Here is a 71,407-nt window from a genome sequence, read left to right on the forward strand (position 1 = left end):
TTGCTTTGTGCAGCTCCAGTGACCTGAGTGGAGGATTTGGGCTGCCTCTACCAGACCTGTCATGTTCCATGCACAAAACAAGATCATCCTTTCAGCCATTTGCTGAGTCACTTTATTAGGGTTGCAAATAAAGTCAATAACTCTAATCATGCTTTTGGTCATTGTGAATCCTGGCTTGGCTGGGAATTGTTGGAAATAAACATCTCATTTCAAATAAGCTACTGAGCAGATGGTAATGACTTTTAATCACAAGCAACACAAGGAAAATCTGAAATAAAGCCCTTGAGATGAACAGTTTGGTACATCATTCCCACCATTTTGAATGCTGAATAACCTTGCCCCACAAAGAGCCATTTGAGATTTATGTACACATACACTTCCAGCAAACTAAAACACTGGCAGTCATTAATTGTTTTTCACAATTTTTATTTTAGGCCCTTATCCAATGCCCACTGAAGTTAAACCAAACCTCTTCTTTCTAAGCCTTCAAAGACTCCATCTGCTGCAATTACAAAGTGTTGTGTTTTAATTGAGGATGCAGAAGTTTGGGAGACCTACAAGAACTTCCTGCTCAATACTGAAAACAAGAGTGGGGGTAGTTTCTTTAGACACCTGCAAAACTCCCCTTAAAAAGAAAAATTATAATAAAAAAAAAAGCTGTTAGCCATTTGCTGAAACAGACTGGGGGTCAGACACTGCCCTCAGCTCATAGCTTGTGCCTGTGTCAGGTTAATGGCCTCATTTTAGACTCTTCTCAGCTTAGGGCAATCCTGAGAAGGCAGCACAGGGAGTTTTGTCACAGGGCCTGTCTGCTACTGCATTTTTCGAAAGTTGAGCTGAATTAAGGACAACTTTACGCCAAGAGTGGAGCTCTCATTTCTATATAATCTCCCTCTGATCCTCTGTGATGTGTTCAGAGCAGTCTGCTTGCCCAACAATATTGCTGCCCACGACAGTGTGACAGGTTTGCATTTCAGTCCTTGTGCTGCAATCTCCCTGCCTGGAAGCTCACTAACACCATCTCTTAATGGTCATGTTTAAATAGTTTTGCTGGAGCCCACTTACAGAGCAATCTGTGTTCAAGAGCTTTTTAGCAGGGAATTGGCTAGAATTGGTTTTCAAACAACCTGATTAAACCATGCCTGCAACAAAAGCTCTATCCCCATTTACAATATGCCTTCCACACAGTGCTTGGATTTTAACTCCATGTAAATCAGTAGTGATTTTCCCGTTGAATTCTTTCCCCAGTGTGGCTTTGCCATTTCATCTTCCAGAGAAGGATTCTCACACCTCACTTCCATGTCCTGCAAAGACCTGCACCGCTCACCAGGGAATCCACCCTCGCAGCTTATGGTAACAGGGAATATTTCCACAGCCACATTACAGCTCTGCAGATGAGATCCAAGCAAATAAGCTGCCTGGATAATAATATGCACAAGAGAAGTGCAGGGGAGGCTGGCTGGCATTGCTGGAGACAGGAAGCCATTCCCAATCTCATGGACACAGTGGCGACAGCTGCAGCTGGAAGCTCTGTGCCCTGTGCACCTCTGGGGAAGGCATGGAAAGAACCACTGACTCCAGCACAGGCTGAAAACCCACACAGGGACCTTGATCCTGCTCTGCATAGAGACAGCCATTGACTTCAGCAGGAAGGTTTGCTTCTCAAGCTCTGGAAACATCCGGGAACATGCACAGCCCTTAGTTAGACATGTAAGTTTTTGAGGTGCTTCTTCATGGTTTCATCTGCAGGCTCTTGCAAATGAATAAATTAAATCCATGAATGAAGCATCCAAGCTCTTGGTGCCTTGCTCAAGCATGACTTGTTTAGATGCCTTGGGAGTGTTGTCAGAGAAACGAGTCTGCACAAATCAGATGTGCAGAGGAAACCCACACACTGTACTTATGAAGGGAGGCGAGAGATCCGAGAGAAGCCTTCCCAATGCTCTCTTTACATTAAAACACCTACAGAGGCAGGAAGATTAATGGACACAGCAACCAGTCAGCAGAATATCACAGAATCAATTGGGTTGGAAAAGGCCTCGGAGATCATCGAGTCCAACCCGTGACAGAACATCACTGTGTCAACCAGAGCGTGGCACTGAATGCCACATCCAGCCTTTCCTTGAACATCTCAGGGACGGTGACCCTGCCACCTCCCTGCGCTGTCCGTTCCAGTGTCTAATAACCCTTTCTACAAAGAAATTCTTCCTAACACCCAAACTAAACCTCCCCTGGCGCAGCTTGAAACCGTGTCCTCTTGTCCTGTCAGAATACAATTCTTTCCATTTGGCCATGGAAGGTAGGGCAACACGCTGGTCAGCGAACTTCCCCAGCGACGCCTGCAAATCGCTCTGTGTCTGGTGGAGCCGCCCCCCAGATAATTTTGGGGCTGGTTTTTGGTTTAGATTTTAGATTGATTGATTTTAGATTGATTGATTTTAGATTTTAGCAACGAATCTACTTTCGTTTTCACATTAAACATCCGCCGATGCTCTGGCCGGCGACTCTCCAAGCGACCTTAAAGCTCTCCCTCACGGCTCCTCCCTCACGTCCCGCCCGCGCGGCCGCGGCTCCCGGCGGCCCCGGCCGGGCGCGCTGCCGGCAGCATGGCGGGGGAGGCGGGCGGCGGCGCGCTGGGCCGCGCGGCCGACAAGCTCTTCTCGCTCAGCGGGCTCTTCGCCGTCCGCAAGCCCAAGGGACCCACCTCGGCCGCCGTGCTCAACCTGCTCAAGGAGAGGCTGCTGGCAGGTGAGCGGCGGCGGCCGGGCCGCACCTCCGGAGAGTTCGGGCCAGGCGCGCCCTGCCCGGCGCGGCTGCGGGATGGGGCCGGGTGTGTGCGGTCCTTGGGGAGCGGGAGCTACAACTCCCGGCAGAGCACTTCACTCGGCAAACCACTTCACCCTCTGCTCAGCGCTCAGGAAACCGGAGCATAAGCGGGGTTTAGTTTCTCTTTGTGCGTTTTTTGTTTGTTTTGGTAGTAGTTCATAGCCATGGCATGGCCCACCTTGGAGAATGGAGCCGTTCCTGGCTCGCTGCGCCAGGGGAGGTTCAGGTTGGACATTGGGAGGAATTTATTCACAGAAAGCGCGATTAGGCATTGGGGTGGGTGGCGCAGGGACGTGGTGGAGTTGTGTCCTTAGAGGCCTTTAAGGAAAGACTGTCCCAGGCAGACAGTGATGTTCACACTGCACGGTGAGCCGTGACCCCACATTCACCGCATGCACTTGTGCCAGGTCCCTGCTGCCGCCCAGGGGTGGAGATGAGTTTGCCCCAGCAGGGAGCCCCAGTCCTGCGGGGCACAGTGCAGGGGGTCCCGGGCTGCTTGCAGAGCTGGGGCAGGGAACCGGGGACAGCGTGTGCCATCTGCCACAACGGTGCCAGCAGCATCTCTGCAGCACAGGATGTTCTGCTGCGGTCCCACTGCTTATTGCCGTTAAACAAAATATCACCAAAGGAGGGAAAACATGGTGTTTCAAAAAGTTTGAGAGTCCTGGACGCAGTCTGCAGAAACTGCTTTTTCTGAGTGCTGGGAAGTCTGTATGTCAGATATTAGGGAAAGAAAAGTGAGATCGTTGCAAAGGTGTGAGCGACCATGGCCTAGATTTATTTCATAATGGGTATGGGGAATCGATCATCTAGTCTGGGCTTTTGGGCACTTGCTGATGAAGAGAGAACGTACTTTCAGACTAGTGAGTGCTTAGCCTGATTTACTCTGTAGTGAACTGTAGTGTAGGCATGCACTTTGTATGGGAGAATCAGGTTCCCTGAATGGAGAGATAATAGATATGGATAAAGGAGCTTAGACCAGTTGTCATATTTAATACTGATAAATAAGGGGTATTGGGCTCTGCAGAATTCTTGGTGTCTTGGTGTCATAGGAAGTTTGCTGGGTTGGGACACTGACAGCTTGAAAGCAGCAGTGAATGAGTTCAGTCCACTGCAGAGTTGCCATAGGGCTGTGAATATGCAAATGAACATGTCCCAATATAAGGCAGTAAATACATGAAGAATTGGCTCAGATTATGTAGCATAAAATTTGTGTGTAATTGATGTTTTGGGAACTCTGCTGTTGGTTCTTCCGTGCTTTGTTAATGGAACTTCACAGGTTTGCTACCAGTACTTTCCAAAAATCTGTTTGTAATGGTATGTGAGACTTCATTAGCATGTAGTGAAAATACCTTACAAATACCTTTACAGGACTAAATCTAAATTAATCATAGGTCTTCAGCAGTACAGTAATTTCTACACTGTTAATTAATAGTTTAAATATTTGATTTTTATTTTCTTTAGCAGTCTGGAAATGTGTGCCGTTTTTCCTACATTCTAAGGTTATTTTATAATGCTTCCTTTTAATTTCTATTTGCAGAAGCTGGTGTGCAAACAAAAGGGAACAAAAGAAATCAGGTGTTGAAAATTGGGCATGGAGGAACTTTGGACAGTGCAGCCACAGGAGTTCTGGGTAATGAAAAATATAATTATAGTAATCAAAATATGATTTCAGGAGACATTTTCGTGCCTGCATGAAGTCAGGTGGAGGAACAATTTGGGATACACATGGCAGGTTCTGGGGGAAGGACTGATTACAGTGGAAGAATGGTCTGGGTTAAATTTCCTGTGCATATACTTCTACATGCATGTAACATGTTTCTTTACAGAAGGCTGTATTCTTCCTTCCTGCCTTCTCTCCTCTCTTCCAAATCCTCACATAACTTCTGGGTTATTACATGTGGTAAAATACAAACTCTTGTGTAATGAATTGTAAAGCACCTGAGAAATTGATGCTTTTTTAACTTAAGCTGGGGATTTATAGTCATCATAATCTGTTGAATTATTTTGTCTCAAAGTAATGCTATTGTGGGATTTTGAGGGAGATTTTAGGGCTGCTAATACTTACCAAAAAAAAGATGTATAAGAACAATTCAGCTGCTGCTTTTTTGAAGCTCAGCACAGAAAAACTTGGGTACCTGTCCTGTCTTCATAAAGAAGAATCTTTAAAGTTTTTTTTTTAATTTTAATTTTGATAGCAATCCATGTATTGAATTTTTTTTTGTTTTGTAAAGAACAGGATGTGTCAATTGCTGGTGTTAAAACCTCAGCTGTGGATGTGATTGTTCCCACATCACACTTTGTCACCAGCAGTTTTATTGATAAGTAACATGCAGACTGCAGCTTGCTCAGATCATAACCTTGTAGCTCTCCTTGGCTTGGAGAAATAACAGCAATACATTTTTGCTGTTGAAAATAAACAGGTACAACTCTGAGTATACCCTGAAAGTGAATGCTCAGAGTTTTCATGAATGACTTCTCTCAGGAAGGATTCAGCTTCAAGGGGAGGTTGGTTGCTACAAGTGTTGCTAGAGGTCTGTAGCTGGTAATTGTCACTTGTGAACCTGGCAGAATGTGACATTCTTGGGTCAGAATGGAGCACTGCCTGGTTGGGTTTGAATTTCCTGTACTCTGTGGCCACTCACTAGAGAATTCAGTGTGCATTCCTGAAGCAGACATTTTCCTTTTACACAGGTGTTCCCTTTGAGCATGCTGCTTCTCACTGTGCAAAGTCAACAGCACTGATCCATAGGAAAAGCAAAATCATTTGTGCTTTTTTAATTGCTTCTCCAACTGCTCTGATACCCAGCAGTCTCCAAAGCCTGCTTCTGTGGCACGACAAAAAGTACTTGGGCTTGATGTGCTTGGTGCAGATAGAGAAACACATCACCTTCATTAGCTGTGGGTAGATTGAAAAAAGGCATGGGATCTTTCATTCACTGCCCTACAAAACATACAGGAAAAAATCAATGGTAGCTGCATTGGAAGGGACAAAACTGGAGAGGAGTGGGAAGGGGAATGTGCCCAGATTTCTTGTGTGTTCAGGTAAGGTAATGAGGAGACAGGGAAGGATACAAGAAAAACAAGTTATTCAGAATATGTGTGCTGCTTTCCAGGGTGGAGTGGTGGAGCAGGAAGCTTTCCTTCCTCATGGACAGGAGCATGACAGAAGTATTACATTTTCTGAAACCCTTTGTGATCTGTACTGCTCTCTCCCAGGTTTTATGCACTGCCTGTCCGTAGCTTTGTCCTGGGAATTAATTGATAGAGTCCTGCTTAGTGTGCCAGGTGTACTGCCAATCACTGGGAGTGCTCTTTATCAGAAAACATACTTTAAATTTCTTCTCTTACTGACAGCAAATGTAAATGAGGAAGGGCCTTGGGGGCAGAGGTCAGTGCTCTGTGACATGTGAGAGAAAGGCAAGGTCAAGTCTTGGTGAATATTTTCTTTTGGTGTTATTCTAGGGCTGTGCTTCCAGCTTGCTGTTTCTTGTTGTGTAATGGGAATTTTATTTGGTTTGTTTTTATATGGCAGTAATGAATTATGCTTCCACGGTAGAAGAAAACATGAAAAAGTATAAAAAAATAAAAATTCAGTTAAGTCTTTCTACATTCAGTGTAGTCTCTCACATGGGGTTTATGTCACTGTTCAATAACACATTCTCCATAAGCTGATGATTAATGGAGAAAATTGTTAGTACCTTGTTCACAAAAGCATTCAGTGTCTCTTTAAAATTATTCCATTGATTCTCTTGACACTCTTCAGCAAATTTCACCTCAGCTGTTGAAGTTGTGTTCAGTTATGTCATCATGTTGCAAGAAAAGTGCTTGGTTAGGAAGTCTTATCTGTGTGCTTATCTCCTTTTCTCAGCCTTCTTGCAGCTCTTCCCTATCTGGCAATTAACAGGAGCAGGTTGAACTGAAGATGCATGAGAGCACAAGCACAAGTGTGACTGAAAACCCTCAGGAATAAGAGGAGCAGTAATTGAGAACAAGGAGGAATCTAATGGGTCTCAGAGCATAGAACTGAGAAGCATTAGAACACAAGTAAAATTTTTTTTTTAAAGTTCATTTTCAGTTTGATGTTTTCCATCCTGGCTCTTGATTAACATGAAGTTGGTTTCCTGAAAGCTCCCTTCACTCCTCTGGTTTTATTAAAATAAAGTACATAAGCTGTTACACATTCTATGAGTTGTACACAAAACTAATTTCCTTCTAAAATTTTCTTTGGATTCCTGTATGTGGAAAAATCAACAGGAAAGCATTTTAAAGGCAAGCATCTTGTAAAAAGCTTTGAGGTAAAATATAAAATAGAGCTCTTTTTCTGTCTTTCTTTTATGAAAAGCTGACTGATTGCTGTTTTTTAGAATACTGGTGTTAAGATTGAAATAACTGTAATCTGTACATGCACAGTAAGAAGCAGTTGGACCTTTTGATTATTTTACTTTCTTCCTGCAAGTCTGATAAACAATTCTGTGATGCTGTCTTGGCTGCATTACTCTTGGTCACTGTCAACCTTTAAAAGGACTATTTGCTTACAATGAAGGGTTCATTCATTACTGGTGAGCCATAACCTTCATCAAACCAGAGGCAGTGTTAATTGCACTCTCCATTTCTTTGGTGATTAAAAGATAAATAAATGTAGCAGTTGAATTAAAGTATTTTAACAATAGATGAAGGTTATTTATCTTTTGCTTTAGACTTTTTTTCCTTTCACTAGTTCCATGTTGTTTGAACATCAGAGATGCATTCTCAGAAAAGTGTTGACTCTCTTCATATGCTAACAGAGCATAAAAGGCTGAGTTTCTGACTGGCATAATATTTAGTATTGAATGGTGTTGAAAAAAGGAACTCCAGAGCTGTTTTGAAGTTGTATTTCTTCTTCTGTCTTTGCAGTGGTTGGTATTGGAAAAGGAACAAAAATGCTGGGGACTATGTTGGCAGGTTCCAAGGTAAGGAATGCTAAATGACTTGTATTAGCAGGGGGTTTTGTTTGCTGGTTTCTTTTTTCTGTCAGTGAAGAGCTGAACCAACATGCAGATATGTCAGCCATGCTGCATATTTAGCTCAGCTCCTTTTGCAGTTAGTCAGAAATGTGTTAGTCAGACTTTAATGTCCAGACTGGTTATTTAAAAATTTTTGTTTGTCTCAGTTTTATAAGAAGTGTTAATAAATACCAAATTACCATTTTACAGGAAGATTTCTATACTATTTAGCGTACTAAAAGAAAAACTAATGAAGATGGCACTGAAACTGATGTTTTGGGGATGTAGTTGTGAATGACAGTTCAATTTTTGGTAATTTTCCTTATGTGTAGATAACTTCATTGTTATTTAGCTTGAAGTAACAGATGGTCTTTGTTTCTTTTCTGTCTTCTTAAATACCATGAGGCCTTAAGAGGCACTTTTTGGAATTTAGAATGTTTTGGATTGCATTGCTGCTGCTGTAGAGGGATGCTCTACAAACCCAAAAACAGACACATGTGAGAAGCCAAAGGTAGCAAAAGCCCTGTGGCTGCAGGAGAGAGTCCAGACCAGAGCCTTGACAGATAGAAATTTTGTTCTTTGCTGGATTTGATTAATTTTACTGTGTTAATTTTACTGTGGTGACCCCTCAGACTGTAGGTGTTACATACACAAAAAAGTGCAAGTACTCCCAAGAGTGATGTCCCAGTGGTGATTCCTTCCTCACAAGTCAAATCCCATGGGTTTAGCCATTATTTTCACATGAGAAGTTTAGATAAGAATGACAGATGTAGAAATCAATTAAACCTTCCAAATTTCATCTTAAATGCAGGAAAAGTCAATAATACATTATGTTCTGCCATTTTTCCCATTCTCTTCTAGTCTGGTCACTTAAGATCTGTTTCAGCTGCTGAGCTGATAGCTTAAAGGTAGAATTTGTTTGACAGTCTTCAGTTCAACTCAGAGGCAAATAATTTGTCAGAAAAGAAAACAACCAGGATAAAAGGACATAGCTGTAGAGTCTGATCCCAAACTCAAGGTAGGCAGTGCCAGTCTCTGCACTGGCTGTAATGGGTTTGCATTTGGTTTACATGAGTGCATTTCTGTGTTTTGCAATGTGCAGTAAACAGCTGGACTAGAGTGGAAATGTAAACAGTTACCACCTGACACCTCCTTTGAAAGAACTTTAAAATAAATCATAGATTTACTTCAGCTAAATTTAGTCATCACAGTTAAATGTGTAAATTGTTGATTTAAAAACATGGAAAGCAATTGAATTATCTCTTAAGCTGAGGTTCACAGTGGGAACAGCTGTGGTGGAGGAAGTCCTTGCAGCCTTTTTGGCAGAAGAGGGTATGCTCAGGTTCCTTGAGCACTGTGAGGTCCTGTGGTCCACAACAGGGTTATCCAGCCAAACCTGGTTCCCAGGTGGCTCTCAGGGGCTCAGAGCTGCTCCTGAGGACAAGGGAGGGGACAATGTGCAGTGGGGCAGCCTGGTGAGCCCTCCCAGGCAGATCCATCCCTGGCCTTGCATGGCTCTGGGCACTTGCAGTGAGCAAAGATGGATCTGCTCAGAGCTCAGCAGCTCTTCCACTGCAGCTGTTCCTGTGTCAGGTACCTGACATCCATGCCAAGCAGGGATTCTGCAGCATTTATTACTTCGTGTCTCTGCCTTCCTGTTTTCTATTTGTACTTCAATAAATTAGGCATGCAGTAATGTGTGAGGCTGAAGGAGGTTGAAGGATCTCTCACAGATGTCTGCCTGTTGGGTTTTTTGACCACACTGACAAGTCATGATGAATCAAGAGAAGCATTCATGACTAAATAAGTTTGAGTATCTTTTTGCTTTCCTTGCCATGTGCTTGGAATTTATACTCTTCTTTAATTTTTTTCCACTATTTTGGATGCTGAAGTGTTTGTTGAAATGTGATGTTTTTCTTTTGTTCCTGTTGTTATTATAAAGATTCAGAGGAGCTGTCTGACCCTCTCTGGCCAGGATTTACTGTTTGCTTCTAGGAATGCAGCTTGTAAAGAAACACTTCAGTCTATCATTGCTGGCAGCAGAGCTGTGTGGAGTGGCCAAAATGTATGATACTGCAGTAAACTCCATATGGTGGCTCTGCCAGGAATTGGACTGGCTCTGACTTTTCCCCAAACATTGTGTGAAACTTTCCTGACTCAGTGTGGCAGCTCTGAGCATTATCCCTTGGTATGCAACTCACACATGTTCTGCAAAGAATTTTACTCTTGATGTGTAAACTGAGTTCTTCATGGTTTGACCTCCTTAGGAATTAACTCAAGACAAACAGAAATGTACAGCCAAGGGCAATACCTGCTTAGTGTTCCAGATTTCTCATTGAGTTCTTAATATTTGCCCAGAAATAAAAATATGTACAAGCTGGCTTAGCTTTTGTTTGTTTGCTTTTTGTTGTTTCAAATGTTCCAAGTGAGAGGGAGAAGCTGAATGCTCTTGGATCTGGAATTTAAATACTGAACATCTAATAGATGTTCCATAGGAAAATCACTTTTTCTTCTTGTTCTGGGACTTGCACTTGGTCTTGTTTGGAGTTTTTGCACTTCATGATTTTTAAAGATTTGGTTTTTTAACCATGTTGACAAAATAGAGTAGAATGAAAAAAAAAATCTCATGCTTCACCAGTAAAATTAACATGATGGGGGTAGACCAATATTTATTATGGTAAATTGTTTCTGAACAATTCAGTCTTAGGTATGACTTGTCTGTCTCAAACACAATGCAGAAGTGTGGTTTTTCTGGGAGGAAATGGTTTAGAAAATGGAGGCACAGTTTCCAAAGTGGCAGTCCCATTTAAAACATCTCATCTATGAGAATGTGCTGTGAGGCACACAGAAACAATGAGGGAAATAATCATGGGCTAATCAGAGAACAAAAAATGAGAAGCACTAAGCAATGAAATTCTTCATTAATCTAATACTTTCCATGGGGAGGAGATGTCTCCCAACACACACAGCCTTTATGGATAACTGAAACTTTCAGACTTCAGTTCTGTGCTTAATTTGATTATTTTTCAGTGACGTAGCACCTGGGTTCAGGCTAAGAGAGTTTTAGTCATACTGGTGTGAATGAAGATCTTCACCATCCACCAGACTGTCCTTGCAACCCCTGCCTCTCTATGAGTGGAAAGCTTGGAGTATATTGGTTTTATCTGAGGATGCAACTTCTTGTCATGCTCCACATACAAAATACCGCCCCAAGTGTTCTGTGTGAAAGAAATTCCCTGAGTACTTTGTGGTGGTGGCACAAGCTGGGGCAATGACTGATTAAAATAGAAAATTTAATCTCAAAAGTTGTGGCTTCTCCAGAATGAAGCTGTCCAAAACTGCCCCCCCAACCTCTGGGTAGAGTAAAACCCAAGCTCCAAGTGTTCTCAAAGCCTAGAAAAGGAAGAAGAGATCATGGGCAGAATGAAGATACATCTGTGACTTGATATGTGACAACTTTCATTTCATATAATAGTTAAAATTTGTGTTCTTATGAATCCTGGGTAGAAAATGAGTGCTAGATCAGTGATTAGGTTTAAATCTTGCCAGTCACACTTGTATGGTGTGAGAGAGGGCTTGTCTGAGCAGGAATTGGTTCAAATCACCTAGCAGAACTTCTGAGACATGTTAATTGCTTTTTGCAATGTGATTCTGGGATTTGAGCCTGTGTACTGCAAAATTGTTCCTCTGGAGGGGTGGCATCAGATCCTGCAGAACAGAGTGTCCATAAACAAGGTTATTTCTTTACCTCCTATGATTACCTTACTGTCCTAAAATCAAGGTTTTTTTTATTATTAACTTCCCATGCTTTAAGCTTTCTCCATGAATTCATTTTTTTTCAGTTAAGTCCTTTGCTTGCATCTTTTGGCAGTGAGTGCAGTGAGTTAATAACACATCAGAAAGCACATCCAGTGGTTCTACAGGCAGCAAAACTAATGAAGCCTTTGCTTGTGACTTCCTTTGTTTACAGCTCGTTAGACACCAAAGCCCCATGTGGACTTTTTGGTATCCAGTAATTCAGTGGGGCTCCCTCTGGACCCTTCTTAGTGGAAGCTGCAATAGATTTATTTCCTCTATCTGTCTGTTTTCAGGAGGCTTATAAGAACTCGGCATCTCTGAGACCTCTATTCTTCTGCCAACATTTGTGTATTTGCACATTGACATGCACACCATGATGGTGTAAGTGCTATTTCTTTTGAAATTCTCATTTTCATTTTAAATAGCCTCACTGTGCTGGTTTGTTGCTTTTTCTTTTTAGTGTATTTCAGTGTTTGTGCTCCAGTTCATTTTTGAGTTGCAAGTGCAAGAAAATTGAGCTGACTTTCCTTTCAAAGGATCCTCTTGGTGGTGTGTGCTCTTACTTTTAGTCTTAAAAATGTCTCTAGAGTATCACCAGCTGAACTCTGTGCTTCATTGTGCTTTCTTTTGGAGCTGGTGAAACCCAACCCACTTATTCATACAGTGCACAGGGATGTGTTCTGTTCTCTTTTTCAGATTCTGGTATTTTTAACATTATCTTGGAAGGACAAGATTTTTTGGTAGTAGTAATAATTTTATTAGACTAATTGTTATGGTACAGAAAACTAGGTGCTTGGATATGCAAGCCCTCTCTCAGATCTAAAATAGAAGCCATAGATTTTAAAACTAATGATATTTCAGATTTTTTTTAGAGCTTAGTGGAATAGGTATCTTTTAGATCACTTCTGAAATAAAAAGTAGGTAATGCTTGTGTGTATGGTTTACAAACAGTTCTGTGTAGGCAAGCAGTTATATAGGTAATATCCCAAGACTGCTGCACAAAGATAGGCTGCATTTTATTACCTGCTTTAATAAAATACATTTAGAAAACAGTTTTATTTCCTGAGTTGGGCAGCAAGGATTTGTTCACAATGGATGAGCCAACTTCCCAGGCATAAGGCAAGGAGGACTTACTGCTAGCTTGATGATTCTTCAGATCCACCATGCTTGTGTTCATCTGCTTTTGCTTTCAAATTGTAGTATTTGTCTTTTTTTGTCTGTTTGCTCTTTAGCCTTTTCCCTCAGAAATTTTTCATCTGCAGCACCTTGTCATTTTTCACTCTATGGTTTATGTCACAGGTTTACCTTCTCACACCTCTTTGTTCATGCTATCCCATCCAGGATAACCAAGGGTGTGACTGAATTTCTTTTTGTAGTGAGATGGGAGAGGTAACAAATAAAGTGCAGAATGTGATGTGCTCATTAAAAGAAAATGGATTGTAGCTACACAAAATGGCACTACTTTGCCTTTGCTCAAGCCCTAAGAAATTATTGTTTTCTTACAAGGGAGATAATTTTATTAGACTAATTGTTATGGTACAGAAAACTAGGTGCTTGGATATGCAAGCTCTCTCTCCCAGGTCTAAAATAGAAGCCATAGATTTTAAAACTAAGCATATTTCAGATTTGTTTAGAGCTTAGTGGAATAGAGGGAATAGTAGAGGAGGGAAGAAGGAGATGATAAGCTTATCATCCTCTTTAGGGGAAGGAGAGAGCCTGGTAAATGATATTTTGTGGCACATGGAGGGGTTAATGTGAGACAGCATCATAGTGTGCCTGAAATCCAATATCTCTATTGGAGTCCATAGGTTTTTTTCAGCCCAGTGGAGTTATGAATTTTAGTTCCCAGGCTTGTTTGGAAAGATGTTTTATGGGTTTTCCTTGAGGAGCAGGACTGGCAGATTGGAGATGGAGTTACTGTTTTATGAGAGATGTTGACCCATGGGCAGATGGATGTGTTTCAGCCCTTGCAGGCTGGCTAGGTGAATTCTTCCAGACACATACTGGTTGCTTAATTTCACCCATTTAGTTACTATTCTGATGAAGTATAATACATTCCTGAAATATAGGTATAGGACAGAGAACTCTTGACATTTCTGTTCTGTGGTATTTGTTATTATTGTGCAAACATTCAAGGAATACTTCCTCATATGTTTGCACAACTCAGTGCAAAGATGTCTATTAATAAAACCTGTCCTATTTAATATCTGTGGCCTTTAACAACTACATCTAGCAATTGCTGTAATAGTTTAGTGGGCGTTTTTTAGCCACTACTGGCACCTGAGAAGGGTTTTGCAGAACCAGAACTTTGTACTATAACTCCATGAGCTCTCTAGAGCAGAGGAGATTGGTTCAGAGACCCATTGTTGGCACTGGTTTCTGTCTTGTGTGTTAGTTTACCTTATTGACAATGAATTTCTTGTTCCCCAAATGCCACCATATATTAGATCAGTGTCAATTTTTGAAATCACATTGAGGACAATGTGATTGTCTTCTTTATTTTGTCAAAAGGAAAATGCTTACAAAAAGGCAGGCTGGGAAAATGCATGAATTAAGTTGGTTTTGATGTGTTTAGAGAATGTGTAGAAGGTGTTAGCAAAACTTGAAGTGATGTCTGTACAAAAGAAGTTGCACTGAGAGAATGCTGAGCCTGCACAGTGGGGGATGCAGGAATTTGGAAGGGCTAAAATGTTAGGGGATGGAATGGCCTTACACACTGTCAACATCTTCAATTACCCATTACTGCAAAACATATGATACATTTTTTTAACCTGCTTTTTTTGGTAACAAATCATAGGAGGAGAGGCTGATTTTAATATCTTTTCTGCCCTGCCCAATATCTCTGAAACAAAGTTGTAGAAGAAGAAGCTGTTGAATAGCACAGATACATCCTGTACTGCAGTAATACCATCAGTAAGCTGGCTGAACATGCTGTGTAGTGCTCAAGTCTCTTTTATGCTCACCCCAGAGGCCTAATCTATTAATAGCTCAGCTTCATGCTCTATTAATATTCACACTCTTTTTTAAACTGTTGAAAATCTTGAGGAGGCTGCACCTATTGTGCTGCTCTTTCCTCCCCAAATGCTGAATATTTTAAGAGCATATTCTGGTGTGATTTTCCTGTTCTTCCATTCACAAGGTCAGTGGTGCTTTCTTCTGTCTTGACCTTTCTATAATTGTGCATATGGCTGTGCTTCATGTGCAGTTCTAGCTTGGTTTCATTAATAAAATCAAGACTGCAACATGGCAAGGCTTTTTTCTCATTCTTCTTAAAAATAGCCAAAAAATAAAAGTAATGGTAACCAATTTAGATTAGCCATTTTACACTATTTTCTCTAGTGTTCATTTCTAGTAATTTGGAGATGCTCTTAGCAATGCCTTTTAGAATTTGCTGCATCTTGTCTTATCAATGCTTCTGAATTCAGCCAAAGACTTTCATGCATTCAGTTTTATCTGTGATTTTGTATGTAGCTATAAAGTCTTACCCTTCTGGGTAGACTGTCTTCTGTTTCTGGACAGAGAATTTTGTATTTCCTTAAAACTCCGTTTCCCAGGTAGAATTTGGAGGTCATCTTTCTTTATTTTGTTTTATCTGTTATATGGGCACTAGAATGGTGGAACAGATACTAAAGCTGAGGATGACATTTAAGAGCCAACCTGAGACATTTTGATGAGTGAGGGAGGTTTCCACAGAGAGCAGTTGCCAGAAGGGTTTGCAGAAAGAAACTCTGGTTTCAAACAGCCACCTTTGCACATGAACCTGCATCCCCTCTTGGATGTGTGAGCCTGCACTGTGTTTGTAGATGATGTGTGGCCTGCAGTGTTCCTGTGACTGTTGGCACTGTTCTCTCACCTGCCCCCTTTCCTGCACTCCCCCTGACTCCTAAATTTAAATTTGATATGGTTTTTAGCCGAGTTTCTCTGAGCTACAGGCAAAGTATCTTCAGTTGGGTTCCTGTTAGAGGGAGTTCTGGTCCTTCCTTCTCATGAAAAGTCTAGTCATCCCATAATGTGTGAGCTCTTTAAAATAAGCTGACATAAGAGATCAGAAAATCCTGTTAGTCCACAAAGTAAAGATCAGATAGTTCTTCAGCAGTGACAGTGCAATTACAGCATCCAGCACTAAATGCAATTTAGTGCAGGCTTAGCACAAAGTCAGCTTTTTCTTTTAGGAGAAAAAAAGGAATGGTAGAGAAGTTGTAAATGTTTATGTATATCAAAAGGTCATGCTTGGTGTTTGATAATTTTGAATTTGCTCTATTGTAAAACTGAAACTCCTCCCTCATCCTGCAGTCTTTATTTTGCCCTCTGTGCAACCTGCTTTTAAGAGATTAGGGCTCTGTGCTCTTAATATATTGGAATCTGCTTAGTGAGAGTGCTTTGTTTTGGAAAATAATTGAAACTATGGCAACCCTTGGGGTTTTTTCCAGCTTATTTGTCTACCTCATGCACTTCTCCATTTTGGTGGATGATTAGCATACTGGAAACCAGTGGTAGCTGCTACTGTTATACAAATAGCAAAATAAGTTCTGTAAATATTAAATCCAGAATTGTTTATTTGTGCTTTAGAAATCATTGAACACAAACTGAATGTCATTACAAAACTGAGAGTTTAAGGTCTCTTCACTATCTCAGTGGCCTAAGTCTACAAATCTGTAAGTGCAGAGCAAATGGTTTTGGCACAGGATCACTAATTCTGATCAGTGCTTGCCTGCTGTGTGCTCCCTCTGATTTCCATCAGGTTCTCTAGAGCACTTGTTTTATGTTTGTTTATGTTCAAACTTGTTAACCACACGCAGACATCAGTTTACATAAATTGAATTTCTGTTTCTCTTGAATATGACTTCTCTTTCCTAGCTTTCAGTCTCTTGCACAGGGGATTGTAGCCTTAATTTATTTATTTTTCTTTTACACTTCTGTGTTCAGTTGCTGCTGTGATTAGAAAATGGGTCATCCTTGGATGAACTCTTATGAACTGCCTCTTCCAGAGAGGTTGCTTGCCTGGGAAATTCTTGTAGTGGGAGCCATCTTAAAATCTTCCTGACAGCTACTGGTGACCTTGTTTTGTAATTACTTGTGGTTCTGTCTAGCTCTTCTAAAGTGTTGCTTCTCCATGTATGAAAAAGCTTTTAAAACACATTATAATTTAGATTTCCAGTCTCTGGCTTCTTTCCAAATAAAACCTTGATGTCTCAACAGTTAAAACTGAGAAGCTCTGTTGCATGGTCTGTCTGGCATTTGCACTGATAAGTGGGGCAGACATGCCTGGCAGTCAGCCCAGGGGCTTCAGCCTCCTGGAGCCCCTCTGGGTGGGGTTGTGCAGCTGAAAGCTCTGCTGCCTGTGCAGCCCCTGAAATGGGAGGGGATTCTTCCTCCTCCTCCTCCTCCTCCTCTTCCCCTTTCCCAGTTAAATATGCATGCTGATAAAGTCTTGCCTTTATGCTCTCTCTTTTTATGGATATTCTTTCTCTTTCTGTGCTAGTCTAAGCACTTCTCTGAAACTGGGTATGAAAATAGAAAAAGCCAAATTATAGCTACTCTCTTACTAAAAATATTATGGTAAACATATGGTTTGTTATTTGTGAGAATGTTGACTGTGCCCTGTGGTTGGGACACTAAAACAAAATTCCTCTTCCCAAGACCTGTGAGATTTATTAGAGGTTTGTAATTTGTTTCTTATAGATTCCTGAAATCCGATTTTTTTATCCAGTGCTGGCTTTTTATGGTGTATTTCTTTCTGGTCCTGGGTATGGTGCACATGCACGACCACCCAAGCATTTCAGTGTGTGTCTGGTCTTGCTGGGGTTGCATGCAGCACATCCCCCAGTCTGTGTGACAGAGTTTGTGCACTTTCATTGACAGAGTGCAGTGGATTGTCACTGTAAAGCATCTTCTTAAGGCTTTCTTCTCACTGCTGTGAATGGTGGAATATAAGCCCTTGCTTATACTCAAGGGCTTCTGGTCACTTTGCTGCCTTTTGTTTCACTTGCCATAATGGGGTTTTTTTCCCAATAAAGTGGTTTTCTGATTGGCTGAGAGGCACAGCCATTCCCTGCTGCAGGATGGTTTGGAAAGGTCTGTTTGTCCTCAGGGTGCTGTTGTGCAGTTGTGAGGCTCTGCTTTGGGACCAGCCCAGCTTTCTGTGTTGGAATTAATGCTGCAGCACTTGGAAGTCGTGACTGGGAACGCTGGAGCTCAGCTTTTAATGTGCTGCAATTGCATGTTTGCAATCCACGGGGAAGCTGAGATGCTGCTTTTAATCTTTAAATGATTTGGGTCCTGGTCTCTTGAGTAGAGGGCAAGGATGTAGGGGCTGTGGGCTGGCAGGATGCTCTCTGAGGAGCTGCAATATAGGGGTGCTTTCTGTCACAGTCTGCTCTTGTCAGGCTTTGCCACTGCCTGCAACACCTACTACCTTGCTTTTTTTGTTTTAGGTTGAGTGGGTTGTGAGCAGTTTCTGTCTGTGTTCCTGCCGTGATTTGTAATTTGAGAGTACAGTGAGAATGCCCCTAGATGTATTTCATAAAACTGAAAGAAATAAATGATTGCCAACACAGGTGAGAAAAGGTCACTGAACACTTATTAAATGACTCAGAATCCATTGGTGCTTCTGAGGGCAGTGTGAGTGAGAGTGTAAACAGTGTTAATGCTGAATTTTGACACAAATAATTCTGGACTCTTGTATTATCTCCTACAACCTCCAGGTTTTGCAACCTATCAAAGGGGAGGAAGTAAACCTTATCCAGTGGCAAGTAAGAATTATGATATATAATTGTAGGTAGCCAAGGGCACTCCAGAGACTGATCATAAACCAACTGTAATTCTTAATTTCCTACCCTGTTACAGCCTCCATTGCAGATTATTGCATTTCTGGCTTGTATATTTTGTGACTCCTTAAATGCTCTTGTAAGGAATGGGGATTTGTGACTTAACATTTAAGGACATTCTTTTTACAAACTGTAAACCCTTTTGCTCTTTTTGCAGAAATTAAAAGGGAAATATTGAGATGTGGATTGTATTGTTCATGCCATTCGTGTTTACATATTAACAGATGAGACATTATCTCTGTTGCTGGCAGATCAAATACAACATGTTATTGTAACAGATAGCCTAAAGCAAGATAACCAAAACCAGAATTCAAGGAAAAGAAATAATTTAAACTGAAGTAGTATGAGTATTTTGATTTGGAAACATCAGAAGACAGAGTGAGAATTTGTAAATTTTCAGATTTAGAGTTTTGCTGAAGTGCTAAGATCATTCATCATGCTTAGGATGATGATGATCTGCTCACGTGTTTTTATTAACCTCTAGGTTAGGTGCTGAATAGTGTATTTCTGGCAGTGCAATTAAATGTTCAGAACCAGATCATTAAATGTCTCAGGAAGCAGTCAATTTTATGGTCCTAACAGCTAATATAGTAGTAAAAGATAATATACCTTAAAGTTTATTTAAATATTTGTTGTGGAGCAGCATTCATCCATTCTTTCTTTTGTTTCTTTTTTCATGCATTCCAGAAGTGTGTTAACTTGAGTAATTTTTTCATGCATTCCAGAAGTGTGTTAACTTGATGAATTTTATTTTAAAATACCAAATTTTGCAGAGTTATCAGGCATCTGCAATATTTAGGGAAAACATAGCCCCAGTGTGGTGTTGTGGTTGAAGATGGCAGACAGCTAAAGCACCACACAGCTGTTTGCTCACTCCTTGGACTGAGATGGGGACAGAATCAGAAAGAAGGTGAAACTCATAGGTTGTGATAAAGGCAGTTTAATAAATGTAATGGAAACATCTGTGTTATCAACACTGTTTTCAGCATAAATCCAAATTTTCAGCATAAATCCAAAGCATAGTCTCATACTGGCTACTATGAAGAAAATTCTCTGTATTCCCAGCCTAACCCAGCACATGAAGTAAGGAAAGAATACAGTTATTTTTATGTTAAAGTCTGCACTCTGCTGCCTTTTGTCTGACTATTTCTGCTGCTTCCATTTTGCAGCAGTTGCTTGAAGAAATACATTGAAGTGGCAGGTTGTCACATGGAACAAAATCAAGGCATGTCTTACTAGTCCAGTGGTGTGGGTGTGATTTATATGCCTACACTGCTATTACTTGAGCTTGTTTGTACTTTGCAAGTACATGAAGCAGGATGCATTGCTTCTCACAGTAAAATGTTAGTGCTTATGTCTGTTTGGATGTGTTCCAGTAGAGTTTGGTCAGCCAGCTTCTAAAAGACACATCCTCACATTTGTATTAGTTCAGCTGAGAGTAATTTCACTAGAGCCTTACTGGGAAATAGAGGAACATTTCGATTTTTCTCTCCCAGGCTTTATTTGAAGGCTTCTGGACTTACCATAGGGAAGCTGAGGTGACCAGAATGGGATAGGCAATGGGTCAAACCACTGATGTAATACTGATGGTATCCCTAAACTTGACTCAGACTCCTGTTACAGAGTGAGCCTTGGTGTGCTGACAGCCTTGTGACAAGTCATGGAGCAGCTGGTGCAGGGAAAGCCTCTGTCAGCTTCAGCAGGTTGTGCTGTGTGCTCAGAGCATGGCAGTTCTTAGGGTGAAAACGTGGGAAAGGAGGGCATCAGGTGAAATGTAAGGACAAGAGCTGCTGTCCTGGGGTCAGGCTGGTTCCTTCTTGCAAACTACAGACGTATACACTTAAGAATTTTTTAGAGAAAATCCCTGAAAAACCCTGAAACAAATATTCAGAGAACTCACAGTGAACAGAAATGTTACTCAATGACCTTGAACTCCTTGTGCTGGTCACAAGGTCCGTACCAGATCCCAGGAGTTCAAAACTGCAGCTTCAGGCTGCTGCAAATGCCTGCATTTCATGGCAGAGCCATTGTAATGCTTTGTCTTGGCAGTGGGTGTTTTGCTTTCACAACTGAAGGTCTTTGTGTCTTTTTTTTTTTTTTCAGTGTGCAAAGGAACAAAAATTGTCTGTGAAAGGTACTCCTCTGTGCCTTGCTACAGCCATGACACGACACCCCACAGAGACTTTGATGTTACTACCCTATTATTTTCTTTATGGTATTGATGCATTTATAGTAAAAATTAGATTCCATGTTGCTTTTTCCTTGGGTTTCTAAAACTGAAATCACAGGCACATCTAATACAGGGTTTACTTTTTGGTTTGATTCTGTGTTTTTTCATCTTGACTTCTACTTACCCAGAGTTGCTGGATTTACAACTTAGGCAATATTCTTCCTGTTCTGATTTGAAGCAATTGTTAGTTGCAATCTTTATCTTAAAAAAAATAAGAAAAAAATGCTAAGAAACAACCTTGAAGACTTGGCTCAGTAATCTGTTTTATTCCTTCCCAGAAGTACACTGCCATTGGAATGCTGGGCAAGGCTACTGATACATTAGATGCTACAGGAAAAGTAACTGAAGAAAAACCGTATGGTAAGCATAAATGTATCTGTACACTCAATGCAATTTGAAGGCATAAGTGGTTTCTGTCATAGGAAAGCGGAAGAGATGTTTGGGACTCTGAATTAAGTTTAAATGTGAAATTAAACTAAGATTATTTCATCTTCAACTTCAGTGCTCATATAATTCAAACCAGCTTCATGCAATTATGTCCAACGCAAGTGTTCATTTCTGCTGGAAAAAAACAAACCAGGCATTAGATTAGGAGGGAGGAAATAGAATTGGGCAGGACTGTGTCATTTTCAATCCTTGACAGGCTGACAAATGACGTGCTGTGTCCAGTAACATTTTCCTCTCTCACAGTGCAGTCCCAGGAGTCCTCTTTTAGTAAAACCCTTTAAGGCCAGTGGAGCAATAAAGTACTTGGATCTTCCCTCTAGGACACCACTTCACCTATAGACTGCTTAACATTTAATGAGGATGGCATAAACTACATTCTACATATGGCTTTTTTCCAGATCTTGGTCTTGCTTACATCTTTAATAAATTTAATTCTCTGACTGACAGAGCACAGGGCAAGGGTATAAAGCTTCAGAACTCATCCTGACTGTTGCTTTGCTGGGCATCTTAGAAACAGTGTAGTAACACAGTAAATGTATTTGTTATTAGTTCTTTCACAACCCTGTGGAAGAAAATTAAAAAATAATAGGTAACCAGTTGCTTAGCAACTCTACATGTCTGACATTCTGGTAATAGGTACATGAAGTAAATAATCTTTTTTAATGGTGTGATGAAAAGCCTGGATTTCATTTCTCACTTCCCATCTCCTTTCTTTTGCAGTTTTCCTTTTCTCATGAGGCAGGCAAGTATAGTTTCTTGTCCACATTCTAAATAGTGTTAATTACTAGGCAGTGTTATTCAGAGATGTTGGATCATTTATTTGTGCTTCAGGATCAAGCTCTAAGTCTCTAAGCTTCTGGAGGCCTGAGCATCCACATGGTGTTAGAGTTGCCAATACCTCATGGTGCTTGAATGAAGTGATGATTCACTTTCTTGGTATTTATCTGTATAAAAATCCATTTTTTGAAACACTAATTTTGCTTTTTTCATTCTGTGCTGTTTACTGCAGACAGAATTTAGAGTGTTGTTTTTGTGTGTGTTTCTCTCCCTGGCAGCTCCTGTTACAGCAGTTCCCACCTCTGTTGTGGTGTGTGCTTTCTGTGCACCACCTTTCTGTTAGGCTGTGTGCTTGGGGAGCTGATTTGGCTTGAAAACATCCCCTTTTTTTGGGTTGCTTGTCATTTTAAACTGAGATCAGTTGGATGATCCAGTTCATCACATGGTCTGATGAAGAGCAGCGTTGGCATTGCTGGGGCAGTGCTGTTTGGGGTGCAGTTTCCTTTTGCCTAAAGTGATGGCTGAAGGAAATGCTCATGACATTGGTCTCAATTGCTTTCCATGTTGGTGCAAATCAGTCAGATATGATTTCTTCAGAAAGAGAAGAGCATGGATACCCCTTTATTACTCTCCATGGTACCTACATGTTTTGTATTCCTCATCTTTTCCAATGTCTTCTCCAAAACAGTTTGGTTTTCTGCAGGATACTCTCTTTGGCCCACCATCCCTAGTTTCTAACCCTGATAGGTACTCCAAGAAAAGGCAAACCAGATGTTTAAGTTCAATTTCAGTTTTCTTTTGACACCTACGAGAATCCTTGGAGAAGCAGAGCAAGGGAATAAATCCTGCAGTGCCAGCATCATCCAGGATAGGGCCTTAGTGCAGAGAAAGGGCACTAAACCAGTCTGCAAGATGTACAAAACTCTTCTTGAGTGACTTCATTGGAACATAAGAGGAAAGTGCCTGCAGAAATTTGCCAGCTATATTAACTGTAAGGAAGTGTTACATTTTAGTGCTCCAAGTGTCCCTAGACAGCAGCTTAGGAAGCAAACTGTACAGTTAGTCACAATGTCAGGATGTGCTGAAGAGAGCTCCGTGCTTTTAACCCCTTCTGAACTTCTCATAGCTTTTTGTTTCTTACCAGACAACGAGTTTGCATTTCCCCATGAAATGAGGTTATGGTTCCATACTGCTGCCAGGCTGTCAGATGCTGACTTTGGAAGCAAGTAGCATTTAGTATTCCTCTGATGCTTTTTTGGACACATAAATGCTGGTAGCCCTTTTTTAATATTTGTAACTGTGTACAGGAATGTACATTCTGAAAGCCACTTCCTCCCAGCTGCCTACAGGCTATATCCAGACATGGAGAATAAAATTAATGAGGCTTTTCTCAGGTCTCTGATGATTATGCTGAAATTATGTTTAATAAAGGCACCTGAATCATTTTGATAGTGTAGTCCTTTCAGTATTCTGGTTGTCTCTGTTTTCAGATAATTTGTGCTGGGTCAGACTGAATTGAGGTAATTTGCTAAACTTCTGGTATGCTGTTACAGATAATTCTTGTGTTCTCCTTTGGAGTAGTTTGTTAACAAGCACAGGGCAAAATCACCCTTCACTGAAGGCTTTTTGAGGTTGTGGCACAAATGGCACCTTTGGGTTTGGTAACTTTATTTTCCTTCCTTTGCAGCAGGAAAATCAGTCAATAGTCACCAGTGCTCAAAAGCACACCAGATCTTAGCAAATGCATCTGTAAATATTTACTTTGATAACACACAACACAGCTCTTGTTTGTTAATGGCTTAATGCATCATTCTTCATGTGGGGATATTTTTTCTCCTGAGACAGAGCTTGCCTGTATCATGAGTGACTTCCTCAGAGGCCACATGTAGCCTCTCAGTCAAGGGAATATGAGGTCAGAGCCAGAGCTGAACTCAGGTGGCTCATTTAATGCCCTGGCCACAAATGCAGTTCATGGGGTGAAGATTGGAAGGAGAACTCCAAGGGGCACTTATGCTTACTTCTTAAATACAGAATTTTAACCTGAAGCAGCCTGGGGTTCACAAGAAGGCTGACAACATCGCTGTCATGGGGCCAAGTCATGCTGACTCTCCACCATGTAGTTTTGTTGTGATACATTGTTAAATAGAAACAAGATTGAAATAACAATGTAAAAAATATTCAGAAGATTCAGAGTTACTGTACAATTGATTTTGTTGTTCCTAGTCCATATTCTGATGTAAATTGGTCTCTCTCAGCATCTCAGAGTTTTGTGCCTTGTGCTTTGCAACCTTGCTGTTAATAACACATCTTGGGACAGCTGTTTGGGCCATTGGGGCTGCAGAGTGTGCTTTATAGAAGTGAGGAACCACAGGATCATCTCCCAGAGCTGCTGTGAAAAGAAATCTCATCTTTTCTACTTACAGCACGAAGTACATCTGGCTTTTAATGTTTACAAATAAATATCTGTTTCAAACTACAACAAAGGCTTGAAAAATAAATTTGGTTGGTTTATGTTCCAGAATGCTGTTGACTTAGCAGTGATGACACTAATTAAATATTACTTATGAGAAACAGGGCTAGTCAAACCCTAGACAGTAGAAATGCACTGAAGTGCATTGTGATTGCAGATCTTATGTTTGCACTCTCTAAAAAAATTAGGGATGGATGTTATTTCTGTTGAATAGAGCTTCAGAAGACCAGTGCAATCAGCTACTTAGGTTATAGTCTTCCAATAAAAGTGGGACAGATGTCTATGTGTACTCTTAAAAGAAAGTACATTGCCTAAACCAGCTGTCTTTCTTTTACAGAATTTTCTTACTAAAATTGCCTTACTTAATATATAACTATACCCCAGAGTACATTTGCAGGTTAGTTGTTAGACAGGGAAATTTTGATGTGTTGTTTCAGATAAAGTCTTTTTCTACACCAGTGGTTTTGTTCTCTGATAATTTGTTGGTTTTTTCCCTGCAGTTAGGTTCTCTTAGAGAGAAGTTCCCAGGGTTAGATGAGCATTTTATTCTTTTTGGTGCTTTTTAAAAAAAAAAAGAATATTCCAAACATTGTAGCTTTTGTATAGTTTCCAAGAAAGATGAGTTTGCAGCCTTAAGAGGGGAATTACAAAAGAAAGTATTAAGGAGGATTTGTGCCCTTCTGAAAGTATCCAGATTGTCCTGATCACCTTGGACAGTTTGTTCCACTCCTTTTGTGATAATTCACATTCCTGCCTACAATCTGGTTTTTATCTCTTTTCTTTGGTGTTTTTCACCCCATCTAAATTCTGAAGAGAGAGAACTCTTACTTGTGTCTGCTTGCAGAATGTGATTGGTGCCATTAGTGCCATGTGAATAATCAATACTAACATACTGACTGTTTTCTTTCCACAGACCAGGTAACAAAAGGAGATCTTGAAAGTGTTCTGCAAAAGTTCACAGGGGACATCATGCAAGTTCCCCCACTGTAAGTTCATGGTATTCACTCATTCTTGACACTTGTGTTCAGCTGTCAGGGCTTGCCAACAGAAGTCAGTTCTCTCAGAAGTATTAAGACACATTTTGACAAAAGGATAGAGACCAGGCAGTCAGGAGTTTAACATTTGCAAGTGCAGGTCATGCCTATTTGAAGATCCAGCACAAATGGTGACCTGTGACTGTTTTGGGTAAATGTAAAGTAGCCAAAGTCTTGAACAGCTTTGCAGGGCTTGTCTTCTGTCTTCCAATCTCACTGCCATCTCTGTGGAAGTGCCTTAAATGACTTTGAATTAGTTTTTTGAAAACTTAAGAGTACGATTGAGTGATTAATGACTGAGCTTTTGTAGCTTAGAAAATTTCATGTGGTCAGGTGAGCCATAGTAGCTGGCAGTGTGCATGACTTAGGTTGTGACAGATGGCTTTTCTGGTGGTTTCAGCCAGCCTGCTTTCCTTTGCATTTGCCATGTGTCACTTACTGTGCTTCCAGTGTGAGCCCTGTAAGGTCAGTAATGCCCCACGTGTTCTGCTTCATGTGACCTGTTTCAAATTGCCCTCTAAAATGGTCAGCAAGATCCTTTTAGATTTTTCTGTGATCATCTTTCTGTCATGACCAAAGTTGGAGCTTTGGATAAAGTTCCATGTCATCAGTGAAATCAGTTTCTGTGGTTCTGTAGTGGTTCCCTAAACATCCTGGAATGTGGCAGCTGCTGTTCAGGAAAGATCCTGGTGTGGGACAAGTAAAGGGGCAGTGTAGAATGACAGGAGTTGCCTGCGTGGCTCCCAGTGCTCACACTGAAAACAGAGGATGCCCTGCTGACTGCTGAGACACAGGATGCTAGAGGCAGCTGCAAGTGTTGTAACCCTTATTTATGAAATAAACCCTTTTATTTCATAAACTGCAAAGTGAGTGATAAAATGCTTTTAAAACCGTAGAGCAAGAGAGAAATACAAGGCCATCTCTTGTTTTCTGGTTTATGTAGCTGCTGGTAAATGGGATGATTCTGTGTCCAAGAGATTTCAGCAGCACTTGCTGGGTTTTTGTGGGTTTTTGTGAGTACTTGGAGAGTTGTAAAATGTGTGCTACCCTAGTACAATATTACCAGGATCTGGAGAATGGGAAGCCTGTTCTGTTACAACCATATGACACACATTTTCATGCTCTGTCTGATCAGCTATTCTGCTTTGAAGAAGGATGGAGAAAGGCTTTCAACTCTGATGAAGAGAGGGGAGGCAGTGGAAGCGAAGCCTGCTCGGCCAGTGAGAGTGTACAGCCTTTCTCTGCAGCACTTCCAGCCACCGCTGTTCACGCTGGGTAAAGGTCAAAGATTATTACATAGAGCAATGCTCCCAGCTTGTTAATGTTTATTTACACTCAGATTGGGACTAACAGAGTGAAATGGGTTTCATTTCACTCAGCTACTTATTTTGGTGTGAGCCCATGTGCAGAGACTTTCACTTTGTATTAAAAGCCCTGTATTTTGGTTTTAAGTTAAGCTGATTATATCTAATCTCTCAGTGAGGCAAAATTCTGAGAGACTGGTCAGGGGATTATTTGCATCTGTCCATGATTTTGCAACCTCCATCTCATTCCTCTCTCAGGTCTGCTTACTGCACTTTGCCATTCCTACTCACAGATTCCCAGACCTGCTGGCATCTCTCTCAGGACCAGTTTCAGTTATTGTCAGCCCCCTTTCTTGTTGAGGAGGCAGGATCTTATCCTTCCTTCTGTCATTCATCAAGAAACTTGGCTAGTACATTAAGAAGCATATTAATAAATAAACCAGAAAATACTCTTGTAAATGTTTAATGCTCCTGTAAGGTCAAGATGATGCCTTGAATTGATCTGTCTGCCCAGATGATCCCCAGTCCTGTGATGGACCAGATGTTTTATGGTGAGCAGGTATGAGTGACAGAACTCAGTGCTGTGTGACTTCAGCCCTTTATGGTTGGGTGACAAGGAGCTGATCACTGGCAGAGGGGGAAGGGGAGGGCTGAGAGAGCAGGGAAAGCTAAAGGTGAATTTTAAAATTTTAATGGAGCTGCCTGTCTGCAGCACTGACAGTCAGTTTAGGCTATACTAGAAGTAATTTGCTTTCATCATTAGAAACACAGAATCAACCTGAAATGCTTAAAATGAATAGGACTGAAACATTTCTTAACATACCACAGCAGGTTCTTAAATTCTGGTGAGTTAGTACAGTTGCCATTTTATTTGCTTTCCCTCCTGTCTAGCTTAGCAATTTCACCCTCACATATGTTCCAGGATGAATAATTGATGTTGCATCCTATAAATATTTTATCACTGGGTTGTTTGCTTAGCGCATTTTTACATTTATGTGGGGGCATGGCTTCTATGTAGATTTCACGTGGCACTGGCAATTTACCATGTCACTTTTAACATTCCAGATGTTGAATGTGGCGGTGGCTTTTATGTCAGGAGCCTGGTCAATGACATTGGCAAAGGTAGGCATGAAAAAACTGCAGGACAATGTAAGGAACAAGTGTGTGTTTATGGAAAAAATTTGTCATTCTGTATATCTCAAGTAACTAGACCTGTGTGTTATTTTGCAGAACTGTAGTGCTATCACTTGTTTTTATATACTCAGGTAATTTCCTTAGGGGCATGGGGGAATGATGGCTAAATAATTGCCAGGGACCTTGGGGGCGAGCTGATAAAAATGGAGCAAGCAATAGCACTGAGCAAGATAATGCAAGGCAAGGGGGGGACTTTTTCCCCCCCTCTCTTTCATGTGTTAAATCTAACTCAGATTAAGGATGAGAAGAAGAAAGATACTGTCTTTTTAAACATTATTCATCACATTTTGAAAACAGATTGCACAGAACATTACCATGCACATAATAAACCCTATTTGCTGGAAAGACTTCCACACTGGTGATGATTTTTCGAGTGTTTTCTTTCTCCTCTGCCTGAACAGTGAATAGTTTTGCTTTCCCACAGGGTTATTTGTCTTGTGCTCTGTATCTATCAAACTGCATGATGGAGAATAGATAATCCATTTCTAACTTCTTTTTTTTTTTAAATGATACATTTGTAGGAAGGCAAATAATGTGGGATAACCCTATGAATTTCAATGTTGTTATTTGTGCTTAGGCAAGTCCAAGTTTCTGTTACTGCCTTCTGAGCGTACTGGCTTATGTTTAGCCCTTTAATGAAAACCAAGATAAAGTCTGTCCATGGCTGGCTTCTTTTCAAAAATTGAAAATGAAATAAAAAGCTTCCTGCATCAGAAAGTATGGGAGAGAATATTTTAGTGTACCTGTGTGCTTACACTGACAACAAGTCAGTGCTTGTTGCTGTTATGTTTTGTAGCTTCTTGATATGTAATTATGTCCTGCTGGTATTAATTTAACATAGGAGAGCATTTGTATATTTTTTTATTTTTCCTTATCTTAGTTTCTGTTATCCTGGTAGGCAGCACAGAATAAAAATGTTAAAAATACCTCTTGAAGGCAAGAAGTGCTAAGGCCTCAAAATGTGTAAAAAAATAGTTCAAGGTCACTTGAGAATGCAGAATGTTCTGCTTACATCTTACAACATTTTTTCCTCACTTTCCATTCTGATCTAAATCTGGGAAAACTCTTGACAGCTTTCTGTCAATTTCTGAACTCTTTACTACACTGGACAGTTATTGAAATCAAAAGACATCCTTGGGTCAAATTCAAGAAGATACAAATGAGTGATGAATCCTCATGACCTTCCTTGTCAAACAGAGCAGAATAACATAAAAGGCTACATACAAAAATGTATATTTAGTGAGCTGGAAGTGGTTACACTTTTAAAGTTTATCCATGTGCTTAGTGCAGTCCCTGTTTCCTCCTTTGCTGCAGAGCTCTCCACCTGTGCCTCGGTGCAGGAGCTGACGCGCACCAAGCAGGGGCCGTTCACGCTGGAGGAGCACGCCCTGCACGAGGACAAGTGGACAATTGATGAAATTGCTCAGTCCCTGGAGCACTGCAGAGCTCTGCTCCTGGGAGAGCCAGCTCGGAAAAAATTGAAGACAGAACATCCTGGTGAAACTGCTGTGGTCTGTGAGGATAAGTGATAAGTTGGATCAAGGAAAAAGACTGGATGACTGAGATGCTTTAAGATTGGATTGGGATTGTCTGGCCTCCTGTGTAAATCTACAAGTCTCTGCTGGGAAGGTGACAAGCTGCAACACAAGAGAAATGGTTCTTTTGTTTCCTGGGGTTAGAATGTGCACTGAAAATATTCAGTGCTAAGTGTTTCTTTATTGCTTACTTTCCTTCTTGCACACCATAACCGATGCCAAATTTTTATAGACTTTTAAAGAACTTTCAGGATGCAAGATGGCTGCTCTTGAGAATTCATCAATAAAAAAATTATATACAATAATGTCTGATAAATGTGTTCCAAAATATGTTTCTGTTTCTTTGCAGCTGGTAATCAAATCCTGAAATGCCATGGTGACAAGTCTCTCATAGCTTAAAGGACCCAAGAATGTGGTGTGGCAATTTGCTTTCTTGAAATTCATTTCAGGAAATATCCATTTTACCAGAGTTTTTCCTATGCAGGTTGTTCCCCAGTCAAATGTTCCTAGAATGCAGTATATGAGGGTGCTAATATTTTAACTTAAGGGAATAGTTTTAAGTACAAACAATCCCTGAAGATGATGGGTTTGTGCCTGCATCTTACAAAAAGGTGGTACATTAAGTGTTGGTTCCAAACTTATTTTCAGTCTAAGAATTAAATGAACATCGTGAAGTTCCTCATTGCAGGGTACCTTTCCAGAATCTATAGGATTTATTTTTGTTTTCTGTACAATAAGAAACTGAAGTCTATGCAAGATTAATGAAGATTTTGTTTAGACTGAGGATAGACTTTGTTTTATTCAGTAAACAATTTTCTTCCTTTTTATATTCTTGTAAAGAACTTAAAGGAAATGTTGAAAATAGCACAAGCAAATTGAAATGGTAGAGCACTACAGCAGCAGCATATTTAAAGTACAATATGAATGAAGTAATGGATGAAGAAATTCTGATTTCAAGGATGAAGAAAAACTTGTGTCCAGTGAGGTAACAGTGGGAGATTTTTGTTTCTTTTTGGAGTGCGTTTTCTGGTACTTTGGGTAGAAACAGGGAAACAAGAGATTTTTTTCCTAAAGAAATCAAAAAAAGCAGAAAATTTAATTTTCCAGTATACTTATCTTGAATGATCAAAGCATTTCATTGAAACACAGCTTCTCTTACTGTCCAAATCTGTATTTTCCAGTTTATGTTATCCCAGCGGTTTTCTAGATTAAGTTCTCATTTTATTTATCTTCCTGATTTTTGAAAAATAGCACAGTAGATATAATGCTATTAGTCTCCTCCTTTCATCTTCAGGGATTTGTTTCTTTAAAAATCAGTGCAATTGAGAAATGTCTCTATTAATAGGGTACATTTGGATACAGTGTTGTAAGTGTCTAACACATTCTTAATCTCATCTGCTTGTTTAATGCTCACCAAGCCTTTCTTGCTATTCCATTTGAGAGCCCCTGATATTTTTAGTTTCAAAACAATTCTATTTCCATCACCTTTTTGGTTAGCTTGCAAGTGGTCTGCTGTAAATATTGCTAACAGATCTGTGATCCTGAGAAGACAGGATCTGCTCCATGGTCTAGTCACTGGAGAGGAATGGAATGGTAATTAAAAAAGGCATCTTGTGGGCATCAACAAGTTCTGGTTTGGGCTGCAAGTCCTGATGCATATGGAAAGCATAGGAAGAGGTGGAATGCACTTGTTCATGTTCAGGAATCTGCACAGAATCAGGCTGGAAAAGACCTTTAAAGACCATCAGACCTGACCATTACCCCAGCAGTGCCAAGTTCACCAATTCACCAGCTTTAGCCTTTTTTCCTGGAATCCTCTCTTCTTCCCCAGTGCATCAGAAATCAAGGCGGAATTTCTTTATCTCAAGTTAATGACAAACTTGTCCCCACATAACTCCTCCTGAAGTACAGAAGGTGTTTCCCTCAGCAGCTGGGTAGCAGGTGTGTTTGGCTGGAGTTGTGAGTGGCTGGACAAACCCATGGCAGGCAGCAGGAAGTGTTCTTGGAAAACACAGTGTGCAGAGTGCAGTGAAGCCATGAACACATTATGCAGTAAGCACTGATGAGTGTCACTCCCATTCCATTCCTAAACACTTGAGCTGTCTGTTCAAACATTCCAACTCCTCGGGCTCCTTCCCAGTGCTTTCCCTGTGTGCTTTATCCCAAGTTCCTCCATGCTTTAATGGCTCTCTGTGCCCTGAGCCTGTAGTTCCACTGAATAATTACTGGGAAGCTGCTGAAAAGTTCTGGAGTAGCATTTTTAGTTATGTTTTAATAAGTGTTTAACCCAGTATGTTGAAACTATCCCGATTTGGACATGTTGTGTTCCCATGGGAACCTGGAGAAATACTTGTTTTAACTTCCTTATTCTTACTAGCATGCTCATCCCAGAGCTACCAGACGTTAGAATTGAGGTATATCCACAGCAAAATGTTTTCTTGTCAGAAGAAAATATCTCATGATCCTGGATTTGGTTACTGACAGTCATGATAACATTCAAGAGGAAAAATGTGTATACAATATTTCTGAGATTTAGAGTTAGTACTGTGAGAAGAGTTTCTGAGATTTAGAGTTAGTACTGAGATCACAGCTGAAGCAAATGGTAGTTAATAGAAATTTTATGGTACTCTGGCCAGAAAATGTGTCTGTGATTTACCATTTCAAATATACCCATGACACAGATTGAAAGATTTGTCTGATTTAAATGAATGTTGTTCATGAGGAAAGTCCTGATGCCAAAGTGTGTCCTGCTTTTTGGGCTGAGTATTGTCTGTCCTAATGTGGACTTGCTGTCTCCATGGAAGTCTGGTACCATAGCCTGGCCCTGAGTGCTCCAGTGCTGCTGCTGCTTTGGTGAGTTTGACAAGGGCTTCAGAATTTGTCTCCCTTTAATGTCTCTGCCTAGCTGGCTGCCTTTCTTCCTTATTTAAATGGTAATTTTCACTTCATAATATATTCCTGCTACCAGCAAAGTAAAACTTTGAGTAACTCCCCCAATTTTGGGATACCTTATTTTTTTTTTATTTTAATAGATGGTGAATTTGCTACTCTCTGTATGAATTTTCTACTCTGTGTATGAATGGCTCCCCAACTAATGAGCAGGGTCATGCTGTTTGCTTGGCAGAGTCAAAGGAGTGAGTTTGCAGAGGTGTTAATTTGATTAAAAAGTCCTTGCAGAAGCAAAGTGAGTGTGTGAGGGTGTGACTGCAATGTACAGCCAGAGGGAAATCACAGAGACAGTGAATGGATTCAGCCAGCCTGGGCAAAATTATTGTCTCTATTGAAAGGCAGTCATTGTTTCTAATAGCTATGGGTTTAATTCTCTTCTTTGTGAGACCTGATTAGGTAAATCACCAATAGTTAAAGGCATGTGAGGCAGGCAGGTTTATCATGTGAATGCTTATGTCTGCTCTGGGTGAGGAGATGCCACATCTCTGCCATCAGCTGCTAAGATCATATAGGTGCAAACTGGCAAAGCAAGATATTGGTAATTGGCAGTGGGTGGTTGCAGTGGTGGAGAAGAAAAGGACTATATTGCAAGAAAAAACCCAATATTTTGCAATTCTTGTTTTGGGGAAATGTTGGGAACAATGCCATGGTTCAGAGAAAGTCGTAGCATGGCTGCCTGAGAAACAGGCCTATGGTTTTGTTATGAATGTGAATGTCTGGGACTTTAATCCTTGTCCCTCCTCACCTCTAGCTCCAAGAAGTGGGTTAAATCAAAGCTGCAGCCTCTCCCCAAATTCTCCATGTCACATTGCTCCATGTTGGGACTGGAGCAATCTCCTGCTCAAACTCTGGGCTCTAAAGGGGATTGTGTGGCTTGCCCTGAAGTTAACAAGAACAGAATGAGGAGGACAAAAAATGAGGCAATGGAAATTGAAATATAAATACAAAATAGCCTCCTTCTTGCCAGACATATTCATTTTAGGTTACAGCTCTGTGTCTGGCCTTTCCACTCTGCATCCCATTACCTTATCTACTGTCTGAGACAGTTCATCCTAAAACTTTTCTTATCCTGTCTTTTGAATTCCTCTCTGGGGACATGGGAGCCTTGGGGTGTATGGTTTTTGGGGGACAGGAAAGCTGGTAACAAAGCAGAACTGAAAAGGATGAGGTGTGTCTGGTCCTTTTCTCACCATGACCCTTTTGTAAGAAAGACATGGTTCTGAATGCTTTAGTGCCATTTCCCTGGGATGTGGGATTATTCTAGATATTTCAGATTTAAGAACTTCAAAGTCAAATCTGCAGCTGAGTGCATGCATTAGAAACAAAATGCATCATTTCACAGATGTCACGCTACTTTTAGTGGCTTCAGAACATGATTTTACAGCTTAAAAGGAGGGGGGTAGAAAAGGAACAGCAAAAGGTAAATGCATATTTCAGTTCTTATATTTTTAAAGTAGATGAACTCAGTTTTGGTAATTATGTAAGAAAAGACATCAAGTGTTACAATGGAGAAAAAGTAAAGAGAAGGAACACATTTTTTACTGCCTTTTCTATTTCTTTTAGCACAGAACAATTAGCTTAAATATGCCATTTCAAAGCTTAAGAAGCTTTTATGTGGAAATGCTTGAGAGATTGTTACTGTGTGCTGATGTGAAAAAAGGCATTTATTTTCATTTCAGCAGTTGAAAAGATAGTTTTCTGTGATGCCCTTCAAAAGGCAGTGTTTTCTTTTGCTTGTGTGAAATTACAGTAAATCCTTGGCATAACTTCCTCTTGTGAGTGGTGTGTTCACAGTAAATCATTTCCCACAGCTGGCTGTCCTGGGGATCACAAAACTGTTTCAAGTTCTGCAGGTACCTACTAGGCATTCCCAGTGGAAATGGAACATTTTGTGCAAACACCAAATGTATTTAGGAAACAGGACAAATTCTCAGTAATCTTTGCTATGCAGATTGCTCTTTTGGTGAAACAACATCCAGGCTGTGTTAAACCTCACTGCTGCTGCTGTGCTGAGTTGCTTTGTGTACAGTTTTTTACTCCTAATTTCACAAAGGGCACTGGCAGACTGTTGATTTCTTGTCCAGGTGATTAATTCCCCCCAGCTGCTGCATACACAGGGACATTCCTGGCTTTAACCTCTCCGTTTGCTCCGGAGGATTCACCCCCCCTGTGCCAGCCATGGGCTGCTCTGTGACGTGTTCATGGTGCAAATAAAGCAGAATGGTGGGACAAGAGCCTGTGCCTCATTCTGCTGTCCTGATAACCTCCAGCAAAAGATTAAGAGAGCAACAGGGGACAACAATTTTCCAGTAATTCTCCCTCCAAGTAAGAATCAATGGGAAACAACAGCGAGGCCTGTGGGTACAGAGCTCACCTAAAGCATGTGATTATTTCTTTTGACCTCAATGAGAAGACTCCTGTCCTGTTTTATTAAATTATGTAAGTTATTACTCACTGAATTAAGGCCTTGTGTGTTTCATTTTCACCTATCATGTTTTGGGGTTTTTTTTCTTCCATTTTAGTAATGCGAACTGATGGTTTGAAAAATTGTATTGCTTCTACAGAAGGAAAAAGAGACTAAAATAAATATTAATGGTGTGGCACAACACTTAGAATTGTTCCATGTCTAATGAATATGTAGCACTTCTATTTTCTACTTAAACACAGAAATTGTCAGAATAGAATTAGTGCTATTTTTTAAAAAAATGTGTTTATCTAGGAAATTAATTTCTCTATGGAGTGCTATTAAAGGCTGTGCAGAGTGGAGAAACTTATTTGAGTGTGTTGGTGATCTATTTCTAGAGTTAGGAACATTTTTATTGAATTGTGTGCCATATCCCTGTACCTCTGTACCAGTTTTGTCTGGTTTTCTTTGCTGTACCATAGATGTGAATTCCTGGAAAGAGCACAGTGATACAATCCAAGCTGCTGTTCAGCCATCCCTTTCCAGCAGTGGAAATAGGGAGTGCACATCCCCCCTTTGCTCCCCTGCCTTAACAAATCCAAGTTGGTCCTTCAGAATTTTATAGAAGCAACCCAGAACTAAGCCATGTTACCACAGAGAAAGCAATGAATGGGATTTCAGGAGATGAAATTTTGTGGAAGCAGAGCATGTTTCATGGGGGCAAAGAGAGATCTCAGCAGGATTGCCTATCCATGAATCAATATTTTGATACTGAACACACCACACCAGAGAGATTTTCCAAGGAAGTGCGTGTTGTAGAAGAGCATCAGGAGTACAGGATCACAGGAGTCAAGCTCCCACCATTTCTCTGTGGGATTATCAGAGTAATTGGGTGAACTCTCACCTCTCCTTTGCTAAAGGAGCTCACTGGTTCTGTTTGGCTCTCACACTCCAAGGCGAGTTTTCAAGCTCTTTGGTCAGCTCTCAAAATTCCTGAAGTGACTCTGTACACACCAGATGTGATTCAGAGAGCAGCTCTTGACTCTGCATTTTTAAAATTTTCACCTTTTTTAGTTTAGAGGAAAAAAAATAGAAAGGAATGCCTGGCAACATCTCTGTTTCAGGCACAGGCTTTTTGCTTTGTGCCTGTTGTGTCAGGTAAACCTGGCATAGGAGAGGGCATCCCATGAATCTCTCCCTGTGTAAGAAAAACACCCCTTTCTCCCATCACTTCTGCATCATGTGCATGCTTGGGGGATTTTTTCAGAGTTGGACAGCTTTTTCCAAGCCCTCCTGCTCCTTGGTACCTTGGAATCATTTATCTCTCACTGCAACAATGAGCTGGTTTCATAACTGGCCCGAGGCTATAAAGCAGAGTTACAATCTGGGGATGCTGCTGACTGTGGTCTGGAAAGGAGAAAAAAAATTGGCCAGGAGCAAGTAATTGTTGAGTGGCAGAAACACCTGAGAGGTCTTGGTAAATCAAGAAAAATGGCTGGTGTCTGGAAACACTGGTGTGGTACAAGGCTGCAAAAAATGGGATTCGGCTTTCCAAGGTGTTTTTACAGCACTTGGCTTTGTTCTTTCTCATAAATGTAACAGCACTCAGAAAAGTGGGATTGTTGGTATCCAGTCACACTGTTGCAGGTTTTGGGAAGCTCAGTTGATACAGCATTTGTTTATTTTCTGGCAGAATTTTCTGTATATGTAAATCCTTCAGTAAAATGCAATAGGTTGTCAGCAAAGCTGGAATTCAACCTCAATTTCCAGTGAATTCCAGTGCACTTCCCAAGGAGCAGCTCTGGAGGAGTGAGGGGGCCCTGTGGCTCCATTCTGTGGGGTGCAGAGTTCTTGCTCATGAAGGTTGAGGCATTTTTCAGGGATTTTTTTTCAGCTGGGAAGAAAAAGAAATCTTTGGCCTCTACGTTAGTGTATTTTACCCTTCAGTGAGAAAAATGTCTTTCAGCGTTTGTTTGGAGGTAAGGTCAGCCCAGTGACTTGTCTGTTATATATAACCCAAGCCACAGGCTTCATCTTCCATTCTGGAGATTTATTTGACCCAGAGAGACCAGTGAGGAGCTGCAGCCAAGGGAAGAAAACACTTTATTTCTCCAAACTGATGAAATACCATATGTGTGCCCACAATGGAAGAAATTTTAGGCTACAGTTACCTGAATTCATTTGCATAAAGGAATAAGAAACTTTCTGTTGTGTCAGCTTATTTCATTTCCTGGGATGTTCTCTCATTATGGGGGATTACTTTAATTCTGCAGTAATTATAATTCAACCCCATTGCTGTGTACATCCCAGTGGATGGCTGCAGAGAGAGATCTGATTCTTGCCTCTAAAATCTGCTTTCTGTAGACTCCAGTGTGAGCTGAGGACTTCAACCAAGCCCAGCTGATCTTGTTATTTCATTGAGTATGAAAATCTTTAAAAAGAGAGTGAGTATCAAGAATGATTCCAAAGAGGAAAAAATATTTGTATTTTGAAATATTTATTTTGGCAAATAAACCTGTCAGTAATCTCAGGGTTAGCAGGGAACTTTTCCAAAGCAGGGATTAGTGTCTGTTTAGAGAGGAGGATTCTTAGACAAGCTGTTGAATATTCTGGTCAGTGGGTTCAGGGAGCTGCTCAGGCCTGACTGCCAGCTCAGGGGTTGCTCCTCACAGGCTCCTGCTAAGTCAACAGGATTTAATTTGAGCTTGTGTTTCTGTCATGCCAACTTGGTCAGTTTGTTGGCTGCTCTGTCAGAGTTACAGCCTGGTGCATCAGAGCTTGAGAGCTTCCACACAGCTGGCTGAGTCCAAGAGATCAGAATTAACTCTGTAGGAAAAAGGCATTGTATGAAGGAGCAGAAGTTGGAGTAGGCATCAGGTATGCAGGGAAAAATGTGAGGAGGAGGGAATTTTTTTGTTTTTTTTGCTTTGCAACTCTATTTTATTAGCATTTATTTGGATTTGGTTTACTCAAGCTTAGTCTATGCAGTCTATGGCAGGCTGAAGGTAGAATGAAAAGAAGCTGCAAATTCACAGAAATTGTCCAGGTCAGAGCTGTTATTGCTAATTGCAGAACTGTCAGTGTCATAAGGTTGTGTCATGTAAAGGCATTTTTGAGTAGTAATTAATATTTACCTGCTTGTCTTGCACATCTGGAAGTTCTTCATCTGCCCAGTGATGCTTCACAGAGGAGGAGTCCAGGAGATGAAGGAATTAATGTGCTTTAATTTCATAAGCAAATGGTGGACTCAGGACTGTTGACTCATGGTCACAAGGGTGTCAAGCAGGGCTTTAAGGCAATTATTGAGGATTTTAGTTCACTTAGAGTAGGATCTGGCTTGTGAATGAGACAGCATTAATGTGAAACATTAGAGTTGCTTCCCAGACAGTGTATGTATCACAGCAGATGATGTTTTACCTCTCCATATGTTTCCCAGTTGAAGTAGGAAGCCAGACAAATCATGAGGAGAGGAAATAAACATCCATGTTTATGGGTGTGAACTCTTAACAGCAATTAAGATCAACAGATCTCTTAGTCAGTCTGAGATTAGCAGTTACCTGGATCATGGCTTGTTCCACCAAATTGAAATTCTGCTTGCTGTATAATTTAGGATTCAGGTACATAAGGTTATTGGAAATATAAACTGGTCCCTTAGGGCAGGAAATGCAAAAAATGTATAAAATGTATAAAACTATTTTTTAATATTTTGGGGAGTAGTTTTATGTGCCTTAAAGCTTCCAGCTTGCATGTGATGAAGTCAAATTTGATCAAAACAACACGTGCAACCTGCTGTGCTCCCCTCACCCCTTCACTAATGGCAGAGTATCTGCCCGTCCCTTCTTGTAATTAGATCAGTCTTAACCACTTCAGCTCAAAATTGTCTGTGTAATGCCCAAATATTTCCTCTGACTTCACTGACATTATTCCAGATTAATACTTGTGTGATGTAGAGCAGAAATCTGCCCTGGAGAATGTGGAACCCCAAAGGCATTCACAAAAGCCATTTTTTAATCAGAGCACAAAAAGAAGATGTTACAGTTGAATGCCATTTGTCATTGTCTCCCATTTGCTTGTACCCAGTTACCAAGGAGGGATGCAGGGAGGCTCTGCCATCAGCTGCTGGCTCAGTCCTGGTTCCAGAAGAAAGCCCAGAGCCCCAGGAGTCTCCTGTGAGCCCTGGGCTGATCTCTGAGGTCGCTGCTGGGAGTCCCTTTGAATCAGCCTGTCCTGTGGCTTTGCTGGTTGCCTGAGCTGTTATCTGAGCCCTGTTTGACTGGCTACTTTCAAATGTAATCGAGGATGTTGTGTTCAAAGCACTGAGCTTTCTGAGAAGGGCTTTGCACTTTAACAAGTCATCTTCTGATGCAGTGAACAATGACCTCTGTCCTGTTTTGGGTAGAGATAAAGCTAACATGGAAGGTTCTGGCATTCTTTAAATGTCCCAGCTAAATATACTTTTATATTTCTGAGGTCAAAAATGCAGATGGCGTTTCAAAGTCTGGGTTTTACTATTTTCTTTATTCTCTAAGTAATTCCTTTTACTCAGCACTACTAAAGGAGTTTGGGCATAAGGGCTGTTCTTTTATAATGCCACATATTTGTATTGCATCTCTTACCTGGGGATAGGAAAATAATTTGCAAATGTTAATTAAGGGTTCCACCTTAGTCAAGTGGTGAGGCACTGACAGATTTTCTCTGGGAAAATAATGAGTTAGGAGAGGGTTGGAGAGCAGTGCAGGGTCCTGTGTTCCATCTCACTGCCCTTGACCTCTCCTGACTGCTCTGTCTTTGCCCTTCCTTTACCTGCTGCTTTGTTCTGAAGTTGTTTATGGCAAAAATACCTTCCCAATGTGGGCAAATAAAGCGCCCCTCTTTCATTCTGGGCTTTAGGAACATCATAACATAAATGGGTTTATGCTTGTGGGCTCAATGTGGATCCATGAGAAGGAGCAGCTCGTGGGCCAGCAAAGCTGTGGGGTGAGGTGTGCCCAGCTCTGCAGCTGCAGAATCCAGGGAGGGCTTTGAGCAGCTGGCAGCAAACTCAGCCCCTGCAGTCCCACCTCTGTGTGTCCTGGTGGGCTCCCTGTGCCTAATGAGCACTGAACAATGGCCCGCTGTTCCAGCAGCCTGAGGAAAACCTTATCATCAGCTCCTGATTAGCAGGCAGTAAATTCTGCTGAGCAGAAAGGAAGGGTAGTGAAGGACTGTGTTATTTTAAAAAATCTCTCTTGTACCTGCATGAGACAGCCCTGGTGTGACACCACTGCAGCTTGGGCCACCTCAGCAGAGGCTGCAGGCAGATTTCTGGGGTGGCAGCTTCCCAGGGTGGGAAGACACTGAGCAATTCCCAGCTGTGAAGAGGAAACAGGACAAACTATCACCCAGCCCTTGCTTGTGCTTCCCTGGCCACCCTGACTGAGCAGCTCATCCACAGCCTTGCAGAATTGAGAATAAAATTACCTTTTGCAAATGAATAGATATTCCTGAACTTTTTTGGTTTACAAACAGATTGATAGAAAACATTGGTTTCTAGCATGATCAGAGAATCACTGATGTATAGCCAGTTAGTGAATCCAGCAAAAATAAACCAAATTTGCTATTAGTTACAAGACTACTACTAAACCAATAAAAATATAAGGCCTATAAATTATTAGAAAGAATCTCACTACAACCATATAACAAGTAAATACTGTCACCTGCATTTTGGGAAATGTTGAAGAACTGTAGGAGCTGTGATGCCCTGGAGCACGAGGCTCTGTGAGAAAATGTTAAGAAATGATGGAAGTGTGCTGGTGATGAAGGGTAAACCTCAGAGCTGTTCCATGTGCAGCTGCAGATTCCACTCATCAGAATATGGACCAGAAATTTCATGGCTGGAAATTTGTTCTGTGGTCCTTGTTATCCTCATTCCTGATGGGATCTTCTCTGAGGACTCTGAGGACCTTCTCCTGCCTTCTCCCTACTACAGACAAAGATTTAAAGCCTGGAGAAAAATTTATCCAGCATTCTGTGAGAAAAGCTAAAATTTCTTCTGGATTGTGTCTTCTGTTAGGAAGATTTGATTTAGACTCTGCAGATGCCACCTGCAAGCAGAGTTAAATGTCAGTCTAGCTTAGATCTCTTTCAGTTCAGGTCCTAACCTGTGGCTCCCTTAGCCCAGTCAGATGCTGTTGGAAGGTTTGGTTTAGTTTTAGGCCAGTGCAGGAGGAAGGAGAGACACATCCAATAATGTAGGAACTGCAGAGAGTAAAACTTTGATTTTTCATTTGCTTGTGGGCATGTTTGTGGTGTTGCAGCCAAAGGAGTTGTATCCCATGCAGTTCAGGTGATGAGTCTAGACTTTCTGGAAGATAAATTACTTGGTTTTCATTTTATGCAATATTGGACTGCAGCTAGACTGAGGAGGTTTGTGCCTCTTCGCGGATATTTGGAAAGTGGAGATGCTGACCCTTGGGCTGTAGCTAACAGTGCCATTACAGGAAAATCTCTTCTGTCAGGAACTCCTCTTCTGGCCTAGTTTCCCCCCAGCAGCTGCACAGCATGGCACCAGCACTGTAATTCCAGTCTCAATTTATGGAAGCCTGTTAAAGTGCAAGTTGCACTCTCATGCACTGCTTGTTCTCAACCATGTTAAAGCAGTTAGAAAATAAAGAAGAGGAGGGAAAGAAGGCACAGCAATGTAATAATAAGAGTGGAAAGCACATTTTCACATCTAGTCATCTAAGAAAAAACATGTTAAAGGATTCTGGGGGAATGCTGCAAGCTTGGGGCTGTGGTAGATGGCTCAGAGATTTTAGAGGGGAAATGTTCATCCGTGGAGACACTGCCTGCTTGTCTCTGAAGGGCTGCTGAGCTCAGCCACAGCAGCCAGAGATGATCAGCTCTGTGTTCCTTCTGCATTCAAATTGTGCTTGAAACCATCAATAACCCGGGGTGCAAAGACAATGAGGGGCTCCAAGTGGTGCAGAACAAAAACCTTTCTGAATACCTCGAAAATCCCGGACATTAGCATCACAATCCTTTTACTGTCTGTTCCCATGCACTAATTATAGCTAACCTGCTTTGGCAGGAGCTATTTCTGACCCTTTCAGGGTGAATTCTGTCTCAGGGATGCCCCCTCACTCCTCCTTCCCCTCTCCCAGCAGTTTCCTGGTGACCTCTGTGGTGGCAGTGTTAGTTCCCTACCTCAGCATTTTCTGTTTATAATGGGTTAGAGCTCTCTGGTCTCTACTTCACCCCACTCTACTGTTTCTATACACATTCTTTATTTTTTGTTGTTTCTTTTCTTTTTTTTTTTTTTTTTTTCCTCTGTCCTTGATTGGCACTGTGGTTTGACTTTTAAGAGTTTTTTGCTGTTTTTGCTGTAGCAAGGGCCCAAACAGCTAGATTTCTCCTTTCCTCTATCCCTTTGTATTGTCTATTTTTCCTTACACCTTAATGAGCACCACACTCCCTAGGTTTCCTGTACAATGCAGGTTAATCAACAGGGGTTCTCCAGCATTTTCTTAAATTATCCTGCCCTTAGCTGTATTATTTACTGTTTTTTCTTTCCCTTCATTGTCAGCTCCAAAACAAGAAACTGGACTTCATTTGTGATAAGCAATACACAAACAGAGGGAGAGGTTCTATGTCAAAGAAACTGAAACGTGGGAGATGAAGGATGGGAGGAAAGATGGGGCCCAGAGTGATGAGTGGTGCCCAAGAAATCTCCTGTGCTGAATTACAGCACTCCAGTCCCTGAGGAGTTACAACAAAAGCAGTAAGATGTGTGGGGGGGAAAATATATTCCTAGAGATTTCTTCCAATATGCACTCATGTACCTGGGAAAATGGGAGAATGAAGACAAGGCAATATTCTCTATTCAAAGTGATTTTTCCCCTGGTTCTTTATTCATGTCTCTTGGTATTCATCCTTCTCTTTGTCTCACCCTGACCTAGGATCCTGTAACAGCAGGAGCCTGCTGTGGACCAGAATTCCAAAGCATGAGATGATGGATAAGCTCAGAGCCAGAGCAATCCCAGGGCAGGGGCACCGGGGCAGGAGGAGCCTCTGGGATGGACAGGAGTGGGGAAAGCTCCCAGGGGCACAGAAAGGGACTGCAGGGTCTGGCATGGCATGGCAGTGCTGTTCATTAAAGGTATTACCTTCACAGTGACCCTCTTTTCCTTTTACCTCCCTCCCAGACCTGGAGAGGAAGGTGAGCGTCCTCCAGACAATACACTGAATGACTGACTAAAGAAATACCATTTCCCCTTTTTTCATGGTTTTCTTCATTTCTTTAAAATCACCTGTTTTCAGTTCTCTCTTGCCAGCTCAACACATTCAGGTGTTCCTGTTGCCTTCTAAATGCTGCTGCTCCTGAGCTCCTCCCTTCCCTGGTGCCTCTCACCAGCTCCCTCCAGCATCTACCTGTTCCCAGCCTCACTTTCCCTCCTTTGAACCACTTTGTGAGGGTTTCATCTGTGCCTTTTCCCTCTCTGCAGCCTGGGGAAGGTGGGGGCAGCTTTCTCTGAGTGAGGGGAATGTCTGTGGGCACGTACCTTAACTCTGTGAACAGCAGAAGGAATTGAATTGTCGCTTGCCAGGTTCCTGAGCTGAGCTGATGCGAGGCACTTTGCCATGGAAGGGTGCTGCAGAGAGCTGTACTCTTAAATTTTGAGTTAGAGATGTCAGCAGTGGTTACCAGGGAAACTTCTAAAATTACTCTGGCAATGTCTCTGCTCAAACACTGTATCAGATCTTGGGGAAATGGCACCGAGTGAGCAGGCGGAGATACGCTGGGAAAGTGTCTCTGTGTAAGGCTCAACGATGCTTTGCCTACAAATAAAATAAAAATTTAAAGCTTTGTGCTGATGCAGGGTCTCCAGCTCTGCAGTCCTAAGCCTGGAAAAGAGCATAAGTGAAGTAAAAAGCAGTGGTTTTCTTAAAATGTCAATCAGACAATAGATTTCATAGGTTTGTAGTTAACCTCCATTTTGGGTTTTGTTTTCAGCACTAAAAAAGAGAATTGTTTCTAACAGATAATTCACAAAAAAGGTAACTTCCTATTAATGGGAGAAGACACCCTGCACTCTGCCACTCCCAAGGCCCCAGACAAGGCAGGAGTGTAGATGGATCATGCATATTTATGGACATGCTAATTAGAAAGAACATTTGGGATTTAAGCAACTGTCAGAAACCCATAAAAGGCAGAGTTACAATTGCAGGTTCTCTACCTGAACGCTGTTAAACCTTCTCTGGCTGAGTTGGTCTGAGCCACAAGCTACTGGAGACTGGGACAGTACTTTAATCACTCCCTAATTTCTCTGTGCTGGTTCTTTGTTTTGATTACTTATTGGAGGATGGCCAAAGGTAATTTATTGGGTTTGATGGTCTTGGGTGTGACCTGACACAGGTGGGCTTATGTAGGGACAAACATCTGTCCTTTCTGGAGCTGTCACTCCAGTGATCCTTGGAAGGATGGGCCTGTTACCCTCTGCCTGTGCAGAGGGAATTTTTCTGTAGCTGAAAAATGGGAATTTTTCTATAGCTGAGCCTCAGGTAAAAGCAGTATGTCCCACATATTGCATGTCTAAGTTGGACATAATTTTATTTTTGTCTTCACCCATATAGGCCTCTGCTCAACTACATGAAATATTTTTATCTATAATAGATATTTGTGTATGTAAGAAAAGTTTGCTTTGAAAATACATTGTCTGGTCACATATATTTATTATTTATAATATATATATTATTTATTTATATATATTATATGTATTTATTATTTACTATTTATAACAAATGTTGTTGGGTCAGCCTCTTGATTCAATAACATTGGTGAAAAGTTACAGTTATATTTTAAAAGGTGTTAAAAATATCTCTTGTTGCGTGGTGCTGACTGCAGGGTGCTGATGCTTCAGTGGGATGATTTTTGCCTCTTCCATGCAAGAGCTCCAGGAACAGAACCCAAGCACATGAGGAATGTGCAGAGGGATCCCTGTGCAGCCAGTGACAGGTAATCCCCACCTCCAGAGCTTGGGAATGCTGCTGGGAGGAGCTGATTGCTATGCTGGATCCACACCGGAAACAGTGCTAGTAATTAATCACCATATGATTAATCAAAAGCTCATCGTGCTCTGGATGAAACAAAAAGTAGCAAACCCTCCTGGGGCTGTCAGGAAGGGGCTGTGGCTGCTGCAGGGATGAGCAGTTTTGCTCTGGGCTGTGGGTGGCTGCCCTGGCTCTCTGAGCTGGGTGGGAGTAGATGGTGCCATGGACACCCTGATATAGGAGAAAGAATTCTGTTTGAAATTTGGCAATAATTGAAGATAACATTAATTCAAAAATATTGAAAATCAATATTAAAATATTAAAATATTAAAAATTCTAATAATTAAAAATTAAAACATCAAGCTCTGTTTTGATTTTGTCTGCACAGAATGGTTGGGGTTTAGGCTTTGGTGTGACAGCATCTGCAGGCAGAGGATGTTCATGGCAGTCCAGTCCTGCAGAGCTGGTGGGAGGGTGGCTCTGAAGGTGCACAGTGAGAGTGGGTGGTTGTTGGAGCCACCTCAGGAGTATATGCTGACCTCTTGATGCCATTTCTTTATGTCTCTTATTGTTTCACCGGGAACACATTTTTCATTCTCCATGTGAAAAGCCGGTGTCCTGAAAACTTCAGCGCTTTGAGTCACGCCTGTGCTGACTTTTTTTCCCTCTCTGTAGCAGAAAGCCACTAATGATGCAGCCTCTCTTTCCCGAGGAGCAGAGCTGACACGCAGATCAGCAGCTCTGGGGAGCTGTGGAACATTTAATGAGATGTGCAGCGTTTGGGCACAGCTTGCAGGCTCACACCCCGTGGGGAAGGGGCAGCCCTGCTGGCTGGGGGTGGGCAGAGCTGCCCAGCCCTGCCTGACCTGGCTCCATGCTGTCCTGACCCACCTCTGCCCATGCTGTCTCCTTCCTTAGCTGTAGGGCTGACACAGTGCGAGGGAAATATTCCTTTTCCTCTGAAAAGGAGAATATTTTTCCCAGCTCCTCAGAAAACCCTGTAGGAAATGCAGGGGTTTTCATCACAAGCGAATTTTTTTTTCCTCACTCATAAATTATATTTTATGTATAATTATTTGCATCACAATAACCACACAGAGCTACTTCATGAAAACTTGGCGCTCTTAATTTAAAACCTACAAAATTTCTTTAATCTTCACAGAGATGTGGAGAAAAGCTGTAAAAAAATGTGTGTGAGTGTATAAGATATTCCTGTTTCTTTAGGGTAATGTTTAATGATCAGGCAGTGGCTGAGTTTACATACATTAAATATTTATTTTTCTTCTGTAGAGCTGAATGGGGGAATGTGCTCACTTTCCTGCCAGATCACTAATTGGGTAAGTGTGGCTGCTCAGGGTGTTTCTGCAGCAGCAGCTCTGGCTGTGGAACTTGTCTCATTAAGGATTTTACTGTTTGTATTCCACAAGTCACGAATTCTCCAGCTGGGGTTGGGACTTTGATAAATTGTCATTTCTTATGCTTGAAATATAACTTTATTGCCTCTGAGTAATAAAAATTGTCAGTTTGCATTTTTATATATATATATGTTTTTATATTTTTAGAGCACAAATTTCTATTCATTCTCAGTGTTTGCAAAACCATGATTTTGCTGAAATCAGTGGGTTTCTACTGGTTGATCTGACTGCAGAAACAAGGCTACCCACACGTGGGATGTGTGACATTTCTTACTGCTCCTCTCTGTCTTCAAGCTCAGATTTCTGGTGGGAGGCTTTGCTCAGACCTCTGCTTGTCCTCAAAGCAGGTCCATTCTCCTGGCAGGCACAAACAGGCTTGGCCTTTCCTGAGGACAGCAGCCCTCAGCAGGGGAATGGATCCATGAACGCTTCCTGCCTCCTGTGTGGGGGCTCTGGTGCCAGCACCCATCTCCAGCTCCTGTCTCACTGTCCCCGATGCGTTTCTGGGCTCTCTTTGTTGTGCTGGGTTAAATCTGGCCCCAGACAGAGTCTCCTCCACCACCAGGGCAGCAGGGTCAGCAGCTCAGTGTTTGCTGGGGAAGGCAGACTGTAGAGCTGTAGGAGCTGTCCCTACTGAAGTTGTGTTTTAGGCCATCCCATGTTATCTCTGGGCTTTTTTTTGCTCTCACAGGACAAGGATTCCCTTCCATGCTGCTTCCTTAAGCTCCCCTGAGCCCAGCTGTGATGCTGGCAGCTTCATCTGCTTTGCTGTCCTCTGCTTTCCACACTCTGTTTTTCAGCAGGAGAGCCCTTCTCAGGAGCTCTCTGCTTTGTTGTTATTAGTTTTTGGTTGCTGTTAGGTGCAGCTTGGCTCGTCCTTCTGGGCCTAGTATTTTGCATCAGGAGAGGTCAGTTAGGTGGGAGGCAATGTTTTGTTCTCCTTTGAGCAAGTTGGTTATGCTTAGGTGGAGAATTAAAGGGTTAAAGTATCCTAGGGATGTGGAGAAGTTTGAGAGAGGGGTTTGTTTTGTAAGGATGAGTGTTTGGGCTATTTTTGAAACTCCTAGGGCTGTTATGATCAGGGCAGTTATTTTAATGGACAGTGGTTTGGTTGTTGGAGGGGATTTTGTGGGGATGAGTGTTTCAGCCTGGCAGGAAGGAGCTGAGCCTGCACAAGGTGTGCAGGGAAGGATCCTCCTGCTCAGCAAATGAGTCACACCTTTCTTCCTCCCAGGAGAGCAATTCTGTCTCCTGTGTACTTCACGTTCTGCCCCAGCTTCATTCTGGGACTGTAACAAGTACTTTTAAGTCTTTTATCAGCTTTTGGGTGGAAAATAACATTCAAATAGAGTATGGGTGCTCAATCTCCCACTTGTTTGCAAAAAGCCCTGGGATACTGAAATACTGCACTCTTCAGAGAAGGATATTTATTTACTCTCTTTCACCCTTTAATTGGGCACCATTTGCTGCCCTGAGTGTTATTGCATAGCCTAAGTATCACTTTAAAAATGAAATTTATGTTGAGTCTTTAAAAGATTTTTCCCTAATGGTGTTTTAAATACAGATAACTGAACACATGGCATGTGGAGGTTGTTGTTGTGGTTTGGTTATTCTTGATTGTTTGCTTAGTTATGACTGGCTCTTTTTCTTGGCACATTAAAGGTATTTATGCATGGAGTGCTCTAAGGGGGCCTCACAGCCAAAATATTTGACATTACAAAGGGTCAGAGCTAAAATTCTTAGGGCTCAGCTTAGAGTCCCATTAATGCAATCCACAGCTGATCATTTCTAAGGTCACATTGTGCAGGTTTATTTATCTCTTTGTAGCCCGTGAGCAGTCTAGTTACTGACTACTGCTTTTATATGGGAGAGAAAAAAAAGAAATCCACACAGTTTCGTTGGAACTTTCATCTTTAAAAAAATATTTAATATTTATGTTGTCAAACTGAAAACTTCCTTAAGGTAATGACAACTGAAACAATTCAAAATACTCCTGGAAGAAGAGAGCTGTCAGCCTGGCATTGCTCCCTGCTCCTCTCCTGACTGATCTGCCTTGGAGCCTTTAGCTCATATGAGTCTCTCTCCTGCCTGTAAGGTTGTATATAATACTTTCCTTATGAAACAAAGGTTATTTGTAGAGTGGGTTTGGTGGTTTTTTTTGCTAAAAAAATATAATTTGTCTGAGCCACTCCACTGTTACAGTGTCAGCTTTAAAAGCAAGATTTTTCCTTTATAACCACATCCACTTAGATACACAGTAATGTATGTCCTTTCATTATAGTAATTATTTATGAGATATTACAGTATAGGAGGCTCAAACCTCAAGAAAAACCTAATTGCGTTTTTGCTTTTTTTTGCTTTAATTAGTTTGTTACATCATTTCAGTTTGGTAAGATCCATGATAAGGGAAGCCCAGTCTAAGTGTGTTCTATTCCAGAATAATCTACTGAATCTATAGTTTCCATAAATAAGTTTAAAGCTAAAGTAGACATTCATGCATCTACTGTCATTAATAGGGGTTTTTAATGCCTGTTATGAAATGGGTGTCACCTAAAGTAATTATTTTAGTAGAGACTGATATCAGTGAAAGCACCTGCAGGAAAGTTGTGAACTGTTCCTGCAGAAGATTCTTTTTTTCCTCTTCAGATATTAAATATATTCTCTGAGCTTGAGCAGTTGATTTATTTAGGTTGAATCTGGTGATTTTATGCTGATTTATGTATCTACATTCAATGTTAACTGATGAAATGGACAGATTTATCATTACTTTACACAAATAGATAAATAGATAGAGATGCATACAATAAAATGAACCACTAATGGATTAACACAATGTTTCATAGTGAAAAATTCTACAGAAAACCCTGAATGCCCCGAAACAGAAAATTTAAGGGAAGAGATCGAATTGTCCTTGTCTCTGCCAGGGTGTCCAGATGCCAACAGGACCAGCTTCACAAAACAGCACTCAAACCAAGGTACAACGTGATCTTTTTTACTGTTTGAATAAACCAGAGAAACTCTACTCAGGCCTTAACTTTTGAGTGCTTCTTTCCCTTTTGGATTTCAATCCTTTATTTGATAAAGGCTATCATGCCCAACTTCAGTGTGTGCTAGAGAAGTTGTTGACAAGACAGAGAACTGAACACAAAATGCAGCTTGCAGTGTGTTTGTAAATTCTGGGCACTGACTGGTGTTTCAGCTCCTGCAGCAGCATTGCCAGGGGGGAGAGGTGGAGAGGTGTCATCTATTGAAGAGTTTAGACAAATAGAGAAACAGAGGAGATCTGAGGCCAGACAGCTTGCCAGTCCTCTTCCCTCTATCAGCCTGCCTGTCCCTCATCTCTAAAATTTCCCGTTGAAGAAAAAGCAAAGACTGAAGAGCCTTGATTTGTTTTATAGCTGAGCAGTGTGCATTCAGACAAGGGCTCACAGGGAGCCCTGACGGTTTTTGCAGCCACAGGTGGGTGGTTCCATGCAGGAGGCTGCAAACCTGAGAGCAGAATGAGACCTTACGTCCCCAGTGAGGTAGGTGTACCTGTTAACTCACAATAAAGAAAATAATTCATAATGAACAAAAAGAAAAGCTGAAATGATTCAACTCTGCAAAGAGAAAATGAAATATATATTATAAAATCCTGCTGCTTCTGGGAAACCTAATATTTTGCCCAGTTCTACCATAATCTGTAACCTAAAGCAGGTACCTTGCCCAAACATAGCTTTCCTTTCTTTTTCCTAGAAATACTCACCACTTAGGCCTCTTGTTTTAAGGAAAAAGTGTTGTTTTATTCATTGGGGCCTTTATAGAAGGTAGTACTTAAAGTAGATTAAATCCAAGTTTCCCTCTTTTTGTTATTTTAAGGTCTTGTCAGGAAATGTTAATGCTCCTGTGCCATTGCTTAATGGTTTTGACTGTTTCTAGAGGTCAGAAAGAACTACATTTCCTTCCATTTTTAGAACTTGCTTTTGTATCCCCTGTGTATTATCTCAAATTATTGCATATAATTTTCATTCCTTTTTTGGCTTGTGCTCTTCCTGAAAGCAATGTTCTGCATTGCACGTTGCTCTGTAATCTTCTTAAGTCATCATTTCACTTGCACTGTAAATAGAAATCCATTTGTGTAATTAATGATTTTGTTATTATAGGAACATTTTTTTTCCCCTTTAATTTAATTTCTCTTGTGCATAGCTGTCAAACATGCTATCTTTAGCCCAGAGCTATCCAGCAGAGTGTGTTTAGGAGCCTGTTTCTTGTTGGAAAGTTGAGGCTTTCAGGTAAGAAGTTACATTTTTGACCTCATGATTGTGAGAAAGGCTCTTCTCAAAGTGGAAATCAAAGAGTGGAAACCAAGTCAACGTCTCTGAGGGAGCATGAGCTTCCCAGTCCCACTATTCCAGTTCAGGAGCTCATCCCCAAATCTCATGTATAAATCAGCAATCTGCTCAGTCTCTTCTTACAAGAGTAGGGAAGTGCTGAGATGCAAAGCCCATGAGTGAGGGGAAGTGCAGAGGGAATCAGTGACTGGATCGTGAAAGAAAAAGAGAAGACATGGAAGAGACTGCAGAAATAAAAAGGTAATAACAGCAGATTAAAAAAAATAAATTAATTCTGCTCAATGAAAGAACACAAGAGTGGAAAACTCATGCCCTCAGGATGTGCTCAAAATTAAGAGAGTATCTCTGTGTTCAGAGTTGTTTATGTCTGACTTTCACTCTCCATGTCAGTCTTCTCCTGACCAGAGTGGGTTTTGCTGCTGGCAAATGAGCCTGAAGCAGCATCAGCTCTCACTGTGGCACATGGAGCTCTCTGCTCCCAAAATGGGATCTTTGTCTTTGGCAGAATAACCCAGCTGTGCTGCTTAATAAGAAGAAACATGCACAGTCCATTTCAAGCTTTTTTCTGCTTTAGCCATATCCAAAGCACTGGAATATCCCCAAACTGAGGTGGGAAAAGTTGAAAGTCATTTACTCTGAAACTGCTCACTGATGGGCTTTCATTTCCAGCAAGATGGAAAAATTCTCCTTACTCCTTTTTAAACAGAAAACTGGTTTCAGGAAATGCAATTTTGAATTCTCTGCTTGCTGTCAGGAAAATATATCTGTGGTTTTCTCTTGTGTTGGTCCCAGAACTGATTGAAATGCATGCATTTATCAGTGCATTGATATTTAATTTCTTTAGAGTCCCCATATCTGAATTTGATATTTTGTATTAAAAAGGAATTACCCCCAACCCTTCATTATTATGAAAAACCAGAAACTGAGAGATGTCAGACACTGAGGAAACCATATTCTTTTATGACCCTGTCTTGCCCTTTATAAAAGCCAGCTTAAGTTGGTTAGAAATGCCTGTGATTGCTCATCTTTTCTAGTCATTACTTCCTGCATACACATAGCAGAAGAAAAGTCTTGTGCCAAAGAAGATTAATGAAAATCTACATTACACTTCATTCAAAGCATCTGCCTGCTTTGGAAGTCATGCACTGGCACACATACTAATTAGAGCAGAACAAAATGTGCCTTTTTAAAATTCTTTTGGGGAAGAAATTGAAAACCAAGAAGCTATTTTCTTCCTATTTTTTTTAAATGGTCACACCAGCTGTGCACATTGAATATCTCATATGCAATGTGCATTTTGTAACTGAGACTGCTGCAGGGGTTAAGTTAATAATTCTGCTTTCTCAGAAAAAGCACAACATAACAATCATCCTCAAAGAGGGAGGAATCTGCTGTTCTACAAATGAAAAAAGTCAAAATGATCTCTAAAAATATATCTGCACCTTGAAAGAATGGCTGATGCTGTGTGCACACTGGCTGCTGACTGAAGGGGAAAGCAGATGGTGCATGGTGACTAATTCTTTCAGTGGGAATAAAGCACAGGTAATAGCATGCCTGTTAGCAGAGAGAGCTGTTGAGGAATTTCCTGGAACTGTGGAATGAGGTGTGCAGTAACACTTGCTCATGCTGAGGAGATTTTCCTGCCTTGTGGCTGTGAAGGAACGGGCAAGGAGGAGGAAAATCAATCCATGAGAAGGTGAAGTTGTTCTCCCAGGGCAGGTGTTGCACTGGGACAAACATTCCTTGTCCCTTTGTCTGCCTGCTGGCTGCGTGTTTTCCTCAGTGCCAGGCTGAATCCAGCACATCCAGCCTGTTCCTGGGCATGGCCTTGCCCCCAGCCCTGGAAAATCCCTTTGCTGTAGGGAGCAGGAGCCAGGAGCAGCAGGTGAGTTATTGCCATGGAGCATCACAGAGGGGAAGCCAGAACATTTCCTTGGAATTTGGAAGATCACTCAGTTGTGCTGTCAGTTATGAGTCATCAAGGAAAGGATTTCACATGGTAGAGAAGAAGGGGTGATTCTAGTTCAACATTGAGTGTAAGAGCCTGAATGAGAGATGTGGGACTCCAGGTGTCTCTCCAAAATGCAGTGTGTTCCATCCAAGATGTCACAGCAGCCCAGGGTGGTGGGTGACAGAGCTGTGCCCACAGCTGTCAGCTCCAGCTGCAGGCAGCCCTGGAGACCCTTTGGTTTTGGTTACATTGCATTATATACTTTTCTTTGCTGAGCATCTCAATACAGTAGAACCAATCTATACCTTAACTATTATCTATAGCCAATCATAATTACTATAATTACCATATTCATGTTACTGTTCTCCAATCACTAAAAGTTAGTACATTACAGCTTAAGCTGGAAGTTGTTTTTCAGTTTTCTTGCAGTGGAAAATTCTGAGACCTTTTTTCTACTTGCAACTTTGCTGACTTGTTTGCCTGTGCCATCTTTCTGCTTGGTAAAAACATCTTGTTTGGGGTGGGTTTATCCTTTGCTCTAAGGATAAACCCTTCTAACTAACACACCCTTTGCCTCCTTGGTTATCCAGTGAGACTGGCACAGCAATTCTTTTCTTCTATATCAAAAATTGCTTCCATCTCTATTCCTTCATCAGACTCTACATTTAAAAATCTTTCTCCTAAGCATCTGCCAATCTGTGAGACTTTTTTGTCAAACTTTCATCCTTCCCAACAATCCAGGAAAAGATTTCAAAATTGGCTACTAAATGTATATATTAAAACAACAACAAAAGGAACAACCAACCACCACCACCACCAAAATCACAAAAAACCCCATCAAACCCCCACCAAACCAACAAAAAGCCACATAAATGCACTTCCAGTTATTTACATCTAAGATGGATGTGCTTAGAAGAAAGAAAACTTTACACGTCTCCTCATCCAGCTTGCCACATGACAGAATAACATCCTTCAGTCTGTCAAGTTTTTGCCATCAAAAGGCTATGAAATTCAAAGAAATGTGTTCTTTATACATTATTCAGTGTAGCTTCCCAGTTGCGTACTTTGTAAATAGTATTTTTAGGGGCTTTGAAATAATGAGAAGAAGGGGATGGGCAGTTTTCATTAGGTTACCTCACAATTTTCAGCAGAACACAAAATAATTCTCTAGTGCTATAGAAGATGGGGTAGTGCATGCAGAACACAATCACCCATTTTTTTTTCCTACAGAAAAAGACCCTTCTGTCAGTGACATGTAGTTCAAGTGAAAAATCAGAGTACATTAGCTATGTGGCTCCAATTTTGTATGTAAATTGCCTTCCCACACCCTCTCAGTATTAGTGCTTTGGTGACAAGCAAAGAATGTAATTCTGTTTTGAGCTTCTTATCTGATGATAAGTCTCTGTTCTCACTGCTCCCTAACTTGTCACCACTGTGGTGAGATCAATTGCATCTTAAGTGCTTCAAGTCATAAGATATTTAGCATATATTCATTAAAATTCTGTATTTTCCTCTATTAATATTTTTAAAGGAACTCCCTAAGGTTTTGGGCTCCCCTTGGTGTTAAAGCTCATTTTCAAGGACTTGTTTCAATAAATTGTTAAGAATATTTGCTTAACAGTAATTTCTTTTGTCAAAGGGTGATCGTTGCTTTTCTTCAATTCTATTGAGCTTGAGTGCTCAAGGAGACATCCAGCAGACAGTGCTACACTTCAGAAAATTGGCCTGCAAGATTTTACATTGAAAAACTGGGATTGATTCCACCTCAGAAATTCATGACATAGATATATGTCTTCAGCTTAGAAAACCTGGGCCCAGAAAATCAAAACCTGAGAGCTTGGATTGTCCATCTTAGTGAAGTCAAGTCAGAGGAATGTGGATATTGATGGCCAGGAAGGAATTGTGGGGAAGAGGAGAAAATGCCAGGGAATGTCAGAAAGGATTGGAGGCAGAGCAGATCACAGCCCTGGCTCCAGTGCTGAGCCAGGTACAGCCAGGGTGCAAATGAGACATTTAAAAAATATTTTTAATGACATTTCATTGATTTTAAAGAAGACTTTGGCTTTGCAAATAGATTCATAATGGCAATAGCAAGAGGAATCTGCCTGGGCAGATGTCAGATGGCTGTGGTGAGTGTACACTGGGGTTTTAGGGCATTTCTCCTGCAGGTGCAGGCAGCCAGGCTGAGCCTCAGCTGTTCAGTTCTCAGTCTCCAGAAGTTTTGCATCTCATGTAACTGTTAAAAATCAAAGCTTTGTGCTGGAGGAGGTAGATCCTGAATTTTGGTAATGGGGTATTTACAGAGTTCAGGTTCTGTCACAAACTGTCTGCTGTCTCGTGGAATAAAGGGGGAAAGAAGGATATAAATATATATTTATTTTTAATGACTGCCAACACAAGGATTTTAAAATGATGCTGAAATAATTTATAGCTTCCTGCATCATATCTTCATTTCCTCAGCTGCCATTTCCCTCCAATACAAATAAGCTATCCCAGTAACCCTGCTGGTAACCAGCACTCTGGTGATACGTGATTGAAATATATTTAAATCTAAGAAGAGAAACACCTGACTGACACGTGTTCAGGTGTAAATTCAGTGTTTCTTTAAATGGTGCTCAAGCTTTGAAAAAAAGAAGCTGCTCTGAAGGGGAGGCTTGACAACAGCATCTTTGACTGCTGTGTTGCTTGGCTGGGCTTGCAGGCAGCCATTCTTTCAGGATGAAAAATCAGATTTTATAGTGTACAAAGACACTTTTAAGGCTCCTTAGGGTGCAGTGTGGAATTAGCCCCCCTGTCAGTTCCCCCAAATGTTGTCATGTCGTGAGACACAATGAAATTTATGAATGAACATTTGCAGCATCAAAATGAAAAACAGTGCATGGTGCCAAGAGCTGGAACAAGGCAGGAGTTTCTTGATCAGGGCCAGCAAGAGGATGTGAATGTGAGCAGGGGCTGCTTTATCACTGTGATCTACTCACAATGACAACGAGTGAAGAAATTCAGGGAATGGGCTGACAAAGGGTCTTCCTCAGAACTGGAAAGCAACATCCTATCACAGCAGGTACACCCTCAGAGAGAGAGTGCCAGGGCTGTGAACACTGATATTATCTTCTATATTAAACTCTCACACTGCAGGGGGAAAGGGACACAACCAATACCACAAAAGTGCCTGATAGCAAGAGAGCAGCAAAAGCATTTACCAGAACTGAGACAGGCATGGACTGCAGATAATGCTAATAATGTGTATTAGGTTGTGCTCTTATCTCTGCCCTCCTTTTATTTTGATTATTATAAACACATTCCCAAAATTCTTATCACTTCATTGTCTCCTACACTGAGTGTGTTATTAAGATGACCTCATACACTATTTATTCCTCCTGATGTATTGGGATGGTTTGTTATACTGTTGTATTCCAGTTCTGAGATGCTGGAGATAACAAGGAAATTAATTCTTTTTTAAAAGATGGGGAAGGTTTTTTGTTGTGTATTTTTTTGTTTGTTTATTGCTGCTGTTTATTTATTTGTTGTTCTTTACTTCTCTCTTCCACTTGTGCTTCTGGGAATGGGAACAGGCAGGTGCCAAGTCCTAGGTACTACTGGACATATTTCTCAATTAATGTTTCAACTTGCATACCAAAAAACCTTGGGGCAACTGAGGCTCAAACCCTAAAGATTCCTTAGCATTGCTCAGGATGAGCCACACACTCATTTTAGAACACCCTGAAGGTGCTGCAGCAGCTCAGAAACAAATGTGTCAGGAAAAGACAGACTGGAATTAGGCAGATCTGAAGAACTTAGGCCTGTAAACCTGCAGGAGGCTGCTTAGGATAACAAGTAAATCCAGATTTAAATATTTAAACTTCTAAGTATCAGCAAATGAATGCATAAATTTGAAGCCCTGTAAATCTGTTTGTCAGTCAGTGTGTAAGGTAAGGTCAGGCAGGTTGTGCCATCTGATTTACCCTGCACCTTAGCTTCAGTATTTCACTTCTGTCAGAACCAATTGCTGAACTTTTGAAAAGTGTTTCTTTACTTGTTTCATGATGCAAATTCATATAAAATAGCTCTCCTCGCTAGAAAGGCAATCTGGGAGAGCACCAAGGGTGCTCTCAGTTTCTGCATATTTAAGAAATGCTCGGAAAAGTCTGTAGGATTTATTAAAAGATATGGGTTTATCTGTGAAATAACAGCAATATTTCAAGTTTGCTTGCTTAGGAAAGGGTGGGAACATCACTGTGGCATCATTACCAGAGATGTGTCTCTGTGTCCCATATAGAAATTGGATCAGGAGACACCAAGCTCTGATAGAGCTCTTCACTGGAAACATCATGGATGAATCCCTGGATTTTCTGCTATCCTTTTACTTAAGTCCTTGCATGCTGTGGACTTAAATAAAAATGAGCTGATCTGGCTTTGGCTGAGAGCAGAAGAGTGGTCAGAAGTATAATTCTGCTCCAGAGATGGACAGCAGCTTTTGGCTTCAAGTTTGGCCTCAAATTCTGACATTTTTTAGTGTGTAATGTGGAAGTGAGCAGTACAGGCCTAATTTACTGTTTATTGGTTAGTTCTTGGTTGTTTTTTTTATGTCTGGGAAAGCCTGGTCCCTTCTGATTTAATAAAGTGATGCTATATCTGGAACAAGGTAAAATTACTTCCTATTTATCCACACCCCTGCTGAGACTAAAATTAACCTAAAGAGGTGCTTAATGGCACCCACTAAGCCATTATATTAATTAAACAGCTTTATAACATTTACTTTCCAGGAAAGCACCTTTTCCTTTATTTTCATTATTTCTTTTATTTGTAGAAATCATATATTCTAATAACTCTTATGTCACTAGTGATTTTCAGCATTTTTTGGGAAGCAGCTCCCACACTGTTCTTGGCTATATATATGTGTATAAATTTATATCTTCTCATCAAAGAGCTGGCAAAACATCCCCTGCCATCACAGGCTCTGACAGCTGAGGTGGCCTGGAAATGCCAGTTAATTTGGCCATTACAAATGTTAAACCGAATTTTGTCTCCTTTTTAGGGGTGCTGGAGGGATACAGTGGAAGGGGGGAAAAGGCTGGCTTGGATGACATGACAAGGGTCTGCTCATGATAATTCATATATGGAAGAAACATCACACTAAACATAGTGATAAAATGTACTGGAGGTGACATTTAATATTGATCCTGTGCTTATGTTTTAGTTTCTTTCAGTGTGCCATTGTCTGAAGATTTCACAGGTACCAAGGAGTGCAGTGTTCCAGGAGCCTGAGGGGCAGAGAGGCACCAGAGGAGCAGGGAATAATAACCAGGTTCTCCTGCTTCATACTCCCATATTTACATTAACATTTTTCTTCTTCTTTTTGATTGTCATAGTGACATTGGTGCTGCTCTAAATGCATGAGAAAAAATGAGAATTGTGACAGGAAGGTAAAGCTCAGCAGAGGATTGAACCAGCATGGATAGGATGGATAAGGATCTGCACAGGTACAGCAACGTTTTCAGGGATCTGCTTCCCCTTTTTCTCCATCAGAATTTAAATGGAACAGGCAAAACATGGTTATGTAAAGGTTTCAATTTACTTTCTCTCTTTTTCTAGAGAAACTTTAAAATTGCTGTTTATCTTCCTGGGTGAAGATGATATACATACTCATGTTTCCAGACTTTCTGTAGTACAAATCCCTTTGTGTTTCCTTGGAGCCATTTCAGCAATGCTCATTGCTGAGGATGTGCCTTTCACAGAGGGGAGCACACACCCTTTCCTTGCATGGCCACATACCTTTTTTTCTTTTCCTGCTTTTCTTCTTACAAGTAAGCAAAAAGTAATTTCCTTTTTAAAAATTTTGTTTACAACTAGCCCATAATAATAAAGAAATATAAATAATAAATAGAAGAAATACAATAATAAATATATAACAAATAAAAATAATCTAAAAATTATAATAGAATACTAATAATACAATAAAATATAATAAAATTAATAAATATAAATTGTAATAATAAATATAAATAATAAAACACTATAAATAATATTAATATTAATAAATATAAATAATAAATAGAAGAAATACAATAATAAATATATAATAAATAAAAATAATCTAATAATTATAATAACATACTAATACTATAATAAAATATAATAAAATTAATAAATATAAATTGTAATAATAAATATAAATAATAAAACACTATAAATAATATTAATAATAATAAATATAAATAATAAATACAAGAAATACAATAATAAATATATAATAAATAAAAAAGAAATTAATAATTATAATAACATACTAATAATATAATATAATATAATATAATAAAATAATAAGTATAAATAATGAATAAATAATATAGATAATATAATTAATAATAATAATAAATTAATAAATTTTGTTTACAACTGGCCCATAATAATGCTCAGTTCTTAAATCTATCAGAACTTTATTTGAAAGTCCAATTTGCCCAAAGGCTGCAGCCTATACTTTTATTCCTCCTGCAGTGCAGAGGCAGTGCACTCTACCAAAGGGTGTGGTTGGAATGGATTCAGGGAAGATTCCAGGTCAGCTTCAGAGCCCCAGGGCTGGGCAGGGAGGAGGAGCTGGCTCCTTCCTCCTGGGCACACAAAGGGCCAGGGCATGACTGCAAACTTCATTCAAACCATCATCCCCAGGTGCCTGCAGGTGCCAGCCCCAGAAATCCCTCTCAGAAACAATGCTGTGCATTCCTAGGGCCAGCACAACCAGCTGTGCATTCCTGGAATTTGGTCCCTGGAGCGTGGCTGAAGCCTCCTGCACAAAGGAAATAAGTCTGGTTTAGCAGAGGAACCAGGAGAAACAGCTATTACTGATAAGAAGTTATTGCAAGCAGAGCCTGGGATCCCATGCCAGTTGGCAGGCTGAATTATCCGCCAGATTTTCATCAGAAGGACTTGGATCATTTTGAAAAGTGATGCAGGAGCATGTACTCGAGCTGAGCTATCTAATGATTTAAAGCTTTGTATTAAATAGCTGTTCAGCTGCAGTCACTGAGTCAGTCCTGCCCACCTTAAACTCCTTTCCCTAGCTTGGAGCATTGTAAACTTGGGGAAAAACACCACCTTCCTTTGTGTACATTAAAAAAAAAAAATTATTAGCTTTTTAGAAATGATGAACAGTTGAATTCACAGTAATTGTCTGTTACATCATAACTTGCATTAACGGATTCCCACTGTGATACAAAAGCTGAAAGTATTTTTCCTTCAGCTGGTTAATGTATTCAGAGTCTTTTAACTATGGCTGGGAGTGATGAAAACATGTCATTTTTCTGACATGTATTCTCAACCAGGAACTCTTTACTTGTCTTTTGCAAGTACAATAGACTGTCTATAATAATATCTTAGCTCAAGCTGGGGTATTTTTGAAGCAGATGCTCATGTTAGTCATCAACTCCTGCACATATTGGTGTGCCTGAGATGCACCAGTATCTCACTGAAGGGAGTGGGGGTTTCACTGCACAGGTACATTCTGACATCAGCTGGGGCTGCATTATCCAGCCCCTGGTGCTGAGGTCTGTACCCAAGGCACACAATGTGAAATACTCCCAGAGAATGGAGCAAAAGGAAATTGAAAAATTAACATAAAGCATATTTATTGCTGGCAATCATGGTAAATTTGGGAATGGCTTCCATATGAACTCTGCTTTCCCTGGGCTGTGGAATTTGTTCTGGGGAATTTAGATATTTTTGCCTTTTTATTTTTCAGATATTGCCATTTTGTGTATGATTTCAAACCCTTACATTACAATTTCATAGCTGTTCATAAGGTCAGCTGGAACACTTACATATTTTAGAAATTATCACTTGTTTGGGGCACTGCATTGGCACTGAGAAAGGGCAGAATACAAAGACAAGTAGCAACAGAGGAATGTATGTACAGTAGCATACAGAATGCTCAATGCACAGAAAAAAAGCACTTTTGTAATACCATGTCTCCTTGCTTTGAGGTTTGACAGCCCACTCTTGTGCTCTGGTGGGCTGCCCCATCCTTGACAGATTCTGTAAATTCAGATTCTGCAGGATTGCAGCTGCCCTGTGACCCTGTTCTTCCAACCCTGCCCAGCAGCACCTTCAGAGCTGAGCTCCTGGGCCACAGCAGCACAATCCTTCATCCAGACCAGAGCCACAGCTCCTGTGAGCCCCTTTGAAATGCCCCAGGCAGGTGAATTCTGACATGGTGTTGGTGAAATGCTGGGAATGGCCCAAAAAGAAAGGACATTGCTGCAGCAGAGACAACAGCTTTTAAAGCAGTTTTCTGGCCCACATATCTTCAGGTCAGTTTTGGTTATGGGTAGTCAAAGCTCAGCCTGTGCATTTTCAATTATTTGCTGGAAATAGTTCTGTGTGTGACATCCTTGGAGGGAATTAGTTTGGTTGCTGGATGGTGAAATGATTATTTCAGCTATTGTCACTTTATCCTCCTCCTGTGAGCACAGATTTACATATCCACAGAAAGAGCTGGGGAGAATTATGGTTTCTAGAAACGTTTGCCTTCTAGCTGAAGCTGCAGTGAAATGATTAAGTTCATCTTAAAATAAGGTTTTTCAGAAAGTAAGCTGACAGAATGGAGAGGGTTCACTACAGGGCTACAAAAATGATTCAAGGTTTGGAAAACCTGCCACGTATTTAGAGGCTTAATTAGCTCACTCTTCTTTAAAAGAAAATTACCATGTGATCTGATCAGCCTACAAATACTTACTCTGTCATTCCTAGTGACAGCTCCTTTCTCTTTCCCACAAAAGCATAACAATATCCAGCCAAACTACTCTTGAAAAAATAAGAAACAATATTTCTGATTGGATAGATAAACAGGTAACTGTCCAAAAGCAGAATGGATACTTGAAATCTTTGATTCAAGACCATTGACTTCCTGAGGGCTAAAGGACACTCAGCAGCAAGGACATCCAAAAGATCAGTCTGAAGGAGGAGGTGAGATGACAACAATTATTCTGCCCTGGTAATCTGTGACTGTGTGTAAGGGAGATGGATAGGTAGCAGAGAACAGAGCTTATTTGGAATAGACATTATTTTACAGCCTACTAAAGACTTCAAGGCCAAAGTGAATACCATAATAATGGCAATTAAGGTAGAGCTGGCTATCTTTCCAGGTCAGGCTTTCCAGTTAATCACACAAAGGTCATTGCTAATGCCACTCAAGCACAGCAGACAGGTAAAGCCACCTCTAAACCACTTCTGATTAAAATGAGCTGCAAATCTTATCTTTCTAACTAGCCAATTTAAAAATGTGTTATTTTTGTCAGCTGTACAGTTTTCATTTTTTTAAGGAATATGTGCTTTAGAATATAAGGCCCATTCTTACAGATGTAAAATATTTTACCGGAATTTCAGCCATACAAGCAGAATTTACTTGAAATTGTGTCAGTTAAAAATATGGTATTGCTAAGTTTGTTTAACTTTTCCTTCAGAAAAGTAAATAAATACTGAAGTGAGATAAATAGATACTGCCTGAGTAGGCAGGGAAACAGAAATAATCTTGGAAGTCTGTTCCATAGAATGGGTAAATTGCATATGAAATATAGCATAAAATGTGATTGTTTAAAAAGGAGGCCAATTACAGTTCTGTTTTGAAATACAAATCTTGCAGCCTTATTCATAGATTTGCTCTCCACTATTCCATGCAGCTTGCAAAATTCTCGATGAAAAGAAATATTTTTTTCATCCCTTGTGGAGAAGCTGTTCCTATTGAGATGCGCAGGGAATGTTCCAATTATTAAAATTTTCCTCCCTCAGAGTGTGCTCCCATTGGTTCTGTCCCTCAATGGCTTTTCCCTTCATGTTTTCCCCATAATTAGGAGAAGGCTCTGTTTGAGCCTGTGCTGGCAGAGCAGGACCTGCCCTGTCAGGGCTGGAGCCTTTGCAGAGGATGAGGCTCTGCTGTGCCCCCACAAGGAACTCACTGCCAATTATCTGCAGGGAAGAGCCACCTCACAGTAAACATCTCTCTCTTAATGCTGACAGACCTAGTCAGGAGAGTGAAGTAATAAATCCTACAGAAACAGGGAGCTGGCCACATCACTGAAGGAGAAATCACTCCTGCCAGGTGCTGAGAACTTTGGTGACAACACAAAAGTCTTCGAGCCCCGGAATAAAAGCATTTTGCATTTTTAAAGCATTTCATGTCTTCAAGATGCAGAACAGATGTTCCATAATTCTTCTAATGGTTCTGTGAAGCAGGTCAGCATTATCTCAGCCTTACAGATGGGCACGGAGTACAGAGAGGTTGAATGATTTGTCTCGGTCCAGGGTATGAATCACTGTCAGAACCAGGAATAGGATTCAGCAGCTCCTGGGAGTACATGCACATGCTGAAACCACTCAACCACACTGTACCCATCACAAGAAATGGAAATTAATTTTTAATATTCCTGTTTCTAAAGCGAGATTTTGGATTTCAGAAAAATTAAATATTTATTTCATTATGTATGACTTCATAAGCCTATAATTTATACCAGATAGATTTATTGGCCTTATTTCCCCATGATAATTAGATAGTCCTTGTTGATCTAATGGGTTTGTGATTTTTAGTGATGTATCCATCTGCCCAAAGAAACAGCATTACTTGCCTCTTATGTACTTAGGAACAGACTTAAATGATATGCACATAAAATCTTATGGAGCTACAATATTAAAATGAAGAGGTTTTCCTTCTCCTAAATGCAGGTTAAATATACTAAATTAATTTGCAACTACTTCAGCTTTCTAAGCAAATTTAATCCTCTGATATTTATCAGGCTGGCAGCATGGCAATCCTCTATGTACTTAAAATATTGAGTATTTAAACTGCTGATATGCTGCAGTGATACCAGCAGATAGCAAAGAGTTTGCAAACATTAATTAGTTTGCCTTTAGCAGGAAAAAAACCCCACCCAGAGCCTCTGGCTGGATGGTGATTCAGGCCTGTGTGCAGGACAGTGACTGGCACTGGGAGAGAGAACATTCCAGACTGAGACAACTGCAGAGGAGAGGTTTTCCCTTAATCCCAGCAATCTCCGTTTTTCTCAGCATCTCCTGAATTACTCCACTGCTGTTCCTGTGTTACTGAAGTCTCTGCAGCCATGGTATCATCATAAACAGGAAATCTAAAATTCTAGCCCTTTGGCCTGCCCAGCCTCAAAATTAATTTCTTTCCATCTTTTTTTTCTTCTCTCTCTCTTTTTTTTTTTTTTTTAAATAAAAAATATAATTTCCCAGAGCCACAGAACTCCTATTTTCCCTGTGCAGAAATTAGTCTCAATCTCCTTGTCCAACAAGTCAAAAACTCCTCCTGTTTCACAGGCCAGTCTTGACTCCTTAACATTTTTTTCCTGGGTGAAAACCAGATTAAACGACATCTTCTTTGTGTAACTAGTATACAAGAAACTGTGAAAACTGTGGCACTGAACATAAAAAACCTAAAGAGTATCCTGACCTTTTCCACAAATGAACATTACATTTGCAGCTAAAATGTAAAAATAGACCCAGCATTATCATATTTTTCACTCCTACATTATAATGTTCATGATAAATTTGGGGAATCCTGCAGGTGTATTCAGCCAGAAAGTCAAAAGTGGGGCCTTGATGAGTATTTTTGAATAAATGTGTCCTTTAAAGGTTAGAGGATGTAACATTTTTGTTCAATTACACTAATGTTTTAAAGGCAGCATTACTGTCAAGCCAAATAACATTTTAGGAAAAGACAAGGATGGAGGGAGGCTGAAAGAGTGACCCAGAGGAATCTCTATACAAATGCAGGAAAAAAAAGACAACAGTAGAAAGAGTGAATGGACTAAATTGTGAATGGATGTATTGGTTGTGATCCTGCTTTTGCTTCTTCTTTCTCTTTCAGTCCCAAATTAGACTTCATCCATCTGGGTGCACATGTCCTGCTGGCCAGATTTCTGCTTAGCCTTGCAAGGATCAGAACTAATTACCCAAGCAAGAGATTCTCATCTGCTCCCCTGCCTTGACCTCCTGTTGGTGCCCTGCTCCTCTCCAGACAGCCTGTGCACACACAAGAGCCAGAATCTGGCCAGTGTGCTGGCAAAGGGAGGAGGATTTAGGAGGGAGAAAAGAAATGCAGATGGCTGAGAAGCACCTGTCAAGGATTCCCAGGGTGCAGACAGATTAGTGGTGCTATTTTGGTTGCAGTGGATGCAACAATCTCTTCCCCACAGCACTTGGTGGGGACAAGTTTCTACTCCAGGGTGAGTGGTGGGAAAGGTGGTTCCCCTTTTCCTCCACCTGGCACACAGGGGAGACACATTTAAAGCCAAAATGGAGAAATCCAGCTGTATATGAGAGTCAGCATTTTCTCCATTTCACATGAATTTTCTCATATAATAAGCTAGATATCATTTTTTTCCTTTGTCTTGTGCTCTGTATTAAGGGCTATCCTATTGTGGCTGGTTTGACAGCCATATCTTTCTTGTTTATAATACAATTTGACTGACAATAAGTCAGGGAACTGTGATTTGAACTCCTCATTGTGACTGGCCTGACAATAATCTCTTTCTCATTTATAACCATTTGATTGACAATAAGTCAGGGGATTGGCAGCTGGTTAGGTTTTTTCTTTCCCCTGAATGTATATTTCTAGCTAAGACACGACATCTATTCTTAAATAGTTTGACAGATAATTTGTACAAAATTCTAGAAGGGTGATATTCCTCAGCATTCTTATTAAAATAATATTGTTCTTTGGCTTTGTACCAATTTCACTTTTAAGATGATGGCTTTCCTTCTTTCTCCTGTGCCAGTTGTGTCTCTAATTTTCATCACCATTATTAAAGCATTATAAAATTGCAGTTTATATGTTAGTAACTGTTACATGTGTTCTTGACAATTTTTCTTCTTAGCAAGTATGAGAAAAGCTATTATCTGCTTTGCCAAATCAATGTAGATGTGCTCTAACTGGGAGGTTTGGGGAACTCTTTTCAGTGGTTCTGCTTGTGTATTGTATATTGTTGTCAGTCACTTCCGGGATATTTTCTTTATTTTTATAGAGAAGGAATTTTGGCACTCACTGTGGTGTTGATAGGTATCATCTCTAAAGAAATCACTTTCTCTGACACTTGGCACAACTCTGCCTTCCACTAGTGAGTCTCAAAGCCAAAACCAGCACAGTTTGTGGTGATGTAATAGCAAGCAGTAGTTTGCAGTGACCTTCTTCAAAACTTGGCCAGGAATCAATGCCAAAGTGGCCCATGAAACATTCCCAGGGCAGTGGAATTACAACCTGTCAGGCTGCCCAGTGCATCCCTGCAATGTCCACAGGCAGAGGAAAAGTGTGGGCGTGGATGGGAAACAGAAATCCTGGAGAGCATTTTGATTTAGAGAACAAAAAGAAGCCCCAAACCCACAAATGTCTGCATATCCCTGCTGCTGTGCAGTTTCACTCTGAGCATGAGGGGCTCTCAATTGGATGCCCTGCATGAGTGCAGCCTCTGTGGAGGGGGCTGAAGGGCAAGGAGAAGGGGTCGTGGGCAGGAAATCAATAATGGTGCAATTCCCAGGGTGAGGCAGCAGATTCTGCAGCCACTTGTAAGTCCATTTTTCACATCAGTTCCAGTGTCCATGGTTATAAAGAGCATATTTTTAATACCCCCATAGCCCTACACAAGATGGATTTAATACAGCTACAGAGAAGGACTGGTTTATATTTTTTGCAGAGCACACATGAATTTTTTAACTGGAGGGATATGATCTCTGCATAGTTTAAATGTCCCACTTTCACATGCAAATATTTTGTATAAAAATACTGGGGAGATTTTCTCTAGTCACTGAGTAAATATTCTGCTCAGAAAGAATTTCAAAATTCTATATAAGGAGTCCAGTCAGCTCCATCATTTAAATATGCTTGAGGGACTGAAGACTGAACAAGGAAAAGCATGAAATGCACTTGAGCTACTGAAGAACAAAAAGTAGAACAGGTATGTTTGTGTCTGTGCTTGTTACTAAGGCATGAAAGTGTGAAGAAAAGCTTTAAACTGGTACTGGAAAAACATTAGATTTTAGAATTCTGAGGCAAAATTATTCAGCAGAACAAGAAGCCTAAAATGAGAGCTAAAGGCACTAGGCCAGAGAATTGAAATGAAGAGCTTCTTCACTGTGGAGAGAAAAATATTTATTTCTTGTTTTCTATTGCAAATAAATTTCTTCCTCATGCTGTAACCTCATGCTGCTGTTTATCTCAACTTGTGACTTTGCTTATTCCCTCTTCTCTTCTAAAAATCATGAAGCTGGTGATGCATTCAATCACCCTCTTTCCTAGATGATGCCAAATAAGGGAGCATATTCCCATGAAACACTTGAGCTGGTGAATTCCCCCAGTTAAATACCACCATTTTAAACAGGGAAGATTAACACAATAAAAAAAAAATCAAAGGGAACAGAATTATATTTCAAAGCTACTCCAGGCTAACGTAGCACAACGCTGAGCTCTGTGCTCTCACAGAGAGCTGCTGGCCTCAGGCAGGCTAAATAAAACGTGTTTTACATCTGGATCAGAGTTAGGAAAATCTTCATACTGCTTGGTTTTTTCCCTTGAACAAATGGTGAGGAATACAGCAGCCACTGGTGCTGTAGCATGGCTTTCATAAAACACAATGGCTGTATTTTCTCACTCCACTTATGCCACTATTTGGCTATCAGATAGGGATATTCTCTAAAATCTTTTAAATTAGCTGCTGGGGGGCTGTTTGGGGCACAGTAGGGCCAGCTAAGGGGTAGAAGCAGACACAGTTACTCACCTTTCCAGATCCATTTAAAGTGGTTCCTACTCCATGAGTAAGAGCTGAAACAGCTCTTCTTATGAAGTGGAAAACAGAGGGATCTATGAAGTCTCTGTCTTTTTTTTTTTTCATTCTGGGGGTGCCCTAAGCTATGCTTCCAGTAGTAGTTAAATTTTTAATATTTTGTCAATTATGGATCCTCCCATTAAAAAGTGGAAAAACGGACCATTTTGTCCTCTAGTGAACTATAATGGAAGACTGCAGTGTAGGAAAGAAAGATACAGGACCAAAATTGGAAGTTCTTAATTTTTGAAATATGAACTCTTTCCCAGGTGATTGTATGAAAAAGGAAAAAGAAAAAAACAGCTGTGGTTAGACAGCAGAAGAAGAACATGGAAACCAGCTTCCTTGTTCAGGGGGCTATTCCTAGGGAGTACTGCTAATAGTAAATATGCAAAGACATCAGAAAAATATGCTATATTTATTGTCTTCTCTCTAAGAAACTGCCAAACAGCTTCCTCTGATTTATCACAATTAATAACATTTAGCCATTAAAGAGTATCACAGGTAAGAGTTATTCTTGTTTTTTCCCAATACTTCCAATTAGCATGTCCAAGTTACATGTTCATAGTTTTAAATGACAAGGAAATTCTTATTTGTGTGAAAACCTGTTCCCTCATCCTTGTCTTACCTGAAATACAGATTCTTGCCAGTCTGTATTTTATCTCATATAATGCAACCCAGACAGTACAATACTAGGAGGACAGGTTTGGTTTTTTTCTTTTTAAATTGGTCCCTACCATTTTTTGTATTAATGTTTCACTTTTAAGGAGGAGAAGAATGCAGTTATGGCAGAAGAGCCAATTTTCACTCTTTCCACCACTACTGTTAAAACATACTCCCAGTACATGATTGAGAGAATTGACTTTCAGCTCTGATAGGTTATAAATAGAAGGCATTGTCATTGTCTAGCAGTTGTCCTGCAAAGGAGAGCTAACTTGAGTAGATTAATAAAATATTTTCATTAAAAAAACATTTTCAGTTAAATTTTAAAGTATCTGATGAAATATTTCTCTAGCAGCCTTGTCTGCTCATGCTCCAAGTCATAACCTGTCCTGGTTGCCTTTTTTGTGTTTGGCTGGTTTGGTTTTTGTTTCTTTTTTAAGTAAAAGAAAATTTACCCCAAACCTAAAATATCTGAGCCTGGGGAGAGTGAGAGTGTCCTGGGTTTAGAGTCGTAGATTTATAGAATGCTTTGGGTTGGAAGGGACCTTTAAAGATACCCCATCAGACTCCAGCTGGTTCCTGGGTTCAGTTCAGATGGGCTGTGGGGCAGGCAGAGATGGGAGATGGTTTGTCCAAAGTGGCTCTGTTGTGGCTGCTGCTCTGCCCTGCTGTGCTGAAAGAGGTGAGCAGAATGTAAAAATGGCCTGGGAGTTTGTTAATACCCTTAAAGAGGTATTGCCTTTATTTTATATAAAGTACAGCGTGTGCCATATAAGGTCTGGTATTTCAGGGACAGACAATTAAAAATCTAAGAGTAATTTACCACTCTAACATCAGCCAAAACATCTCTGTTTGGATTTTAATTCTTCTCCAGCCAAGGGATGACAGAAATGAAGATTAAAGCTTTTTTTATTTCTCTTTATGATCTCAGCAAAGTGCAGATTTGAAACACAGAAAAAGGTTGACCTTCATATTAACCTGAATTTCTTTTCCTGTTTCTTCTTGAACATATTTTATTCTCTTTATGCACAGTGGGGCTCTTTTTTCATGTGCTCTGCTGTTGAACAAAATGCCAAAAAGATGGAGTGTGCACTTTTACATCAAAGAAATGATGAGACCGTGAAAACTCATTTCCCTTGTGACTTCTTAAATTGCTGCTAAGGAATTGAATGTGTCTGTTTGAAACAATGTGTCCCTTTAAACTCTGTTTTCTTATTTTTCTTAAAACAGAAAACCATGGTTTCATTTAGATCATGATCCAAAGGCCACTGGAGTTAAGAAAAGGTTCTTAGTTACTGCAGTCAGATTTTTCAAGTGTTTCACTGTGTAAAACCAAGGACAGACAGTTTTTAAAAGAATTGCTTATCTAGAGAGGAAAAAATTGCCTACTGTATTTTGTTTATTCAGCTAGTTAAAAGTGTTACCTTCAGCTGGGCAAGAACTAAGTGAATTCCCTTCTTACTGCACAGAATGGATTTGACAAGGACAAGAAAGGTCAAGCTGTAGTTAAATTCAGAAAGACAAACCAGGGAAAATATTGATTTACTTCAGTTTTTCTCATGCATAAAGGTGAGGTGAGGTAGAAGCAAACACAGTAACGAAATCCACAACATAAACTCTGTTGGAGGAAAACCTTTTCCAGTGCTACACTACAGTTGTGGATAATCCCTCACTGCTGGGATGAATGATTTGTCACTGCTACAGTCCAGGAAGCTGCTAGAAATGCTCTTGATTGGAGTGAAAGGCATTGTAAAGCAATTAAGTTCTGACTATTAATAAAGCTCCCACAGGATTCATTAATTTTTAAAAGTAGACAAAGACTGCATTTAGTAGCTGTAGAACTGTGGCTACACTGAAATATGGAAAAATGCTACACCATGTCCATGCTGTTGGAAATATTCCCTATCAGTTTCCAGAAAAAAGTTGTGAATATCTAATTGAGAAAAGCATTTAAGCATATGATGAAATTTCATTTTGACTGGATATAAATTAAACAAACAGCTAAGCCCTTTGCTTAATAAGGAGCAATTTGAATATCTGCTTATAGCCCAGATTCAGATTTCATTGAAGTTTCCATTCCTTTGAATTGGAGCCATAATCCCCTGAATTGTCATGGTGTTTTCTGGGTCTAGAATCCATAAAATTTCACCTTCCTCTCAGACACAAAGCAGCCTTCTTAAAGACACCCATAGTGCATATCCATGTTGCTTTCCAAAGCTCCAGTCTTGTGCTGTCTTTAATTTACAGTTTATTTCTCACTCCCAAGACATGTAGTAATTTCAGCAGGTGATTTTACAGCTCCTCAAAACAGTGATTGCTTACTCTACCAGTTCAAAAGCAATCCAGTTCTGGAGAAGATATAAACCTTCTCTGTGCAGCTCTCTACCTCTGGAGGTGCTGAACCACTCACACCATCCCTCTTCCCCTTTCTGTCCTCCTGTCACACTCACACCCCATTTCTGGTTGGTCAGACTCTATTTTATGCCTAAAAAGAGTCCCTCTTTGCTATGATCCCATGCTGGGATAGCACAACAATGGAAAAACATTGCTACCAGGAAAATATGTTTAACTGTTTTGAAAATTCCGGAGCGAGCCAGCAGCCCGTATCAAAGCCTTTGCAAAGGCATCCAGCCAGTTTCTCAGATTCCATTGTTTATAATCTCACTTGGGCTATTTCCCAACAACTTGGAAAATGTGTGACTGGTTTTGTATCTGAATTTGTCCAGTGCCAAAGTGAGAATATGGGTATTTACAAAACAAGGCTATCTAGCATGACTGGCAGTCTGTAGGACTGATTAACTGAGTGGTTCTAGCAATTGTGTTACTGAAGATATGGCAACTGTATGCTGAATTACACGGGGGCATTGATCTGGGTTGTGTTTTGTTTGGTTTATTTTGTTCTTTTTCCTGGTAAAATGACTGACTTCCTAAGCCAAGTAGTTGAGCCAGGTTTTGTTCCACATTACTGGTTCTGACTCTGTTAATGCAGCAGATGCAGGAGTATGGGTTCAGAGAATCATGAAGAGATAAGTGGTCAAATTTGCTCAATGCTGCTGATTGCAGAGCTCCTTGTGCTAAGCTTTTATTATCTGGGAGGTAGACAGAAAACCCCTAAATTTACAGGTAATTTTAAAATAAAAAAAGCCTTTCTTGTAAACTGTACTGAAAGTGGATATTTTATACAATTACTTAAAAGTCAGAATATCATAACTTTGGTTTGAAATCCAAAGAAAAGTACTCATGTCCAACAGTGTTGGATGCTGCAGCCTTGATTCCAGAGGATGGAAGGTTACTGGCTTCAGGGCTCTTGGAAGCAGAAGAAATGCAGTTTGGAAGGAAAAAAAGAAACCACCAGAAGACCCAGTGCTCATTTTAAACCGGTAGGTTGCATTTAAAATCCTGCCTTGTTACTTTTC

The 71,407-nt window shown here is 40.6% G+C and overlaps 1 protein-coding gene across 1 annotated transcript; it reads left to right on the top strand.

Moving 5' to 3' along the window:
* Window positions 1-2,606: 2,606 nt before the first annotated feature.
* On the top strand, window positions 2,607-31,578 carry TRUB1 (TruB pseudouridine synthase family member 1). Its single transcript, XM_058029577.1, has 8 exons — window positions 2,607-2,748; window positions 4,367-4,459; window positions 7,723-7,778; window positions 20,945-21,026; window positions 25,274-25,346; window positions 26,530-26,675; window positions 27,764-27,820; window positions 29,207-31,578. The coding sequence occupies exons 1-8, from the start codon at window positions 2,607-2,609 to the stop codon at window positions 29,419-29,421; spliced, it is 864 nt and encodes a 287-aa protein (XP_057885560.1). The 3' UTR covers window positions 29,422-31,578.
* Window positions 31,579-71,407: the final 39,829 nt, after the last annotated feature.

The sequence above is a fragment of the Melospiza georgiana genome, chromosome 8 (genome assembly GCF_028018845.1).
Source record: "Melospiza georgiana isolate bMelGeo1 chromosome 8, bMelGeo1.pri, whole genome shotgun sequence".
Taxonomy (NCBI): domain Eukaryota; kingdom Metazoa; phylum Chordata; class Aves; order Passeriformes; family Passerellidae; genus Melospiza; species Melospiza georgiana.

Excerpts from the sequence above, each read along its gene's own strand:
- TRUB1 (XM_058029577.1), top strand. The coding sequence starts at position 2,607 with ATGGCGGGGGAGGCGGGCGGCGGCGCGCTGGGCCGCGCGGCCGACAAG. Across the intron at positions 4,460-7,722 it reads TGCAGCCACAGGAGTTCTGG|TGGTTGGTATTGGAAAAGGA; the intron begins GTAATGAAAAAT and ends CTGTCTTTGCAG. Across the intron at positions 21,027-25,273 it reads AACTGAAGAAAAACCGTATG|ACCAGGTAACAAAAGGAGAT; the intron begins GTAAGCATAAAT and ends TTCTTTCCACAG.